The sequence below is a fragment of the Staurois parvus genome, unplaced genomic scaffold, assembly GCF_062004578.1.
Source record: "Staurois parvus isolate SC_StPar_1 unplaced genomic scaffold, SC_StPar_1.0 ptg000739l, whole genome shotgun sequence".
Lineage (NCBI taxonomy): Eukaryota > Metazoa > Chordata > Amphibia > Anura > Ranidae > Staurois > Staurois parvus.
In genome coordinates this window covers 534879-606967 of record NW_028318535.1, presented here as the reverse complement: position 1 = coordinate 606967, position 72089 = coordinate 534879, and the positions used below count along the sequence as shown (strand labels likewise).

The window sequence follows — 72089 nt, the reverse complement described above, 5'->3', positions numbered from 1 at the left end:
TGCATCCAGTGTCCTCATCAATGCCCCCCTTACATTAACTGTTCCCATTAGAGTGTCCCCTTACATATTATCAGTTACCCCATCAAAGTGCCCCTTACATCAGGATCCCCATCAGAGTACCCCCTTTAATCAGGATCCTGATCACAGTGCTCTCTAACATCAGGTGTCCCCATCAGAGTCCCCCTTATGTCAACTGTCTCCATTGAAATGCCCCTTAAAACCAATGTCCTATCAGAGTGCCCCCTTGCATCCAGTGTCCTCATCAATGCCCCCCTTACATTAACTGTTCCCATTAGAGTGTTCCCTTACATATTATCAGTTACCCCATCAGAGTGACCCTTACATCAGGATCCCCATCAGAGTACCCCCTTTAATCAGGATCCTGATTAGAGTGACCCTTACATCAGGTATCCAAATCAGAGTGCCCCTTTACATCAGGTATTCCTAATCACAGTGATCCCCTACATGGATTTTCCCAATCAGAGTGCCCCCTTTACATCAGGTAAGTCCCATCACAGTACAAAACAATATAGGTATGAGTCCTCCTGCGCTGCTATAAAAAGTCTGTATCGGAGCTGCTAGCATCTAAACCTCCCCTTAAGAGGGATATATACAACTATAATGATGCAGCGCTATATAGAAAGCTGTTAGGTGGATATGACCACCCTATACATATGAATAAAACAACATATATACCAGTGAATAAGAACAGCATATATAACAGTACAATGTAATAAATCCTATTAAGGTGATAGATCTGGCCGGATCTATATAGTGATATACAAGTGGTTAACGGTGCAAATAAGAGGTTCGATTGAACCTAATCAGGTGGTATTATTTCTCCCCCATCTGGGGATTAATTCAACCAAAATATACTGATACTTCAAACACAGTGAATCCCTATGTAGGGATAAATACTGCTACATATGGGTGATAGGTGTAATGACCCGTATTAGTTATCAGACCACAATAGGATAACAATGTCCATAACAAGCTGACAAAGTGCTACATGGTCAAATTAATTGGCCATGCTTTTCATGCGTGCTCCTGTGTTGATGCAAGTGGTGAAATGAGAATCCTACACGGCAGGCATGCACGCTCACCTTCCCGCTGCGACCCACAGGGGTCAAAACGCCTTTCGGATCACCCTGGATCCTGCATGCAATCTCTGGGTAGGATAGGTTCCACAGCCCCTCCTGGTCTCTCCTTCACTCTCACTTACTCCTCCATCCACAGGTATCAATGTATATGCCCATCATGTGGAACCATACAAAACAGAAAGACTCCATAGTGTATCACTGTAAATTTATTACTAAATAAGGTATAAAATGCCAATTGCCAACTCACATTTAAGTAGATATACACAAGCTTTTCACACCACTATGCATGGGTGTACTGGATGCACCCTGGTGTACTAAGATGGCGCGAATCGGAAGTACGTCACCACGCTGCTTCTTCATCAGATCCTGATGAAGCCACAGGGGCGTCACCACGCCGCCTCTACGTGTTACGCCACGCCCCTGTGGCTTCATCAGGATCTGATGAAGAAGCAGCGTGGTGACGTACTTCCGATTCGCGCCATCTTAGTACACCAGGGTGCATCCAGTACACCCATGCATAGTGGTGTGAAAAGCTTGTGTATATCTACTTAAATGTGAGTTGGCAATTGGCATTTTATACCTTATTTAGTAATAAATTTACAGTGATACACTATGGAGTCTTTCTGTTTTGTATGGTTCCACATGATGGGCATATACATTGATACCTGTGGATGGCGGAGTAAGTGAGAGTGAAGGAGAGACCAGGAGGGGCTGTGGAACCTATCCTACCCAGAGATTGCATGCAGGATCCAGGGTGATCCGAAAGGCGTTTTGACCCCTGTGGGTCGCAGCGGGAAGGTGAGCGTGCATGCCTGCCGTGTAGGATTCTCATTTCACCACTTGCATCAACACAGGAGCACGCATGAAAAGCATGGCCAATTAATTTGACCATGTAGCAGTTTGTCAGCTTGTTATGGACATTGTTATCCTATTGTGGTCTGATAACTAATACGGGTCATTACACCTATCACCCATATGTAGCAGTATTTATCCCTACATAGGGATTCACTGTGTTTGAATTATCAGTATATTTTGGTTGAATTAATCCCCCGATGGGGGAGAAATAATACCACCTGATTAGGTTCAATCGAACCTCTTATTTGCACCGTTAACCACTTGTATATCACTATATAGATCCGGCCAGATCTATCACCTTAATAGGATTTATTACATTGTACTGTTATATATGCTGTTCTTATTCACTGGTATATATGTTGTTTTATTCATATGTATAGGGTGGTCATATCCACCTAACAGCTTTCTATATAGCGCTGCATCATTATATTGTTAAGTCCCATCACAGTGGCCCCTTACATGGAGTGTTCCAATCAGAATGCCCCCTTACATCAGGTAAGTCCCATCACAGTGCCCCTTTACATGGAGTGTTCCAATCAGAGTGCCCCCTTACATCAGGTAAGTCCCATCACAGTGCCCCTTTACATGGAGTGTTCCAATCAGAGTGCCCCCTTACATCAGGTAAGTCCCATCACAGTGCCCCTTTACACGGAGTGTTCCAATCAGAGTGCCCCCTTACATCAGGTAAGTCCCATCACAGTGCCCCCTTACACGGAGTGTTCCAATCAGAGTGCCCCTTACATCAGGTAAGTCCCATCACAGTGCCCCCTTACACAGAGTGTTCCAATCAGAGTGCCCCCTTACATCAGGTAAGTCCCATCACAGGGCCCCTTACATGGAGTGTTCCAACCAGAGTGCCCCCTTACATCAGGTAAGTCCCATCACTGTGCCCCTTTACACGGAGTGTTCCAACCAGAGTGCCCCCTTACATCAGGTAAGTCCCATCACAGTGCCCCTTTACACGGAGTGTTCCAATCAGAGTGCCCCCTTACATCAGGTAAGTCCCATCACAGTGCCCCCTTACACGGAGTGTTCCAATCAGAGTGCCTCCTTACATCAGGTAAGTCCCATCACAGTGCCCCTTTACACGGAGTGTTCCAATCAGAGTGCCCCCTTACATCAGGTAAGTCCCATCACAGGGCCCCTTACATGGAGTGTTCCAACCAGAGTGCCCCCTTACATCAGGTAAGTCCCATCACAGTGCCCCTTTACACGGAGTGTTCCAATCAGAGTGCCCCCTTACATCAGGTAAGTCCCATCACAGTGCCCCCTTACACGGAGTGTTCCAATCAGAGTGCCCCCTTACATCAGGTAAGTCCCATCACAGTGCCCCCTTACATGGAGTGTTCCAATCAGAGTGCCCCCTTACATCAGGTAAGTCCCATCACAGTGCCCCCTTACACGGAGTGTTCCAATCAGAGTGCCCCCTTACATCAGGTAAGTCCCATCACAGTGCCCCCTTACATGGAGTGTTCCAATCAGAGTGCCCCCTTACATCAGGTAAGTCCCATCACAGTGCCCCCTTACACGGAGTGTTCCAATCAGAGTGCCCCCTTACATCAGGTAAGTCCCATCACAGTGCCCCCTTACACGGAGTGTTCCAATCAGAGTGCCCCCTTACATCAGGTAAGTCCCATCACAGTGCCCCCTTACATGGAGTGTTCCAATCAGAGTGCCCCCTTACATCAGGTAAGTCCCATCACAGTGCCCCCTTACACAGAGTGTTCCAATCAGAGTGCCCCCTTACATCAGGTAAGTCCCATCACAGGGCCCCTTACATGGAGTGTTCCAACCAGAGTGCCCCCTTACATCAGGTAAGTCCCATCACTGTGCCCCTTTACACGGAGTGTTCCAACCAGAGTGCCCCCTTACATCAGGTAAGTCCCATCACAGTGCCCCTTTACACGGAGTGTTCCAATCAGAGTGCCCCCTTACATCAGGTAAGTCCCATCACAGTGCCCCCTTACACGGAGTGTTCCAATCAGAGTGCCTCCTTACATCAGGTAAGTCCCATCACAGTGCCCCTTTACACGGAGTGTTCCAATCAGAGTGCCCCCTTACATCAGGTAAGTCCCATCACAGGGCCCCTTACATGGAGTGTTCCAACCAGAGTGCCCCCTTACATCAGGTAAGTCCCATCACAGTGCCCCTTTACACGGAGTGTTCCAATCAGAGTGCCCCCTTACATCAGGTAAGTCCCATCACAGTGCCCCCTTACACGGAGTGTTCCAATCAGAGTGCCCCCTTACATCAGGTAAGTCCCATCACAGTGCCCCCTTACATGGAGTGTTCCAATCAGAGTGCCCCCTTACATCAGGTAAGTCCCATCACAGTGCCCCCTTACACGGAGTGTTCCAATCAGAGTGCCCCCTTACATCAGGTAAGTCCCATCACAGTGCCCCCTTACACGGAGTGTTCCAATCAGAGTGCCCCCTTACATCAGGTAAGTCCCATCACAGTGCCCCCTTACATGGAGTGTTCCAATCAGAGCGTCACATATATTAACTGTGTGCATCAGTGTGCTCCCCTATATCAATTGCCCTATAAGGATGGCTTATGGATTAGCCAGGCTCTCTCAGAGACCTGGGGGGGGGGGGGGCTCAACTAAAATCTGGGGGCCTACCCCAGCACTCCCCTATATTTGGCCCTGCCCTTTAGCAATTATATACCCCTCCCTCAAAAACAGATACCCCCAGCAACAATAAATCTCCTAGCAGCCACCATCGACAGACCCTCCAGCACCCCCCAGCACCCCTTGTCACTACATAAATTCAATGCTGGATCCGAACATCCGAACATGCATTCAATGCATTCCCCTGCATTCCCCCTCAAAAAAATGCTCTGAGCTCAGTGATTTGAAAACAAACCAAAAGTTAAAATCCATTGCATTGACCTGCTACGGTGGATTAACACGCACAGTATGTGCATTTTGCAGTATACCTAACAGCCATCAGATGTCACCATTCCTCTGCTGATGAAAAGCGATATTAAAAAAAAAAAAAAACAAAAAACAGATACATATCAAAGCTGAAATAAATAAAATACAACATAAAAGAAATATGATAAATAAATAAAATAGGAAAATAAAGAAAAGAAAAGAATGAATAAATATGTAAGTAAATGAAACAAATAAAATAATAAATAAAATAATAATAAATAAAATAGAAGAACTCTGGGTTAAAAAATGCACCTCTTTCACCTCCCAACATTTAATTTGGGGAGCACTTTAAATGTGGCGTAGTTCTCTACAAATCCCCTGTCATGGATGTCCACAATATTAAACATCCATTACAAATGCTGATTTTTGTATAACTGTATAACGGCGTTTTGTTTTTTTTTGCATTGTTTATGTCTATTAAAGTATTGAGCTGCTCATATTTTTTTTTTTCTTTAACAAAACCCAGTTTAGATTGGAATTATTGCTGGCAGATAATCTGTGGAAAATTCACTGTCACCTTCTCAAATGGTGCTGATTAGAGATGAGCGTAATTTTAGCAAAAACAATTATTGCAGACTTTGCCATCTATAAAAATTTCACTAAAAACTAAATTTTACTAAGTGAACTGCTTTGGCAAAATTTGCCTTAAAATATTTTTTTTTGGGGGGGGGTGTTTAATTTTTAATTTTTTTTTTTAAGTTGTAATTTTTTCACGCTTTTTTAAAAAACTTTTTGGTGTGTGTATTGTAGCTTTTTTTCCTGCTTTTTTTTCCTTTCTGAAAAAAAAGTGAATTAATGAGGCTAATGAGGGGGCAGCCTTTTTAACACAAGAAGAGGTCCAGGATACTTAAAAGAAGCTTCTGCAAGCCATAAGGGCCATCTAAAGCCCCTATAAATTTAAAGTACCAGAAACCAGAACATTAAAGTGGTTGCAAACTCTTCCATATACCCAGTGAAGTGACTGGCCTCAGATGATACACAGAGATGAAATAATTCCCCTTACATTAGTTGCACCTGTTTATCTGCAGCCTTCTTTCTCCTATATCCATTAAAAGTACAGAATTCTCACAGGAGCTCTCACCTCTGAAAAGCAGGAGGGCGGGGAGCCAGGGGCGGACTGACCATTTGGAAACTCGGGCAGTGCCCGAGGGCCCGGGGTCAATAGGGGGCCCCATGAGATGCCCCTGGTACCTTTTTCATAGGCTTTTTTGAGTTTGGGCAAGGACACAGGAGCCCCATGATCCCCTATTGCCCGGGGGCCCCATGAGTTGTCAGTCCGCCCCTGCGGGGAGCTAATGTTACATCAGTGAGGAAAGCCCTGAGAGCTGATTGGAGGGAAGAGGTACACACCCCCCCCCCCCCCCTCCACACAGCACACAGGTACAGAACTGAGGCTGTCAATCTGCTATATGTTCCTCCCCTGTCACCATTTTTCTCTTGGTGTCAGGAAAACTTGTCAGAAGTGACTTATATGGATAGCAGAGGAAGGAAGCAACAGACAGAAATGACATTTAGTGCTCTGGATTGAGACAAGCACACACTATAGAGGGATATGTTTTGTTCATATTTCATGTCACTTTAAATAAAAAAAATGGATTTGTTTAACTGTATTAACTGTACTACATCTTGATCATATCCTTAATTTATAATTTTATATTATATTTTGCATCATATAACTTTTTAAATAAATTATTAGTATTATTATTTATTAATAAGAATACTAATTATTTATATATAAATATATATATAAATATACAGTATATACATAAATATATATAATATGTGTATATATTTTTTATATATATATATATATATATATATTATTATTATATGTTATTACTAAATAAGATAAGGAAAATGAATACAAAAGATGTTTAACTTCCAATATGATTGTAGATCTATATAAACTTCTAAAAATGTTAATCAACTGAGCTTTGGCCATGTTATTTTTTTCTACAATTTTTTAAAAAAAATAATTTATTTTTTTTTTAGATACAACAGGAATTGAAAGGTAATCTCTCCAAAGTGAGGGAAATCTCCTCTTAGACATTTGTCTCTGAAATCAGTTCCCCATTTGGAAGATTTCCCCTCCTCTCCTATTCTGGAGACAACTCAGAATCAGGGGCGGACTGAGCATTTGGAAACTCAGGCACTGCCCGAGGGCTCGGGGTCAGTAGGGGGCCCCATGAGATGCCCCTGGTACCTTTTTCATAGGCTTTTTTGAGTTTGGACAAGGACACAGGGGCCCCATGATCCCCTATTGCCCGGGGGTCCCATGAGTTGTCAGTCCAACCCTGGTCAGAATATTTTCTTTTCTTTCACTTTCAGTCCTAGTGACAATGGTCATCAGTACATATGAAGGGGTAAATCTCACCAGTGGGGAAACAAACAGCAGTAAAATCTGGAACACGTACTGTATATTGGAGGAGCTGGACTTGACTTATCAGTAGTTTATGGTTGGAGAAAGTCAAACAGATTCATATGGGGTACAATGGCTCTGGTGAGGCCATGCCCAATGAAAACGGATCCATGAGAAAGAAGTCCCAGAACAAAGAGTCTAAAATCTCAGTAAAATGTTCATAAAAAAGAAAATATAACATTTCCAATGCATTTCGGGGCTCAAAAATCTCATTCTTCTTTAGGGCTCAGATATAGCATGTACAGCGGGGCAAAAAAGTATTTAGTCAGCCACCAATTGTGCAAGTTCTCCCACTTACAAAGATGAGAGAGGCCTGTAATTGGCATCATAGGGAGACCTCAACTATGAGAGACAAAATGAGAAAACAAATCCAGACAATCACATTGGCTGATCTGGAAAGAATTTATTTGCAAATTATGGTGGAAAATAAGTATTTGGTCACCTACAAACAAGCAAGATTTCTGGCTCTCACAGACCTGTACCTTCTTCTTTAAGAGGCTCCTCTGTCCTGCACTCATTACCTGGATCAATGGCACCTGTTTGAACTTGTTATCAGTATAAAAGACACCTGTCCACAACCTCAAACAGTCACACTCCAAACTCCACTATGGTGAAGACCAAAGAGCTGTCTAGGGACACCAGAAACAAAATTGTAGACCTGCACCAGGCTGGGAAGACTGAATCTGCAATAGGCAAGCAGCTTGGTGTGAACAAATCAACTGTGGGAGCAATAATTAGAAAATGGAAGACATACAAGACCACCTTCATCAGGTGTATATTGTTTACATGGTATTGGAAGAATGAGAGAGCCACACTGATATATTCAATCTAATATGGGCCTTTTGTTATTAGATGCAATGTAAGCAGGGGCAGACAGACCATTTGGAAACTCGAGCACTGCCCGAGGGCCCGGGGTCAGTAGGGGGCCCCATGAGATGCCCCTGGTACCTTTTTCATAGACTTTTTTGAGTTTGGACAAGGACACAGGGGCCCCATGATCCCCTATTGCCCGGGAGCCCCATGAGTTGTCAGTCCGCCCCTGAATGTAAGGGAAGAAATCAACGCCTTTCTAGGTCTTACAAAGTATATGTAAGAATCCAAAGTCTAAACTAGGCATCTAACTTAATGATCCCTACAGATCTGAGCCAGAAATAGTGCATTTATTAATAAAAGCAATGACAATAAAAATGATAAAATCATGTATCATATCATATATATGATTTGCTTGAGTTGTGATTGGAATAAATAGCTGGCTATAAACATAATAAAAAATCTAATATATCTAAGATGTTTACAAGTTGTATATGAACTATTCTACAGACTATATAGAAAGAAGATATAGATTAAATATATATACTAAATAAACACCTTTAACCACTAGCATACAGGGCACTTTTACCCCCTTCCTGCCCATGCCAATTTTTCAGCTTTCAGTGCTGTCGCACTTTGAATGACAATTGCGCGGTCATGCAACACTGTACCCATATGAAATTTTTAGCATTTTTTTGAGACAGATAGAACTTTCTTTTGGCGGTATTTAATCACCTCTGGGGTTTTTATTTTTTGCTAAACAAACCAAAAACATTTGAAAATTTTGAAAAAAAAAGAGTTTTCTCTTAGTTTTTGTGTTAAAATTTTGTAAATAAGTGATTTTTCTCCTTCACTGATGTGCGCTAATGGGGGGCACTAATGGGCACTGATAGATGGCACTGATGGGCACTGATGAGGAGGCACTGCTAGGTGGCGCTGATGGGCATTGACAGGCATCACTGATGGGCACTGAAATGCAGCACTCATATATGGCACTGATAGGCGACACTGATAGGCGGCACTGACTGGCACTGATAGGCGGCACTGACTGGCACTGATAGGTAGCACTGATAGACAGCACTGATGGGCACTAATAGGCGGTACTGATGCACACTGATAGTCGGCACTGACTGGCACTGATAGGCAGCACTGACTGGCACTGATAGGTGGCACTGATTAGCAGCACTGATAGGTGGCACTGACTGGCATTGATAGGTGGCACTGACTGGCACTGATAGGTGACACTGAAAGGCAGCTCAGATGGGCACTGATATGTGGCATTGATGTGTACTGGTAGGCACTGATATGTGGCATTGATGTGGCACTGATGGGCACTGGCAGGTGGCACTGATGAACACTGACAGCTGGCATTGATGTACACTGACAGGTGGCACTGCTGGGGCTACACAGATCATCAGGGCACACTGATCATCAGTTCCCTGATGATCAGTGTACATGTCCCCTCCGAGGAATGCCTATTACCGGCTCTCCTCACCTCTCCTCTGTCAACGTGACAGCTAATGAGGAGAGAAATGCTGATAAGCGACATTTCCCTATTTACATGAGATCAGCTGTGATTGAACACAGCTGATCACATGACCGAGCCGACATCTTCAGCTCTTTCCGTTGATCGAATGTGTGGTTAGAATGGGAGGACGTCATATGACGTCCTCCCAGAACGAGAGAACCGCCTTGCGCCCGTCATTGCCTTATATGGGGGGGGCGGGAGGTGGTTTAAAAAATAAATCTAATTATATATATATATATATATATATAAAATTAGATTTATTTTTTGTTAAAGGTGTTTATTTAGTTTGTTTTCGTAAAACAGTTACAATAACAAAGAAAGAAAAACAAACAACAACAGGAGCCCCAAACTAAGGACATAAAAGTAAGGATTACATAAAAAGGGGAAAAAAACAGTAAACGAGGTATTGCCAGGGCTACCTTGAGCCCATCTAAAAAAAATGGTGACAGTTACATATAGAAACATTCCATAATAAAAGAAAAACCAAAAAAAAAACAAATGAGTACAGTCACACACAAACACACACAATCTCACATATCCACACATGCTCCACCTATTCCTCATAAAACACAGGAGAGATAAAAAGCCCATAGACGCCACTACAGTATTATTATTATTATACAGTATTTATATAGCGCCAACAGTTTGCTCAGGATTTTACAATATAACGGGAGACAATACACGAGACAGCACAGTAACAATACAATGCGATACACGAGGGGTTCGAGGGCCCTGCTCCTTGGAGCTTACAATCTAGGAGGGAGGGGATAGTGGTACAGGAGGAAATAGCTGTGGGGGATGGAGGGCAGGGTAGGCTTCCCTGAAGAGATAGGTTTTCAGAGTGCGCCTAAAGGAGAGGAGAGTAGGTGACAGTCTGATGGATTGGGGTAGGGAGTTCCAGAGGATGGGAGAAGCCCTGGAGAAGTCCTGGAGACGGGCATGGGTGGAGGAAACCAGGGAACTAGAGAGTAGGAGGTCTTGTGAGGAGCTGAGAGTATGTTTTGGGTGGTATTTGGATACCAGATCGGTGATGTAGTTTGGGGCAGTATTGTGAACAGCTTTATACGTCAATGTTAGCATTTTGAATTTTATCCGTTGGGCAACTGGAAGCCAGTGGAGGGATTGGCAGAGGGGGGTGGTGGATACGGAGCGGTTAGTAAGGTGGATGAGTCTGGCCGCAGCATTCAAGATAGAGTGAAGCGGGGATAGCCTGCGGTGAGGTAAGCCGATGAGGAGGGAGCGCCAATACTAACAGGTTGTAGAACCCTGCGACAGTGACTGTGATATTGGGATATCCCCCAGAAATAGTCTGATATATTCAGCCAGGGTTGCCATATTTTTTTAAACTTTTTTTAGGGCAGGCCTGACCTCTGTAGATCAGCTTGTATTTAGCCAAGTCAAGATTCACCATTTGGTGGAATCTCTGTATAGAGGGCGGATTGACATGTTTCTAGTTTAACAAGACAAGTTTTCTAGCATAAAACAGGAGCATATGTATTAATATTCTAGGTTGAGTTTGATGTACAAAATCATTAAAAATACCCAAAAGCCCAACTTCCGGTGTATGGAACCGGCAAATGTAGAGTTTTTTTTCCAAAAAAGTAAAGAGGTCCTGCCAGTACGAAGCAAGAGCCGGAGTCCAGGGGCGGACTGACCATTCGAGCACTCGGGCAGTGCCCGAGAGCCCGGGGCTGTAGGGGGCCCCATAAAATGCCCCGGTACCTTTTTTATAGGTTTTTTTGAGTGTGGACAAGGACACAGGGGCCCCATGATCCCCTATTGCCCGGGGGCCCCATGAGTTGTCAGTCCGCCCCTGAGCCAGACAGACCCAAAACATGTGAAACAGATTCGCATCCCCCAAGGCCACAATGAGGACAAGAGGTCACAGATCCAAAGCCCATACTGGCCAAACTAGCCGGGGTGTAATGAAGATGGTGGAGGAACTTGGATCAAGTTAGCATATCAGCAGTGCTGATGATTTCTTGGAAACAAGCCTCATCCCAACCCTCCTCAAGCAGCCAAGGAAGCACCGCCTTCCACTTGCGATGAGCAATATGAAAAGGGTTAGTCCCGGCTGCCTGGAGACTGGAATAGAAGCCAACTTAACAATATCCGGGTCTGACAGTAACATTTCAAGGGACAATTCGGAAAGCTCGAGGGTCAGAGTCCCGAATTGTACCCATATAACATGATCTAGCAGCAAAAATGTATACAAAAACTTGTAAGTCACTTCATCAAAAGACATAAAGCAACCATCAATAAAAACATGTGAGAGATGAGTAACACCAAGACGACTCCACCAATTTGAGTCAGGGTGACCTAGAAGCTCAGGGATATTAGGGTTGTGCCACAGGGAAAATTATGGGGACACCCCCTGCCACTAGGCCAGCCAGCTAATGAAATTCTTATTATTATTATAAAAAATATATAGAGTATATATGAGTTGTGATTTGAAAAAATAGATATAAGTAGCTATCATGTAACACGTGATATACAGTATCTAAGATGTATTAAAATGGTATATGAACTATTCTATAGGGTATTGTCAAGAAGTGGTGAGTGAGTGACAAGATACATAAATCGCACCACATCCCTGGAATTTGAAAATGTTGAACTAGATAGTGTGGGATTTTCAGGGTGCAAATTTACAATGATAAACAGATTTAAAAACCACAATAAATGTTATTTAATCTTACAAAAAAAAGGGGAAAGAAAAAGAGTAAATAATTACAATACTTTAAAAACAAACATTGAAGCTTGGCTGTATTGTTGCAGTAATTGCCTATATGTTTCGCCCAACAAGGGCTTCTTCAGGGAAGAGAGAGAAAAGCAATATATCAAAAAGAATATACATAAATAATGAACAGTGTTTGTGTATATTCTTTTTGATATATTGTAGACTGTATTACGGTTGAAGCTTTTCTCTCTCTCCCCTGAAGAAGCCCTTGTTGGGCGAAACATGTAGGGAATTACTGCAACAATACAGTCAAGCTTCAATTTTTGTTTTTAAAGTATTGTAATTATTTGCTCTATTTCTTTTCCCTTTTTTTTGTAAGATTAAATAACATTTATTGTGGTTTTTAAATCTGTTTATCATTGTAAATTTGCACCCTGAAAATCCTACACTATTCTATAGGGTATATAGAATGTATAAATTAAACATACATACACACACACATATATATATACATATTGGATCTGGACCAGAAATACATACGTGTATCTATTAAAAAAAAAGCAATTATAATAAAAGTGTTATGTTGAGTATGATAGAAAATGTATGGTGTATAGATGAGCTGTGATTGGAAAAAAGAGTTAGCAATAAATGTGATAACAAACATATCTAAGATGTATTAACATTATATATGAACTATTCTATAGGGTATATACTGTAGAATATAGATAAATAAATAAATGTAAAAAAAAAGATCAATTAAAACCTGACTCCTACCGATCTATTTCCCTTCTGAATACAGATGCTAAATTGTTGGCCCTGGTTCAAGCTACTAGATTGGCATGGATTATTGGTAATATCGTACATAAAGATCAGTCGGGGTTTATTCCTTCTAGAGCGACGGCTAATAACATTCCTAGACTTTTTTTTTAATTTGCAAATTCCGGTGGACAATCCTGGGGGGGGGCAATTTTGTCTTTGGATGCAGCCAAGGCATGGCCTTATCTATGGGAAGTATTGTCTAGATTTGGCTTTGGTCCCAAGTTCATTAGCTGGGTGCGCCTTCTCTATGCTGCCCCTAGTGCCTGAATCTGGGGTAACGGGGATTTGTCAGATTCATTCAGGCTGCAGAGGGGAACAAGGCAGGGTTGTCCTCTCTCGCCCCTGTTGTTCGCTTTGGTGTTAGAACCTTTAACGATTTTGGTACCACAATCTTTATGCGGATGACACACTGTTATATTTGTGCGATACTTCCACATCCTTAGATGCTGTTATGTCCCTTATTGAACGCTTTGGTGGATTTTCCAACTTTAAAATTAATTGATATAAATCGGTGTTGATGCCCGTGGATCCTGTAGAACTCCCCCTCCCGGCCTGTCCACAACACATCCAAGTAGTGTCTACATTTAAGTATTTGGGGGTGGTAGTCTCTCCTGATCCTAAGCAGTATATTTCTCTTAACCTTTTACCGCAACTCCATCAGCAGAAATTGAAGTGCAAACTCCCTCTGTCAGTGGTGGGTAGGGTCCAGGGGCGGACTGACCATTCAAGCACTCGGGCACTGTCCGAGGGCCCAGGGGTCAGTAGGGAGGCCCCAAGAAATGCCCCTGGTACCTTTTTTATAGGCTTTTTTGAGTGTGGGCAAGGACACAGGGGCCCCATGATCCCCTATTGCCCGGGGGCCCCATGAGTTGTCAGTCTGCCCCTGGTAGGGTCAATTTAATTAAAATGATTTGGGCCCGCAACTTCTTTATATTTTTCATAATTCTCCCATATGGATTCCTAAGAAATGGTTCCATCGCAGACCCAGTTTAGAAGTCGCATTTGGAAAAATCAGGTGGCTAGGTTAAAATTGTCTACGTTGCAATATGGCAAGGAGTCGGGAGGGTTGGCGTTTCCTGAGCCCAGACTTTATTTTCTGGCGGCCCAATTGCAGCAACTGGTTGGCTGGGATTCTCCTGATAATACTGATCCCATTATATGTTTGATTTCCCTTCCTGATCCCACCATTTTGGCTTTCTCATCTTGAGATGGCTCTACCGGTCCTTCCATCCACAGCTCCAACTGTGGACCTCTTGAGGCGCGTTTGGAGTACGGTAAAAGCGTCCTTTCATATTACCAGCTTTCTTTCCTGTACTTCCTTGTGGAATAATCCGCAATATGTAGAACTGGTTAAACTGGTGGTTTTTAAGTGGGGCAGGCGGGACTCACCTGATTGTCCGAGATGTAGGGTCTAACAAGGTGATTTCATTCATATGCTTGTTACATAGATATTGGAGTGAGGTTCTCCAACTTATTTCTCTAGTATCTCAAAATACTGTTCCCCAGGATCCCTTGCATTGTCTGTTGGGGGCACTGGACCAAGAACTGTTCCAACCAGGAGGGGTATATTATGGTATCTAGACTTTTATATCTGGCTAGGAAGAAGATAGCAAGGTACTGGTTATCTCCGGCTCCTCTGACTAGTAAGCAATGAATAGATTATGTTAATTCTTTACTCCCACGGGAGAAACTTGCAATGCCTATCCTAAGTTCCAGCAGGTATGGCAGGGTTGGCTGGATACACATGGGTTTGCCCCTCCTCAGTTGATAGTGGACCAACTTCTGCAGGTGTGATATTTTATTTCAGGTGTGTGGCTCCACTCCTCCCCCTGAGGGAGTTCACCTGCATCCCCCATTCTTTTTGATGAGACATCTTGTGTGAAGGAGAGGCTGTTGTTGATGTGGTTATTTTTGTATTGTTTGAAGACCTGTTTTGGGCTTTGTTCCTTTCCCCCATTTCTGTTTACATATGGTCGGGAAGGAATAAGACGTAAAAAGGGAAAAGCAAGATATTGTCAAGAAAGTTTTGGATCCTTGTGATCTCTGTTTTGTTTGATTACCATTTCTGTTATTCTGTGTATTACGGGATCTGCGTATCCACAGTATGTTGCAGTAATGTCATTGTGGATTCTGTAAGTACTGTTCCATTTTCTCTATTATCTTGACAATAAATTGTTTGGATTAAAAAAATGTAAAAGAAATTCCTTTCCCCCCCTTTTTTTCTCTGTTTGCTTTGGTGTGGCAATGGATAGCTGCCTCTAGTCTGAGTTATTATCAGTGTTATATTTATGTTTTGTTATTTAAGTGACATTGATGGCCCCTGCGTGGATGTATCTTTTGCCCTGTTGGTGTTAGAACACTGATTTCTCTAATTTCTAGTTCCTCTATGTGCAATTGATAGCCCCTGCGTGGGCGTAATTTGTTGCTCCTGTGTTAATTGTTATAAATTAATAAAAACCATTGAAATACAAAAAAATACAAAAAAATAAATAAAATTATAATATATATATATATATATTTTTTTTTTTAAATTATAATTTTATTATATATATATTGTTTTTAAATATTTAAAATATATATATATATATATATATATATATATATATATATTTAAATATTTAAAAACAATATATATATAATAAAATTATAATTAAAAAAAATATATATATATTTATATATATATATATATATATATATTTTTTTTTATATATATATATATATATATATATATATATTTATATATATATATATATATATATATTTATATATATATATATATATATATATTTTATAATTTTATTATATTTTTTAAATTTTTTTGTATTTCAATGGTTTTTATTAATTTATAACAATTAACACAGGAGCAACAAATCATATATATATATAGCGCAGTAATATAGGTGGAGTGCACAATGGTGCATCAATCACAGTGCATATCAATCATGCCCTCTCAAAGGCCATCTATAGAAAAAAGAAAATTGGGTTGCTCCACATAAAAAAACATTTATTGTTGAAAAATCACCACCATACAAAAGAGTGATCCAAAAAAATGGACAAAGCCATACATCATAGTGTTCAACAAACAGTTTCGGACTAATATGTTAATGCCCCCCCTTGGGTTATCCCACTGATATAGTTAAAAAAAGAAAGGGATACTTTGTCCCGACAGAAAGACAGATGGCTTAATTCCTGCAGACTGCCTTTCATCTCTCAGTTTCATCCTTATTCAAATCGGGTTTTAAATATAATTAAAAAACATTGGTCAATTTTGAGTACTAATTATCCCTCTATACCAGAATTTAATCTCCGTCCGTTATTACCGGGGAAGGACATGATTTCATGACTTTTCCATTAAGATCAACAGCACAACCATTGGTCCTTCCCCTCATGGCAGGGTGCTAGGCGAAATCCTGGACTCTGACCTCTCCTTTGGGCCCCACATCCACTCACTGGCTAAATCCTGCCGCCTCAACCTCCGGAACATTTCCAAAATCCGCCCCTTCCTGACCACAAAACAACTCATCCACGCCTTGGTTATATCCCGCCTCGGTTACTGCAACTCCCTCCTCACTGGTCCTCCGTTACACAGGTTATCCCCCCTTCAGTCTATTATGAATGCTGCTGCTAGACTCATCCACCTTACCAACCGATCAGCGACTGCTGCCCCTCTCTGCCAATCCCTCCACTGGCTTCCACTAACCCAACATATAAAATTCAAAATACTAACCACAGCTTACAAAGCCATCCACAACACTGCCCCTAGCTACATCACCAACCTCATCCACAGATACTGCCCAAATCGCCCACTCCGCTCCTCCCATGATATCCTCCTCTCTAGCTCCCTCATCACCTCCTCCCATGCTCGCCTCCAGGACTTCTCCAGAGCCTCTCCCATCCTCTGGAACTCCCTACCACAGCATGTCCGGTCAGCCCCCACCCTGTCTGCCTTTAGGCGATCTTTGAAAACTCACTTCTTCAGGGAAGCCTACCCCACCCCCACCTAAGAACTGTACTTGAATCACCTCCGCCAGATCATCCCCCGTAGCCAGGGGCGGACTGACAACTCATGGGGCCCCCGGGCAATAAGGGTTCATGGGGCCCCTGTGTCAGGGGCGGGCTGACCATTTGGAAACTCGGGCACTGCCCGAGGGCCCGAGGTCAGTAGGGGGCCCCATGAGATGCCTCTGGTACCTTTTTCATAGGCTTTTTTGAGTTTGGGCAAGGACACAGGGGCCCCATGATCCCCTATTGCCCGAGAGACCCATAAGTTGTCAGTCCGCCCCTGGGTACGTATTTGATACAATTTTACATTTTCCCAATGCCAACATGGCAACATACATGTGGTAGTATGCAGGGGCGGACTGACAATTCATGGGGCCCCCGGGTAATAGGGGATCATGGGGCCCCTGTGTCCTTGTCCAAACTCAAAAAAGCCTATGAAAAAGGTACCAGGGGCATCTCATGGTGCCCCCTACTGACCCTGGGCCCTCGGGCAGTGCCCGAGTTTCCAAATGGTCAGTCCGCCCCTGCCCGTAGCTATCACCTTTTGTATCACCTCCCCCTTCCTTTAGATTGTAAACTCCACGAGCCGGGGCCCTCCTATTCCTTCTGTACTGAAATGTATTGTAATTGTACTGTCTCCCTTATATTGTAAAGTGCTGAGCAAACTGTTGGCGTTATATAAATCCTGTATAATAATAATAATAATAATAATAATAATAATAAATCCTGTATAATAATAATAATAATAATAATAATAAATCCTGTATAATAATAATAATAATAATAATAATAAATCCTGTATAATATTAATAATAATAATAAATCCTGTATAATAATAATAATGATAGGTTAGTAAGATCAGGTCACTATAATCCACCTTTATTCCCTTTAACCTTTTTGGGTCCTCGTAACTTTGGCTCTTATCCGTGCCTCAGTTGTATACAATGTAACAATATGGTAAAGGGAAAATCTTTCTCACATCCTCATTTAGGTTACAATATATCCATCAAGGAACAATATACCTGTCAGTCATCATGACTGATGAAAAAAATACTGATGGGCTTTAACCAGTCCCTGCTATATACAGAATATTTTCAAACAAAGAATATGTATTTTAAAATATTTTTATATTTAATATTTTTAACAATTTAGAACAAAAAAATAAATGAATAAATACACAAAAGCCGTTTGGCCAGCTCGGGTGATGTTCTTAGATACCCCATGAATGAGCCTGAAACTGGAAGACTGATTCATTCTAGTTGTGACATCACAACATACTTTTTTTAGTTCTTTTTATGTCACAAGGGCAATAAAATAGGGGGGAAGTACCAGTACCGGTATCTGATAGCTGTGAGGTCATTGTCCACAACAGTGAGGAAGAATGAGGAAACCAGTCTAATAAAATATATCTGGTTAACATTGCTTGCAGGAAGAAACACTTTGGAAATTCTCAACAGTTTAGAAAAAAAGGTCGCCACCCTGAGAGGTATCACTTGCTATAAAGCTGTTATTTGCAGTCACGCAGTCATCACAGAGAACAGAGCAGCTCTGCCAGGCAGGTAAGTCTCTGATTATTTACACTGATTATCTTAGAGTAGAACCTTGGTATTGCTAGGTACTTGCAGATAGATAATTAATTTTTTCACAATATTTCTTTTATTTTTCCTTTTTCTTTTTTTTTTTTCTTTTTCCTTTTTCTTTTTTTTTTCTTTTTCCTTTTCTTTTTTCTTTTCATGTTGTTTTTCCCTTTCCTTTTCTTTTCAAACAATACAAAGATAATAAAATACTAAATTATCACTGTATCATAGAGTACCTAAAGGTATTATATACATACTGAATAGCGAATAAATAAAAGATGTATAATAATAATAATAATAATAGACCTAAAATGCACTGGAGACAGGTTGCAGAAGTTTCTTAATATCGTATTCTAATTCCGAGACTTGGGAAGATGTGAGATCGTGTTATGGAAGTTTGCCTAAATGGTGGTAGATGGTAGATGGAATCAGGGGCGGACTAACAACTCATGGGGCCCCTGGGCAATTGGGGATTATGGTGCGCCTGTGTCCTTGCCCAAACTCAAAAAAGCCTATGAAAAAGGTACCAGGAGCATCTCATGGGGCCCCCTACTGACCCCGGGCCCTCGTGCAGTGCCTGAGTTTCCAAATGGTCAGTCCGCCCCTGATTCTGAGTTGTCTCCAGAATAGGAAAGGAGGGGAAATCTTCCAAATGGGGCACTGGTTTCAGAGACAAATGTCTAAGAGGAGATTTCCCTCACTTTGGAGAGATTTCCAAATGGTCAGTCCTTCCCTGGATGGAATCTAAGTTTTATTCCAATGGGTAGATAAAGATCAAGTACTGGTTTGTAGAATTTCAAATTAAAAATCTTAAGAAAATTTGTGCAAAAATTCTCAGTGCATTCAAATGTCGTTTGAAAGTAGTCCAATATTTTATTTGCTCTTAATATTTGATTTTGGAATAAATGGACATTCCCAAACAAAAACCACATACACTGTTAGAAATTTGACCATTCGAGAAAAATGTTCCATCCTATTCCTTCAAATTTTCTTGTCACTGCAGTGGAAAACGAATGTCAATTTTCTTAATGATAAGAAAAAGGGAATGAACGTTCTTACAATGAAAAATGACAAACAGAATGTCTACTAGTATATACTAGTGTAATACAACCATTAGTCCCTCCCCTAATGCCAGGGTACTAGGTGTAATCCTAGACTCCCATCAGTCCTTTCACCCCCAAATCCAATCACTGTTCAAATCTTGTAGACTTCACCTCTACAACATCTGCAAAGATACGCCCGTTCTTAACTTTTGAAACCACTAAACAACTTATTCACTCCCTTGTTATACCTCGCCTTGACTATTGTAACTCCCTCCTCATTGACCTACCTCATCGCAGGCTATCCCCTCTTCAGTCTATCTTGAAAGCTGCTGCCAAACTCATCCACCTTATTAATCGTTCCATATCTGCCATCCCTCTCTGCCAATCCTGCCAAAGCTGTAGTTTGGCTGAGATACCCATTTGGGTATCTTACACCACCCCCAACCAATTGGCCTAGTAACGACAGATAACTTATGGGTTCAGAACCCAAGCCCAAAGCCAAACTCATCCTAAGTCCCATGTAACTTTTTTCCAGTCTATGACCGTATCCTGGAGCATGTCCTCAGTCTCTAACTATCTCTTGCAGCATTTTGCAGTCTCTGACAGTTTTCTGTAGTATATAGTAGTATGTCCACTGAATATTTTGTGTGGTCCTTTGGCCATGTTCTGGGCCATGCTCGAGGACTCTTTTGTCAAGAAAGTTAACCAGCACTGATTTAGATAATTGAATACTAGCTTATGGATGGATTGGTTGGTTGGTTGATTGATTGGTTATTAACATTGAATTGATAATGTATATAAAGCAAATTTTTACAAAGTTTACATAGAGTTTGGAGGTAATAAAACCCCATCTAAACACTATCTAAAGGGGGATTTCCTCCTTGCTATGGAGAAATTTCATCTTTCTTCCTGTTGCGTATTTGACATGGAAGTGAAGGGAATTCTCCCTAATAGAACACAGACAGCAAAAGAAAAAAAACAGCCCAAATGGAGTCTTAACCATCTGCTAACCTATACAAAACTAAAAAATGACTTTACATATATTTTAAGAATGGAAAACTTGGGTTCTTTGTTGTACCAAGCTAAAGAATTTTCAGGTCCAGATACAGATTTATTCCAATGTCAGATTGTTTGCAAAGCCAACACACTTTGAGAAGTGCAGCTCCATTGCTTCATAAGGCTACTAGTACCAGCTACTGATTAATGTTGTGGTAACCCACATTGTATAAAACACCCAACAAAAAACGTTGAATTCCAGCCTTAGCACACTTAATATTAGCACACTTACCTGTCCATGCATCTAGCACTGTCCTCAACCCAAGCCAATGGCACCACCATTTTGACTAAGGGAAACCGGCAGTGAAGCCTTGCGGCTTCATCACCGGTTTCCTACTGCCCCTAGTTTTGACAGGTACTTGCTCCCACTTCTGGCTCAGTTCGCCACAGCCAACTGAGCTGGAAGTTCAGCACCCCCCGCAGCCCTCTGGGACACTTCCAAGGTCCCAGAGGATTGCAGCCCATTTGCAAAGTGCCGAACTTCCAGCTCAGTTGGCTGCGGCAAACTGCGCCAGAAGTGGGAGCAGGTACCTGTCAAAACTAGGTACCTGCTTCCCCCCAAACGGTGCCAAATGTGGCAGCGGAGGGGGGGAGGAGGCAGAATTAAATAATCTGACAGATTGGTTGGGCCATTTGATTGATGGATCGACTTGAGTACAGCCAGCCTGCTGGATTATTTACATGCGATTGCTGCATGGAGCTATAGCCGCTAGCAGTAATCACTGTAATCCAGCACATGGGAAGGCTCCCTGTGCCCCCTGTATGCAGAATACAATAGTGCTGCAGGAGGGATTCCCCCATCAACACCAAATGTGTTGATGGGGGAATCGAGCAATTTTGTTTCCTTCCATCGATGGTGGAAAGAAAGAAAATTCAATAATCTATAACTTGCCTTAGAGAGGGAGCAAACCATGGACTAGGTATCAGTGGGCACTTAATGGCAGGGGTGTAGCTATGTGTCATGGGGGCCCCCCAAAAAATATTAGGGGCCCTCTGCCTCTCTACTCTTCCCCCCAAAGGCAATTCATCTAGTGGTGACATATCATCAAGAACCAGATGTGAAATTTTGTGAAACTACCATGGTCTAATTACATAATTAACATCTATACTTTGACACATTCATTTGGAAAAAGAGAACCAAGGCAAGGCATACATGGGTCAAATTCTGAATTAATTTTCTTTCAAAAATCAGAAATGTTGCCTTCAATTTCAACTCGTTGCTACAGAAAATAATTTTTGTGGCTGGGAATCTTCTTTTCTTTCACAGATCATGTTCGTTTTTTTTTCGATCATATTCTCCCATCAGCGATTAGAAAATCGTTCATTTTTCAAAAAATTTCCAACATGCCCATCGCTCAAATTCGATGGACGCACAAAAACCGTCCAATGCTGCGTCATTTCTGAATTTGACTCATGTATGGACTGCAAAAGTTAATAGTGTGGCTCTAAATTCTGGGGGATGCTCTTGACACTCACTAGAGCAGAAGATGCCACTTGGGTGGGCAGTGAAAGGTCTATGATGTTATAGAAAAAGTCCAGGTGAATGCAACTAACTACTACTAACTGTACCATGAACTGAATATATTAGAATCTTCAAAGACCTAAATGGTAAAACCAATGATAATGTCATATACTGTAATCTGTTTTCAGGATCCTCAGTTTGATATAGAAGCAACTCTGATTGAATATTTATTTTGGGCTGGACATTCCAGTTCTCAGCAAGTCCGTTTTGTAAAGTCCCCATCATGGAGGGGTTTCCTGCTGTGTTCTACAGTGAGCCTGCAGTGCTGGGACTACTTTCCAATGCTGTCAGTGCTTTCCTCGTTTCTATGCAAAACTTTTCACTCTTCAGCACCTCAGTTGCCATTGGTGGAGTAGAAAACATCCTTGCAGGTAAGCATAAGGTCATGGCGGTTTGTCCATATATATCTCTGTAATAAAGAACTGGTACAATGACTGATGGTTCTCATTTTAATTTTTTAGGTGTTCATCTAATATTGATTGGCGGTATCACTCAGCTCATTGCCGGATTCCTGTCTTTCAGAAAGTATGACCATCTAGGTGGTACAGCCTTCATAGCCTTCTCTGCGTTGTGGAGCAGCTATGGTGCTACACGTATCATTGTTGGTACAGAATCAGAAGCGCAGAACAGCTCAGTAGTGCCATCCCTTCCTCCGATTCCAGTCCAAGAGAGTGCAGTGGCTGGGCTTGTGTCCTATATCATAATTGCATTTATTCTGTCTTTCTGCTCAGCAACCGTTAACTATATCATGCCTTTTGTGTTTGGAGCACTAACGTTAACGCTAGTTTTTGAGGCAGTGGGCCTGTTTGGTCGCTGGGCTTTGGTGGTCTCTGGTGTGCTGGAACTGGTCATAGTGTTGTGTGGACTTTATGGAGCAGCAGCCCTACTGCTTAAAGGCATCACCCAGAGATATGTTCTTCCAGGCTTCGGCAATGCCCTCTTTAACGTCCTACTTCTTGGATCTGCCAGTCGGAACGCTTCTAAGACTGCAGGAGAAGAGAAGAAGAAAAATACAAAGTATGCTGAGCCAATGGCCCTGGGCAATCTCTGCGACACCATCTCTCCATTCATCATGGCATTCTACTGCTTTGGTTATATGAAAACTTTTTATGTAGGTGCTATCTGGATCAGCATCAATGTCCTGTCTCAGCTGCTGTCCAGTTACTACAGTTATCTGAGGGATGACATTTATCATGCCACAAAGTTTGCTTTCCACTCTATCTTCTGGCTGGTCAAGTCATGGGAAGAGTTTACCGCAACAGTTGTCCTCACCTCAAGAAAAGTCTCAGATAGCAGAGAGCTAATGGTTGGTGACTGGTTCTTCCTGGCTTCAGCTTGCGTGTTCTGCTTTTTATCACTGAACAAGGACGCCCTTGAAGTAGCACATAATGTTGCATTTGTTCTAATGACTGTGTCCACCATCCAGCAAATCCCAAGCCAAGCTTACTATATATTCTTCGGAGTGACTTGCAGTTTATTCACCGTAGTCTCCCTTTACACAACCTTTGCCAGCCTTGTGAATTCCATAGCTGAAAAAGTTCTGATACCCATTGGAAACATAGTGATATCAAGTGCCAAGTTCCAGAAAGTGTTCCTGTGGGGCAGACGGTGTCTAAAGAGGCCGGGGCAGGAGCTAACGGTCAAGGAAAATATCAGTTCTCGCTCTTCGGACCCTCTCTTCTACATATGTAATGGTCTAGCTTCGCTTGCTGCTATCCAGACTTCTTTAGGCTACTCAATCCAAGCACATTTATCAATTCCCTGGGTGCTTATACCTGGAGCTATTATACAACTATACATCTGCAGAATCGATGTCCAAGGGGGTCGAAGATTTGGATCAGTTCTTCCATTTTGTTACTCTGCTGTCTGGGCAACCTGGGTGTGGCTACGTTTTGCAGGTATGAAATAGACCACATTTCTAAAGTGCAAACAAAGCAGTACTACATATACAGTATGCCTGTTTAAGTGTAACTGTTCTTTAGTACAGATATCCTTTGACTGATGTCCCTTCCCTTCTAATGACTCCAAAGGTCTTCTAGTCACCTGTATTGATAGAAAAGTGAGTGCCATTCATGTTTACAGAGCAAGGCCTTTAAGAGACTATGTCCACCTCCATTATGTTAAGTCTTGGTGCACTCTGAAGCAATCACAACATCTACTTTTTCAAAAGAACAAGCTTACCTCCTTCAGCCATGGGATGCAGCTTCTTATCGATTTTTAACCAGGGCTAAAACAATTTGGTTGGTATTCTCAGTTTGAAACAGAAATAAAGCAGAGAGTGCTCCCCTTTCCTTACTCATTTGGAAAAATCCGATACTTACCTGCAGGGCTGCTTATAGGGAGGTAGATCCAGCCCTCCTATACTAGGGCTGGGCCCAGGGGCAGACTGACCATTTGGAAACTCGGGCACTGCCCGAGGGCCCGAGGTCAGTAGGGGGCCCCATGAGATGCCCCTGATCCCCTATTGCCCGGGGGCCCCATGAGTTGTCAGTCCACCCCTGGCTGGGCCTCTTACGTTTAAATACCTTTGGGCACATGCACATTAATGCCATGGGCTGTGGCTCCCGGTGGTATAAATAAAAGAGTCCCAGGCCCAGGGGCGGACTGACCATTTGGAAACTCGGGCACTGCCCGAGGGCCCGGGGTCAGTAGGGGGCCCCATGAGATGCCCCTGGTATCTTTTTCATAGGCTTTTTTGAGTTTGGGCAAGGACACAGGGGCCCCATGATCCCCCATTGCCCGGGGGACCCATGAGTTGTCAGTCCGCCCCTGCCCAGGCCCCATCATTTGAGCAGCAGGAACCAGAGAAAAAGAGGGGACTCTTTCTTGAACCAGAAATTCTTTGTGCCATGGCTCCTGACCAATAAATTCTGGCCTCTTTCTCTATATCTGTCAGGCAGGCTGTATCGGGTAGCGAAGAACCCAGTCAAGCAGGTTCTATGGGACCCCATCATTTCTAATGGCAACCCTGCTTACCTGTCCTCACTCCTTCCAGACCTTTGCTGCTCGGCCACTTTTCCAAAGTCTCCCAGTCGGGCAACTTTATCTTCTGCACAAGCATGGAAAAATCTCTATCCATCCCTATAAAAAGGCTATCTCTACAAAAGTTTTAATAGGGGATGGCCATAGGAACAAATTGGATTTTATCCATTCCTGCACAGCACAAGAAGATGCTTGGCCTTGACTTTGCAAGTCCCAGTGGCCCATATAGCTAACATCTGGCAGTAGCATGGACAAGACATTTATGCGGGTGCTGGGGAAGGTAGAGGACAACTGTACAGAAATACATTAATTCTCTAAATATCACAGAAATATTAACCACACCAAATAATAAATATGAACCATTGGCCATTTTTTCTGCAAACAATAAAGTCGGGGCGGCACAGTGGCTTAGTGGTTAGCACTTCCGCCTGGCAGTACTAGGTCGTTGGTTTGAATCCCAATGACGGCACCACCTGCCTGGAGTTTGCATAGGGGATGGCTATAGGAACAAATTGACAAATTGGATTTTATCCATTCCTGCACAGCAAAAGAAGATGCTTGGCCTTGACTTTGCAAGTCCCAGTGGCCCATATAGCTAACATCTGGCAGTAGCATGGACAAGACATTTATGCAGGTGCTGGGGAAGGTAGAAGAGGTCAGTTAAAGTTCTCCCTGTGCCTGCGTGGGTTTCCTCCGGGTGCTCCGGTTTCCTCCCACACACCAAAGACATGCAGGTAGGTTAATTGGATCCTGTCTAAATTGTCCATAGTATGTATATGTATGAATGTGAGTTAGGGACATTGAGGGTTAGGGACTGATGTGAATGTACAATATATATATATGTGAAGTGCTGCGTAAATTGACGGCGCTATATAAGTACCTGAAATAAATAAATAAAAGATCATATATTTTTTTCCTAGGTTCTCTGCTAGGAATTGCTGCAAACAATGATGCTGGGTTCACAGTTGGAGCAATCTCTTTTTTGGTAATCAACATCTTCATGATTGCCTTTGGTAAGTATGACAATAATATATTATTTGACAAAGCAAAGCCATTTCTTAGAGGAAGGTAGAGAATGCACTCAAAGGATTTTCAATGGTGAGCCTAAGAGAGCGTTGGTGAGATAAAGCAAATTTATTGTCTTCGTCATTCTCCACTGAGAAATCCAAGAGTAGGAACTCAAAGAACTTTCAATGGAGAATCCAAGAGATAATGCTAGAGATAGAGATTTTCACAGGTTATCAATATGTGGGCAAAGTCATTACTTGAGACCTGGCGGTCTGTATTCAGCAGCTCACCACAAAGACAGGGATCCACTGGAAGAGCAGAGAAATCCAAGTGTAATAGGTCAAAGAGAGCGCCAAATGGAAAATCATTGGGAGTCCAAAGTCTTTATTGTCCACCTGGTTGCAATAAGTAAGCCAAAAGACAGCCAAGGCTGATTTTTCCTTTGGCGCTGTTTTTGACCTATTACATTTGGATTTCTCAACTTGGGTGAATGTCCTCTTCAGGGGCATGTCTCTCTTTGTGGTGAGCTGTCGAATACAAGCCAAATGGGCTCAAGTAAGGACTTAACATTTTAAAAATGTGATAAAATCTCTATCTCTTCCATTATCTCTTGGCTTCTAAGTTGAAAGAACTTTGAGTGCCTACTCTCTTGGATACTCCTGGATTTTTCAATGGAGAATGAGGAAAGCCATAAATTTGCTTTATTATTCAATGCTTCAGTGAGTCACAGTCTGCCTCAGGGCGGACTGACAAGTCATGGGGCCCTCGGGCAATAGGGGATCATGGGGCCCCTGTGTCCTTACCCAAACTCAAAAAAGCCTATGAAAAAGGTACCAGGGGCATCTCATGGGGCCCCCTACTGACCCTGGGCCCTCAGGCAGTGCCCGAGTTTCCAAATGGTCAGTCCACCCCTGGTCTGCCTTTATCAAGACCTTCATAAATGTGACTCTCCAAAACATTGGCAAAATTAAGCAACTTTTTTTATTCTCATCATCCTCCATTGGAGGTCCTTTGAGCGCCTACACTACCTTTGGCTGTAATGTTTGATGTTGGTTGTTGTTGTTGATGTTGTATTATATTATGATATACAGTATATAAGTCTACATTTTGCACTCTGAATACAAAACATGTGCAATGGATTTTTTTTTCAAACTGGGTTTTTGTTTGCACATGCTTAAATGATTGAACTAAAATCAGTTTTAAAAACCCTAAAATGTTTTTTCAAATGTATTTTTTTTTACAATGAGAATTGTAGTCTACAATTTTACAAATAAGTAAAGACCTCCAGCCCTCCCTCTCCAGCTCTTTAAGCTGTAGCCCTCCTTTATTTTTTGGGCAGCAAAACCTAGTGTGGCATTGCCCTACCTGCTCAGGAATATCCCATAGGCTTGAATAGGACGTTGCTCCAACAGTATGGGTACAACCTATTCTAGTCTATGGGATGTTATTATCTTAGGAGGCTGGGAGCTTTTTACCAAAAAAGTGAATAATTATTCTGTCTGCACTATATTGCCAAACATATTGGGCCAACCCTCCAAATCATGTGATTCACGTGTTCCAATCCCCTCCATGGACACAGGTATATACAATCAAGCCCCTAGGCATGCAGACTGCTTTTACAAACATTGGTGAAAGAATGGGTTGCTCTCAGGAGCTCAGTGACTCCAAGCGTGGTCCCGTGATAGGTGGCCACCTGTGCAATAAGTCCATCCGTGACATTTCCTGGCTACTAAGTATTCCACGTTCAACTGTTAGTGGGATTATAACAAAGTGGAGGCAACTGGGAACAACAGCAACTCAGCCACCAAGTGGTAGGCCACGTCACATGACAGAGCGGGGTCAGTGCATGCTGAAGCGCACAGTGCGCAGAAGTCACCAACTGTCTGCAGAGTCAATAGCTAAAGACTTCCAAACTTGGTGTGGTCTTCAGATGAGCCCAACAACAGTGCGTAGAGAGCTTCATGGAATGGGTTTCCATGGCCGAGCAGCTGCATCCAAGCCTTATATCACCAAGTGCAATGCAAAGCGTCGAATGCAGTGGTGTAAAGCACGCTGCCACTGGACTCTAGAGCAGTGGAGACATGTTCTCTGGAGTGACCAATCACACTTCTCTGTCTGGCAATCCGATGGATGTGTCTGGGTTTGGCAGTTGCCAGGAGAACGGTACTTGCCTGACTGCATTGTGCCAAGTGTAAAGTTTGGTGGAGGGGGGATTATGGTGTGGGGTTGTTTTTCAGAGGTTGGGCTTGGCCCCCTAGTTCCAGGGAAGTGAACTCTTAAGGTGTCAGCATACCAAGACTTTTTGGACAATTTCATGCTCCCAGCTTTGTGGGAAGAGTTTGGGGATGACCCCTTCCTGTTCCAACATGACGGCGCACCAGTGCACAAAGCAAGGTCCATAAAGACATGGATGAGCAAGTTTGGGGTGGAGGAACTTGACTGTCCTGCACAGAGTCCTGACCTCAACCAAATAGAACACCATTGGGATGAATTAGAGTGGAGACTGTGAGCCAGGCCTCCTCCCCCGACATCAGTGCCTGACCTGACAAATGTGCTTCTGGAAGAATGGTCAAACATTCCCATAGACACCCTCCTAAACCTTGTGGATAGCCTTCCCAGAAGCTATGATAGTTGCAAAGTGCGGGGCAACTCATATTGAACCCTATGGACTAAGACTGAAAGGCCATTAAAGTTAATTTGCGTGGAAAGGCCGGTGTCCCAATACTTTTGGCAATATAGTGTATCTGTGCACCTTTAGTGCACCTAAAAAAGAGGGAGTGCTGTCACTGACGTGGATTTGTTTATTAACAAAACCATGTGATCACTATGTCAGTGCTGACATTGAGGTCCCATCACATCTTAGAAAACAAAGTTGGAATTTTTCAAATGACAAAAATGTGAGGCTAGTTTGAGGAAAGCAAATTGGTAATTTGTAGAGAAAAAAAATTTCAGTGAAATACCTCATCCCTAAACCTGTGTTAAAGTAAAGCCAAAACATTAACTTTCCAATTTTACAAAATGTTCATTTCCGACTTGATTGATTGTTGATTGTTTCTATCTGTTTCCATGACATCAATATGAACGGCATTTTTGGGTTTGTTTTTACCTAGCTGCTCATGCCAACACTGTCCTACTACTTGTCAGTGTGATGATGGAGGCCGTGGTAGTCAGTTTTCTGCTCTTCACGTTGGAAAAGCTTCCTCTTCAGTATGAAAGTAGGTACTAAGTACTTGTATGGACTGTCGGGTCATCATATAGGAGGGATATGGTATACAAGTACGGTCTGAAAAATTCACAGCCCGACTCAGAAGGAGTGACCACACAGACATAACACTTTATCACTGAACCAAGCCAATCTTCTAGACCAGGGGTGTCACACTGGTGGCCCTCCAGCTGTTGCAAAACTAGTCCCATCATGCCTCTACCTATGGGAGTCATGCTTGTAACTGTCAATCTTGCATTGCCTCATGAACTTGTAGTTTGGGAACAGCTGGAGGGCTGGCAGTTTGACACCTGTGCTCTAGAGGTTCGATGCTGAAAATGGTGCATGCACGCTATATGGTTTTCATGTGCTCTTTGGAAACAGTTGGCACCCCCTGCTGTCAACATGGAATAAGAAGGCTCCAAGCGTTACATCTGCAGGCAAAGTGATGGCAAATGGTCCTCTGCACTGCTGTTGCATACCCTCAGAATCCCAGAAGACTGTTGCCATCACTATGCCAACCGATGGAACACTTTGAGTCTTCTTATTCCACTTTCTCCATTTTCAAGTTGACTACGGGGTGTGCCAACTGTTACAAAGAACCATATACCATTCATACACCATTTTCAGTACTGAACCTCTGGAAGTGTGACCATTTCAGACAACCCTCATAATATGGATTATAGGGTCATTTGTTGGAAAGATGGCTCTCAACTGCATTTAACAATAATCAAACAGCTTACTTTACCTGGGTTTATGTTCTTTTGAATATCAAACAACTTGTTACATTATTATTATCACGTACCTGGTGCTGGAGGCCAATGGAGAGAGGGATTCCCTCGTGGCTAAATTCCAGGTTCCCCTGAAGATGGGACAGGAGGAATCAGGCCCAAAGTAGCACGGGTCAGGAGAGCTTGTATGATCCAACTGAGGATGCTTGTCAGAAGTACACCCACGTGAACAGCTGATGTACTGGAGTGGTGTCTCCAGACAGGTGGCACCCATGAGAAATAGAAGGTCTTCAGTGTAGCAGAAGACAGAAGAGTATGCTTGGGTGAAAAGTGGAGATCAGAGCAGACATAATCAGATGGATAGCCGAGGTCATACACAGGAGAGCAAGCAAGAAGATTTGTTATCCAAGTTGGGGTCATACACAGGAGAGCAATCAAGAAGATTTGTTATCCAAGTCGGGGTCAGGGGTGGACTGACAACTCATGGGGCCCCCAGGCAATAGGGCATCATGGGGCCCCTGTGTCCTCACCCACACCCAAAAAAGCCTATGAAAAAGCCAATGAAAAGGTACCAAGGGCATCTCATGGGGCCCCCTACTGACCCCGGGCCCTCGGGCAGTGCCCGAGTGCTCGAATGGTCAGTCCACCCCTGGTCGGGGACATACACAGGAGAGCAAGCAAGAAGATTTGTTATCCAAGTCGGGGTCATACACAGGAGAGCAAGCAAGAAGATCCGTTAACCAAGTTGGGGTTAGATCAGGAGATGGGCAGAGAAGACAGGTCCAGGAACAAGTCGAGTCGGTAACAGGAGATCACAAAAACAAAGGAACACAGGACAAAGGTACTGGGGAGCCAGAGATCAACCAGGTGTTGGAGAGAATGATTGGCTTCCTTGATTGGCTTCCTTGTAAAGGCTGTCTGGCACCAAACTGGGCTGGTGGCTTGCGTAACTGTGTTTAAACATGCGTGTTCCGGCAAGGGGCAGACTGACCATTTGGAAACTCTGGCACTGCCCGAGGGCCCGGGGTCAGTAGGGGACCCCATGAGATGCCCCTGGTACCTTTTTCATAGGCTTTTTTGAGTTTGGGCAAGGACACAGGGGCCCCATGACCCCCTATTACCCGGGGGCCCCATGAGTTGTCAGTCCGCCCCTGGTTCCAGCACGCATTGGTGCACGGCCCTGAGAATCCATTCTGCGCCAGTGACTTGCCTGAATTCCGCTGTACAGGGGGATTGCAAAAGTTGCATTAATAATACATTTCAATTACAATACTATAAAAAATAACCATTACAGTATAAAAAAAAACAGCACAGGTATACCTCTGCATAGCAAGTATTAAAATCAGATTTCTGTCCATATTTAATGCATTTTTTATTCGTATAAGGTAAATTATTCAAAACAATTATGCTTGTTGTCAGTAATACTGTATTTGTATAAAACAAAACTGCTATGTTTTTGGCTATTCTTGTACATTATAATATATTGCCTTTATATACCTTTATCTAGGCCTGCCACCTAAGGCTCTCTTTTAGTATGCTCTTCTATATTTATATTTATCTGTATTCATGATCCAGTTCATGTTCCCCTCTCTCTAGTAACCGTGCTCGCCATATTTAGCATCATCTGTATTTATGGCTTCACGGCTTCTCTGGCAAACTGCTTGTTCAACAAAGAGCTCATTCCGCTGGGACCCGCGGTATTCAAGGTAATATAAAATTTAAAAAAAAAAAAATTATATATATATCTTCACTCAGAAACACATACTGTACATACAAGAAATAGGGATGAGCAGAATAATTGGAGCAAAAATTGATTCTGATTACTAATTTCTCTGTGGATAGAATTCCCTGGCTCTCGATTTTGCTTATTGGGCTGCTTAGGTGATACATGGTTGAAAAAATAAATCGACTTTTTCCTTTCTTTCTATTTTTCCTTCTTTTTGTGGATTTGATTATTATTAATGTACTATTGTTTCAATTGTTTATTTCATTTTTTTAAAAATGTCTATCTTTTCCTTTTTGTGAAAAAAAAAATTAACCCCTCCATGATGAAGGCAAAACAAATCTTAGTGTCTGAACACAATTTTGCAGCTTGTAAAAATGTACAAATCATCGTGGACTGGACTTTTTTGGGGGGTTTTTCCAGTGTGATTACAAATGTAGTACTTCCCACGAGAGGACTGCTGGATTTGATTGGGTCCCCCTAAGCCCTGTACAGCCAGACAACACGCATTTTCCACACTCATACCTTTAGAGTCAGTAAAACAGTCCTTGAGCTGGTATTAGTTGTTTTTATTAAGAGGTTCACAACTTGGATTGGGTCTAAGGATGTATGGTATGCCCAAGGAACTGTAGAACATGAGGACAGACTTCTTAGCAACTACAGGTGTACCTCAGTTTACAAATTTAATGCGTTCTCCGGGACGCTTCGCATTGTGAAAACTTCATAAACCAAAACGCGGTTTCCTATAGGAATGCATTGAAAACCAATTAATCTGTTCCGGAGATCAGAAAAAAGTTTTTAAAAAAGTCGCTGTCACTATAGGTCAGTGCTGGTTTTTAAATGTAATTACCGGCCCTTTTTTTTCTTCACTATAGCTCAGAGAATCAGCTGTCACTTTCCCCCCCAGCTAAAAGAAACAATGTTTCCTTTTAGTTTGTTTCCTGAGATAAAAGAAACAAAGTATCCTTTAGCTCCAGGGAAAGTGACAGCTATAGTGAAGAAAAAAAAAAATACACTTCGCATTGCGAAAAAAATTTGTAACCCGAATTATTTTCAATGGATTTTCATTCGTAAACTGAAAATTACGTTAACCAAGGCAGGTACACCTGTATCCACAAAAAGGGTGGACTGGCAAAAAAAAGTATAGCACTGTCCCTTTCTGGTGTACCTCCTCTTCACCCAGCTGTGCTGAAAGTATCCCTGAGCAAGAGGGTCCCAAGAGCTTGCAGTTAAGCAGTACCAGGTGAAGATTAGTTGGGTATTGCATCTGACTGCCCTCTCCCCTTATCTGGCCCAGGGGGTGTAGTACTCTCACTGTCCTGTTCTGTCAGTGTGTTGGGTTACTAGCTGCTTTCAGGCCTTTTTCTGGGTAGGCTCCTTCCCTGATGCTCAGGATGTCCTCCCCAAGAGACTTTAGGCAGTGGAGATCCTCCCGTCCAGAAACGGCCTGTAGGTAGGTTCCCTTCCCTAGGTGCCCCCTCCCAGGCTCCACACTCCAGCCTTCTCTCAATCCACCTTCCACACGATTCCTCTCTCTCCCCAGGCTCTGTTATATTTGATGGTTGCCCTGGTCACAATACCCAGCCTCCTGCCAGGGCATTGGCCAAAGTCCCTCAAACATGCAGATCTGGGCCTCCTCCTCCCCTCCCCCACCCTGTTCCAGAAAGTTCTCAAGTTTCTGGAAAGGTGGGAGGGCTCCATAAGCCCTGACCTGTAGGACCTCCCAGCCTGTAATGAGGTGAACTCACTCTATCTCACTCCCAGGCTGACTCATCCCAGCCTGCTACTCAGCCGCTATCGAAAAAAAAGAAAACAAAACACCCATTTAGCTAACTTAGAGGGCAGTACACAAGCACAGGTCTTGTTGCAAACATGTTGGCTTCTCTTTGCATTGTCCCCCTGACCAGGGGCGGACTGACAACTCATGGGGCCCCCGGGCAATAGGGGATCATGGGGCCCCTGTGTCCTTGCCCAAACTCAAAAAAGCCTATGAAAAAGGTACCAGGGGCATCTAATGGGGCCCCCTACTGACCCCGGGCCCTCGGGCATTGCCCGAGTTTCCAAATGGTCAGTCCGCCCCTGCCCCTTGTTGGAATAAAGTTGTACCTGGACCTCTTAGTAGTGGTGTGGAGCCTTCATTTTCATTTTTGTTACAATACCCATAAACCGATCTTGCATCGAAACACTGAAATAGTGCCTCTGTCAGGAATCTGCAGTAGGGATGACTAAATTGGTGTAGCTACACTCAGGAGACTGCGACCCGACTATATATAGTAAAGTTAATGTATTAATAGTAAAAGAAAAGACATCCAAATACCAGCAAAGAAAAGCCTGACTAACAAACTAATCCTACATAATATATACAAATTAGGGAGCACAGAAAAGCACTGTAAAACTGGAGGTGCAGAGAACAGATGGGAAGGGGGAACCAAAACTGGGATCAGGAACAAGGGAGAGTAGGACAAGGCAGCAGGGTTGAGGGTATAGATAAAAGGTGAAGAGCACGTATCTGGCAACAATGCAAAACACTGAAGTGAAAGGGAAATGTAGAGGAGGAACTAAATACCCTACCAGCAGCCATCAAATGTAAACTGATTACAGGGATCTGCTGACTGCTGGGAGACACCTGTTGGTGGACACCAGAACTACTACTTTCCGCACTGGGAAGCACAGTGCCACTGGCAGGTGATCCAGGGCCTGACGACCTACTTGGATGTGACCTATTCATCTCAGAGGCAGTGGGTTGCAGGACCACATCATCTTCACCTAGGAAAGGATTTAGGAAGTGGATCAATACAAAAATAAAATAAAACAAAGTGTATTTAATGTTTTCAAAAATTTCCAATGGTATAAGTAGGAGTGAATGCTATTCAAGGGTGAAGGCCTGCTTTAATTTCACCTTCCTTTAATAGGTTTTGCTGCACAGGTATATGGAGGTACCCCAGGGCACCTGCATCAGTTCACTCCCCCACCCCCCTTACCCACCAGTGGCATAGTCTCTTTAAAGAACTATAAAAATGGAAATGTATGTAAATATATTCTCTTTTTTTGTCTTTCAGAAAGAACCCGAGAAGAAGGAAGAAGTTCCCAGTTCATGCCTCCTGCCAAGTTCTCACCGTACAAGTGGTTTGAGAACAATAGCAAATATACTAGAGGATGGAGGAGTGTGTGGGATTCCAACAGACACGGTCTACGCTCTTGCGGCTTCTTGCAAACACCCAGAAGCCATCGGAAGGATTTACACAATCAAAGTAAGAAAAGTATTTTCATTGCCATCATTAATTAGTTTCCTGGGCTATATACTGCAAGTAATCAAATAATCAAGCAGAGCTTCCAGTGATCTGTCTGGGTCTCACATGATATTATATAAACAATTAAGTTATAAGGGCAGCACCTTTTTTTTTAGTTTTGGATAGAGTGGTGGGGATTAGAACCTCTTTCACGTTTTTATTGCTGTCTGTGTCCTTGTTAGGGAGATTCACCCTCTCTATTGGTCCTGGTGACTATTATTATATTTTTTTATAGGGACATTAGTTCTGGTGAGAACCAAGGATTTCCCACACTTTGGACTGATCCCTTTCACTTCCTGTTGTAGCTATGGGACAGGAAGTGGAGGGAAATCTCTCCAATAGGACAGAGATGGCAAAAAAACAACAGACTGAGGTTATATCCCTCCCTTACGCTATCCAAGTAATAAACCAATAAATCAGATTTTTGATTCACACATGTCTGACAAACTACACATGACAATGGATGGATTTACTGGTTTAATGTATTGTGCAAAACATATTCCGAACCACATATTGCTAATATAACTAATATATTGGGGTTAACTTCTTGTTGTTTTTAAATTTTAATAAGGAAATAGTAGCAATTTTCATGCAGGTATATCAAAGCTTTGTGGAGAGCTGACCATTATATCTAAATGAGCTTGTTGGACATTCCATCTCAGATCTATGGAGTTGCTCACTTTCCCATCTCAGCTGCCATTCTTCCTTTTGCTATCCAAGCCTTAACTCTTCTGAGAAGGCTTTCCACAAAATTTCAGAATGTGTCTGGGGGGGAATTTTACACATTTGGTTGATCAGGTACTGATCTTGGAAGGGAGAGCCTGGCTCAAGATCCTAGTTGATCCCAAAGCTGTTTGGTAAGGTTATGGTTAGGTACTAATGTTGGATGGGAAGACCTGGCTCACAGCTGATTTTCCAATTCATTCCAAACGTGTTCAGTTGAGTTGAGGTCAGGTACTGATGTTGGATGAAAAGACCTGATCCCAAACATGTTCAATAGAGTTGAGGTCAGGTATCGATGTTGAATGAAAAGACCTGATCCAAAAGGTGCTCAGTAGGGTTGACGTCAGGTACTGATGTTGGATGAGAAGACCTGATCCCAAAGGTGTTCAGTAGGGTTAAGGTCAGGTACTGATGTTGGATGAGAAGACTTGATCCCAAAGGTGTTCAATGGGGTTGAGGTCAGGTACTGATGTTGGATGAGAAGACCTGATCCCAAAGGTGTTCAGTAGGGTTAAGGTCAGGTACTGATATTGTATGAGAAGACCTGATCCTAAAGATGTCCAGTTGGGTTGAGGACAGGTATTGATATTGGATGAGAAGACCTGATCCCAAAGGTGTTCAGTAGGGTTGAGGTCAGGTACTGATATTGGATGAGAAGACCTGATCTCAAAGGTGTTCAGTAGGATTGAGGTCAGGTACCGATGTTGGATGAGAAGACCTGATCCCAAAGGTGTTCAGTAGGGTTGAGGACAGGTACTGATATTGGATGAGAAGACCTGATCCCAAAGGTGTTCAGTAGGGTTGAGATCAGATACCGATGTTGGATGAAAAGACCTGATCTCAAAGGTGTTCAGTAGTGTTGAGGTCAGGTACTGATGTTGGATGAGAAGACCTGATCCCAAAGGTGTTCAGTAGGGTCGAGGTCAGGTATTAAAGATTATTAGAAGACCTGACCCAAAGGTGTTCAGTAGGGTTGAGGTCAGGGCTCTGTGCAGGATACCTGATACTCCACACCAAACTGTCCAAACTATTGGGTTGATTTACTAAAGGCAAACAGACTGTGCACTTTGCGAAGTGCAGTTGCAGTCTATAAGAGCAGTTGCTCCAGAGCTTAGTAAGTGAGCAGAAGCTCTGCTGACTTCCATCATCCAATCATACACAATGCTGTTTTTTTATTTTCCTTGAATGTGATTGGGTATTCTTTGCAAAGTGAAGCTTTACCTCATTTAGTAAGCTTTGAAGGTACTGCACTTGCACAGTTTATTTGCCTTCAGTAAATCAACCCCTATGTCTTTATGTCTCTGGCTTTGTAAACAGAGGCAGTCATGCTGGAACAGAAAAGGGCCTTGATCAAAATGTTACCACAAAGTTGGAAGCAAGCCATTTTCTGAAATGTCTTTGTATGCTGAAGCATTAATAGTACTCCTCACTAGGATTACCTGAACTCCATCATCTGGAGGTTGTCCACGTATGTTTGGCCATATAGTGTAGATATGCCATATAAAAGGGAGTCCATGCAGATTAAAACTGTGTATATTCAGGGCATCCTTTACAGTTCATTTACTGATACAAAGCCTTATGTTACAGGAAAGACCTTCAGAAAAACCTATTTGCATCTGCATTTCCAACCTGGATCAGCTGAGGGTCATCAATCCCCCGTTCAGCCCTCTGCTATGGAGATTCATGGACATGGTTTACCCTGGAGGGATAAGTTGCATTGTAAAGAAAGGCGAATGGCTCAAAAGATTAGGTAAGTGATTTTAAGTACTGTAAAACAAGCCTGTCACTATGTCAGTATTGTGTCTGGGACAGGGGCGGACTGACAACTCATTGGGCCCCCGGGCAATAGGGGATCATGGGGCCCCTGTGTCCTTGCCCAAACTCAAAAAAGCCTATGAAAAAGGTACCAGGGGCATCTCATGGGGCCCCCTACTGACCCTGGGCCCTCGGGCGGTGCCCGAGTTTCCAAATGGTCAGTCCACCCCTGGTCTGGGAGTATTTTCCTACTAAGTGTGGCCACACCGAGTGGAAGCTGTTGCAACTTTGGTGTTGTTTAAATAAAGGAGCATATGCTGTTCACTTAGTGAAAATTAATAATAGTAATTAAGAAAAACCTGTGTTCATGTTCAATACAGAGGAAAATTTAAAAAAAAAAATATAGTTCTCGGCTCTCCTGTTCCTTCAGGGAGTTCGGAACTGTGGGAAATAGTGAAAGCGTTAGGAACTTAGGGAACATCCATTCCCTGATCCCTCCTACAATTAATGACCCTGGAAGCTATGCATATAACTTCACTTCTGGGTCACAACTGTCATTTCTCAGCTAGTGTAGCCAGGGATGCAGCTATTCAAAAAGGATCTGCGCTTGGATAGCTGCATTGGCGGGTATCTAATAGATCCCCAATGTCTCCAAAAAGAGTATATGTAATTTGCCCATGCTATCACAAGGGAGCTTGTTACCCCCTTGTGATAGCAATAAAGTTAAATAAAAAAAAATATATATAAAAAATATCATATATAGTAAATAAAAATATATATTTTTTACATTTTAAACTGCCCCTGCACACAGCCCATATAAAAAAAAAGCAAGTTTATGTAAACATCAATTGTTCCGCACTTATGAGTTATCATCCCAAACATCGGAGTGAAAGCAAAGATTCTAAAAACATAGCACATGGTTAACTCTAAAACTGATAAGCTGTAAAAGCTTTTAAAGAATGATTTTTTTGCAAATTTCATGCGCATGCTCAATTTTAAGACTTTACATGTTTGGTATCTCTTTCCTTGACACAACCCAGTCTTTTATATTTCACCAATTATTAGGTAAAGTATTGTGTTTTTTGCATTAAAATTACAATAAGAGGATAAATAGCCTCACAAAATATCATGCAACATTAAAAATGTAAACTTGGACCATTTTATTTACCAGGGTCTCTGCTTTCAGAAAATATATAATTTTGTTTTTTTTGTGGGGGGAGGTTAGTCATTTCTGGAAGAAAAATGCAGATTTTAACATGTGTGAAAAAATTGCCTGGTAGACAAGTAGTTAAAAATGCATGCCTTTTTTGTTTGGCCCTTGTCACAGTCCAAGGTCGCTGCCACCAACAGGCGACAATCGCACCGCCGTGACTAACAGTAATACGTCACGCCCACGGCGTCAGACCCCAGACCTTCTCACCAAACTCGTGACCGAAGGGCCGGCCAATCCGGTGTGACGCGCCTAACAAGGCCCCACCCAGCTGCACCCTACACAGCGATTGCCCAGCTAATGGTCTACAATCTGTGCCTGCAGCCTGAATGCGCTTGTTACTGGGTCGGGTTAATTACGCAACTAACCCTTCTACTGCCACCACCACTTTTGTCGGAGACTGGGAAATTCCCGTTATCAAATATACACTATAATGATTGAAATATTGATCTATATAGCACGGCCCGCGGACCTGCTATACAGAGATATAACAAACAGTAGCGTCTCTTCAAAGGCAGGGATTCGTGAATTGCAAGTAAGCGCTTAGAAACAGTTTAACACTTTCAGAAAGAAAGATTTATTTCTAACAGGGTCAAAACAGGTGCGATAAAATATTTACAAAGAGATGTCACAAAAATATATATATATGTATATAAAGACACAGCAAAGAGATAATTAGGAAGAAGATTACAGGGTTAAGTTACTTGCCCATATGCCTGAGTTTGCAGATCCAAGTGCAGAGCAGAAAGGTTCTTTGATCTCCTCTGTTACGATGTTACCTCGGAGATCTCTGTGTGTGTGATAAGCTCTAACTCTCTTGAAAGTCCCTCTCAAGGGGAGGGGGGGGACTCTGACTACACGTTTTGGGAGTGGTCATTGGGGAACTCTAAACTAAACTACCAGCTTCATATCCCGTGATATGAACCATACAGTTGACCTGAGGAATGTGCATTTACTCTGGTCAGTTTGATAATGTGTGGGCAGTTTGATAATGTGTGACCTGTTTTGGGTGACAAAAGTTACACTTTAGTAGACGGCCTGTCTCCACTCTCATGTCTTCCTGGTTGTTCCACGCCATCTGCCAGGAAATAACGTTTGCCTCTCAGGAAGGGAGGAGGGTAGGAATGAGGCTGAGGAATGCCTCAAATAAACAGACAGAACACGAAAAAGAGAGTTGAAGGGGGACTCCGCTCCAACAAGGATGAGCAAGTTTGCCATAGCCCTGTCCTTAATATCTTTAAAAAAAAAAAAGCAGCTTTGCAAATGCCATCATCTTGATGACAAGGGGATTTTCCAACCACTGAAACCTGCTCTAGATTCCCTGTGCCCTAATGGTGTGGCTAATGAAAGCTATTAGCACTTTGCTCACAGCAGACAAATTTGCAGAGTTCATTTGTAAGACAATAATGAGTCACGGTATACAAGGTGAACGCAAATTAGCTAAAGATTATTCTAAGATATGTTAGTAAACCTATCAACAGTAGCTGTTCTGTTTCTGTGTAATAAAACTTGAGATCGTTTGTATTAATAATTAAATCCCATTTCACGCTCCGTTGAGTATGATGGTGAAATGTTCACTGGCTTCCACAAGGGTTGACATCATTCCCATCCACACCGCCTGGAATGTCAGGAATCCCGGTGTACTCATCACCTTTGATAACCTGCTAGTATATTATTAGTCGATCTGATATACTCTAACTAGACCGTGCCTTGCAGGTGTGGGACCCGCATATGAATATGTTGGGACACTGGACTCCATCATGATTAGAGTTCCCGACCATTCCGTCACAGCCCATCTTACCGATATGACGGGACCATTGGCGATCACCTCTGCCAACCCGAGTGGAGAAAGCGACAGCACTCACCATGACCATGTCATATCGTAAGTAGCAGCCAAGGTGTTGGAAAAAAAAAATACTCTTCGGGATTTCCGTGTCTGATTTATATTGTAAACTGTTGGCACTATATAAATCCTGTATAATAATAATACCCAGGTCTGTTTCATATTAAAGTGTCAGGCACTTGATCCCCTTGCCCAGGGATTCCTCCAGACAGCTGCAAAGAAGAGATCTATCTGGGGTTTTGGGTGGTACACCGGGAGAGGCTGGAGAGCTCTCCAAGAAGAGGAGCCCTTCTATGGACTTGTGAATAGTTGGCAAGGAGTCTGTCCTCAGTTTACTGTTCCTTGAGCATCCCTTACACCCCTTACTCCATCCAAGTTGAATACCCCTAATAAGAAAAAAAAAAAAAAAAAAACTTCAAGGACTGTTTACTATCTCCGGAATGCGAGTCTGAGAAAATGTGTGTTACCTGGCTGTGCAGGACTATAGGGGGTAGTGCTACACCAACTTCCAGTAACTGCTGATTCTGGGGTGGTGGTCATTGTGGGGATGTTTTGCATACCTGGTGGACGTGTCCCCAACTGATAGGCTTTTGGCCCCAAGTATTTGGCTTTTTGTATACCTTGTTCCATCTGACTATTTGCAAGGATGCCAAGTTCGCTTTATTGCATTGCCCTATCCCAGGCTTATTTGCCCACCAGCAAAAAATGGCATCCTATTTATTTTTATCAGCTAAGAGAACGATTGCCCAACCCTTGGTTCCTTTCCAGGGAGTAAGAGACTGCATGATGGCCTTGATGCTTAATGAACAAATGTCTAGTATGCTTAAAGACTTCAACGTTTTCAATGATTTGGGAATCGGGTTTGTGTATGTCTTCTCCACCCTCCCTCTGGCCAATGTTGGCCTCCTCTGATGCCCCAGATGCTCCCAAGCCCCTGTCTCTTCTCCCCGTCTGACTCTGCTTTCTTCTTTTGCCTGTTCCGTTCTTCTCTTGCTTTTCCCCTATTGATGGAAGTTCAGCTCCCCCCCAGGGGCGGACTGACAACTCATGGGGCCCCCGGGCAATAAGGGATCATGGTGCCACTGTGTTCTTGCCCAAACTCAAAAAAGCCTATGAAAAAGGTACCAGGGGCATCTCATGGGGCCCCCTACTGACCCCAGGCCCTCAGGCAGTGCCCAAGTTTCCAAATGGTCAGTCCGCCCCTGGCTCCCCCCACTTAGGGTTGTTTCCCTTCTTCATCTTTTCTCCCTATATATGTGGATATGTGGCACGCTGTCTTGCTATATGGGCACTAATATGTCAAGCTTTATGACCAATGGTTTTGGGGCTTTCCTCCTGGACTCCCTTTTCTCTGTGTTTCATTTATCATGTTTGATTTTTGGTGCTGCATTACCTTCATATCATCTTTTTATTTGTCAGCACCATATTTGCCTTGAATTGTTTCTGTTGTCAGACCGATCTGTGTCTGATCGGGTGCATTGGAGGCCAGAGGAAAGAATGTGGGGTCTAATAGATCCCAGATCTCTCCATAAAGAAGACCTGGCACAGTCCATGTTGTCATAAAGGATGTTGTTCATTCCTTCTGATAGCAAAAAAAGTTAATGCAAAAAAAATTAAAGAAACAGTGTAAAAAATGTTTACGATAAAATAAATAATAGAAATTAATTAAAATAAACTACCTGATATTTCCTTTGCTCCTATTAGATCGGTCTCTCGCTTTAGATACTTGGGTGTAATGCTGCAACGTGACTTGAGGCAGTATCTAGCGGACAATCTTCATCCCCTTGTGCAACAGTTGCAGACTAAATGTTCTGCTTGGTCTTCCCTCCCGATTAGCACCATTGGCCGAGTTAATCTCTTTAAAATGATTATTTTTCCTAAGTTTCTCTATTTTTTTGGGCATACGCCGGTGCAGATACCGCACTCGTTTTTCCGTCGTGTGGATGGCATCGTCTCTGGGTTTATTTGGGCTGAAAGGGTCCCCAGGCTTTTCTGCTCCACGCTGCACTTACCTATTGATCATGGTGGCCTGGCACTTCCTAGATTGCTTCTATACTACTGGGTGGCAGTTCTGGTCACGGTGCGATGGTGGCTCTTCCGGCCCAGGGATAATGCTGCGGTGAACCTGGAGGCGGCAATACTGGGTTCGTATGCTGAACTTCATCTCCTAATTCATGGAGGTCCAAAGTTCAACTCGGCCATCACTATTCCTATGCTGACGACGCTGAGGGTGTGGAGTCAAGCTAAAGTTCAATTTCGGACAAATAACTCGTACTTCCCTCACACGCCACTCTGGGGCAACCCGGTCCTTCCCCATCTGCATATGATACCGGACCCAGTGGTGTGGGCTCAATATGGCATTACAACGTTGCACCATATTATACTTAGTGGCGTTCTGCTTCTATTTGACGAACTCAAGAGTAGTCATGGCCTGCCTAACCGAATGTTCTTCCGGTTTTTACAACTGCGTCATGCGGTGACTGCTCAATTTCCTTCTCCACCGACCATTCAGACGGATCCATTAGAAAACTTGTTGTTAATGGAGGATTTGCCTAATCCGCTCTCCATTCCCTGTTGCTACCCCTCTCTAACCCTAGAATGTAGGTGCTTTTTGATAAGTGGCATACGGACCTCCCTTTGCTTTTGGAGGATGATTGGGAGGATTATCTTCTGCAGTGCCTTCCTACCATGATCTCGGCCAGGGACCGCTTCATACAGTTTACATTTATCCATAGAGTGTAATACACCCCACATGCACTCGCTGTGATATGGAGGTGGGCACATTTCTTCATATGTTTTGGGACTGTTCCAAGCTTCTCCCCTTCTGGGTTGGGGTGCTAGATACTATTAACGCTGTTAGTAAACTGTCTATTCCCATGGATCCGATGATTAATGTGACGGGAGTGACTTTTGGCGGTGGGGGGACCTCTGTGTCAGCTCATGTTCCCCTCATTATGTTTAACCCACCCTGTGCCTGTTAAGGGTTACAGGGTGTACAAGTGAAGATATTGTGTATTGGTGTGTTGTCCTTTTCTTTGTTCTCAGCCATGTAGTTGTCCATTGTTTGTTCTATGCCATGTGCTTCATCCAATTGTTCTGTGTCTTGCTGGCCAGCAAACTATTAAGGGATGCATGTGTTCCTGTATTGTACTGCCATGTGGCTGTCCTTTGTCCTTGCCATGTGCTGCCCCATTGTTCTGTGTCTTGGTTGGATGGGCAGGGGTGATGATGTGTTTCCTGCAGCCTTTCCCACTGATGGGGCGGGCTGATTATGTGTTTCCTGCAGCCCTCCCACTGATGGGGCGGGCTGATGATGTGTTTCCTGTTCCTGGTTGTGTTTCCCCTCCCTGCGTATATAACTTGTTGTGTGTGTACAATAAAAGAGTTAACTTCCTGTTTTAAGAAGACTCGGGTGCTGTCTTACTTTCCTGCATGATCAGCGGGTGGTGTGATCCATGGATGGTGTTCAGACAGGGGAGGCTGGAGCATAACGGAAAAACTCAGTGCGATCTGGGTTCCGGTTCCGTTACAATTATGTTGCTAGGTCTTTTGGACCTTGTGGAGACATCTAAGCATAGTAGACTGTTTAGTATCTAATTACTCAGCGTAACATCTTCTTTTACATTGTACCATAAAATTAGGTATTATATTGTGTTTGTGTGTAATAAAATTCATGAAAGTGTATATTTTCCAAAGAAATTGCATTTGAAAAATGACTGCACAAATACGGTGTGACATAAAAAAAATTGCAAAACCCACCATTTTATTCTATAGGGCCTTTGCTAAAGAAATGTATATAATGTTTGGGGGTTCTAAGTAATTTTCTAGCAAAAAATGTAGATTTTTACATGTAGAAGAAAAGTGTCAGAATTGGCTTGGGCAGCAAGTGACATTAGAAATTATTATTATTATACAGGATTTATATAGCACCCAGGGGCGGACTGACCTTTTGAGCACTCGGGTGCTGCCTGAGGGCCCGGGGTCAGTAGGGGGCCCCATGAAATTCCCCTGGTACCTTTTTTATAGGCTTTTTTGAGTGTGGGAAGGACACAGGGGCCCCATGATCCCCTATTGCCCGTGGGCCCCATGAGTTGTCAGTCCGCCCCTGATAGCACCAACAGTCTGCTCAGTGCTTTACAAAATGAAGGCAGACCAGGGGCGGACTGACAACTCATGGGGCCCCTGGGTAATAGGGGATCATGGAGCCCCTGTGTCCTTGCCTAAACTCAAAAAAGCCTATGAAAAAGGTACCAGGGGCATCTCATGGGGCCCCATACTGACCCCGGGCCCTCAGGCAGTGCCCGAGTTTCCAAATGGTCAGTCCGCCCCTGAGGCAGACATTACAGTTACAATACAATTTGGTACAAGAGGAAACAGAGGGCCCTGCTCCTTACAGCTTACAATCTAGGAGTAATTGACGTTTTTCAGACTATTTTCTTTTTTGTATTTTCGTCATTTATTCTGCTGATATCCGGCTACCTCTTTGCAATCCTTTCCTCTTAACAAACACTCTAGCATGACATGTTATGTTATAATGTATATTATAAATCATGCTATATTCCCCCCAGCCTTTCCCAATTACTATAATAATTTTATTAATATATACATTTTCTATTTTTTGCAGACGTTTAAGTGAAAAGCTGGATGCAGTTTTGTGTGATGGAAATTCTAATGAGCTCGTGGGATCCACTGTAGTGATCTGTACCAGAATAGATGAAGGTAAATATTACAAATCTATGAATATTATAATTAGTTAGCCCTGCTATAAAATTAAAATAAATAATGAAAATGATAATAAAAAATAGGTAGAAAAAAATTAATAAACGATACAAAGCAAATAATATATGTGGACTTTGGCAAACAGCTGTTTGAAATTAAAATTTCCCCACAGCTGCTGTGTAAGATATTGAATGGGAAGAGGGGTGGACGCCGCTCTATCGATCCCCAGGAATTAAACAGAAAACGATGTGAGCTCTAGCTGGCCACAGCCGTCACTCCGGCCATGCCTTTTGACGCGTTTCGCCCCTCTGTGACCAAGCCCCCAATGGGCGGGGCGAATCACGTTTGACTCCTGGGGTTCGGTAGAGCAGCATCCGCCCCTTTTCACATTCAGTATGTTTCTGGTATGACTCGGGACGCTGCTCCCCTCTCTTTCTCTGCCGGGGGGGGTGATTGTACCTTTTGTCCAGCTTTGAACGGAGCCACAAGGTTGCTCCTAGGTCTGCTGTGTAATATAACCTGAGATTGTTAATTTCAAGCCCCTACCAGCGGATACTGTTTATTCTAAGCCCTGATGAAGGGGACAATTTATGATCCCCGAAACGTGTTAATGTAGCACCTGCCGTATATTTGGAATAACCTCATTTTGGACTCTAAAATCTGGGTGTGCGTTTTGATTTTAACACTCAAAATGTGTTTCTAAGTAAGACTGGGAGTCATAGGGGGGTACCAGGGGCGGACTGACCATTTGGAAACTCGGGCACTGCCCGAGGGCCCGGGGTCAGTAGGGGGCCCATGAGATGCCCCTGGTACCTTTTTCATAGGCTTTTTTGAGTTTGGGCACAGGGGCCCCATGATCCCCTATTGCCCGGGGGCCCCATGAGTTGTCAGTCTGCCCCTGGGGGTTACCCACCCTTCGTACATTGACATAGGGTAGGGTTGAGGTTTTACCAGCAGGAAGAGGGGCCTAGGATATATTCAATGGAAGCCAGACTTTTTTGAAGGTATCAGTTAGAGTTATTCAACCGAGCAGTGAGATATTCCATGTTAGGACAGTTTCTGATCTATCCTGTCTAATCTGGGGGTGCAAAGTATATCAGCACACTTTCATTTTTTCCTTGCGGTTATGTGTACCACTGTAGTTGAGCTGGGCTTTAGTGCCTCATTAGGTCAGGGTCTACCCTGCTGATGCCATTGGTCTTGAGAGGACAAGACCAAAATCTGGGGGGGCCCAAGTCCCCCCAGCATCCCCCTATATCTGGCCCTGTGTTACAAACAGTGACGGTATGAGGTCATCCAACACCCAGGGCAAAGATGATGACCCACCCTGACTCCCATCACAAAGTGTAAGCATCATGTCTCAGCAAAAACTACCCCCCCCCACCCAAAAAAAAATCCAGCACTTAACTGCACGCTTGCCCCAAGCCCCAAATTTAAATTTCCTCTGCAAGCCAACATTCTCCCCAGATAGAAATGCAAAAATTTCCCCTCCTCCAATCACAAATCTCCTGTCTCCCCAATTCCCTCTTCTAGTACAAATCCTTCCCCCCAAAAAACACCTCTCCTAGCACAAATCCTATCCCCTCCAAATTTCCCCTTCTAGCACAAATCCCCCCTCCCAGCGCAAATCCTTCCCTCTCCTAGCACAAATCCAGTCCCCACCTCCAGTACAATTCCCTCCCCCTTACTGACATAAAATGCTACAGGAGTGGGAACTCACCATGTGCCTCCCCCCCCTCACGAGTTCACTGCACCTGGGGCACCCGCCCCTCCTGCCCACCCCTTATCCCAGCCATGGTTACAAACCAAATGCATGCATTTATAAAGACCCCTCTTCGTGGTGCTGTAAGTGGTCTCTACTTCAAAGCTATTAGACACTTAGCTGCGGTCAGGAGGACGTGTGTCAGGGCTCCCGGTAAGACCAGAGATGCGTGAACTGACACAGGGAAATGCAGGCTCAAGTATGGTGTAACAATATAATTTATTAAAGGTTATACACAAATATACACGCACAATATAACAAAACCAAACCTCCAACTGATAACGGAATGTACACAGACAAGACCAGTCAGGGCTGGTGAGGTGGAGTGGTCAGGCAGGCCGGGTCAGGAACAATCAGGCAGACAAGGTACCAAAGGAGCAGGCTGGAGAGTGGTCAGGAATAGCCGAGGTCAGGACAGGCGGAGTTCATTCAGAATCCGGATCAAGCAGAATCAGGAATCAGGCAGGAAGCAGACAAGATGCAGGTACAGGGGCTCATGGGAAACATACACCAAGGCACTGACTGCAGGTCTGGCCATTCCTTAAATACACCTCCTGCAATCAGCCTCAGGTGATGGCTGATTGCAGGAGTGAGCTTCTGGTTGCTGAGAGCACCCGCTGGCCAGCCCTGGTACTGCAGCCCACAAGGCAGGTGAGTCCCATCACCATTGGCGAGTCCATTCCTGACAACGTGGTTTGTTAGTTTAGTTGGAAGTTTGGTCAAATTCAGTTTATGTAAGTCTAAGAGATGAACTGAGTTTAGGGGGAATGATTGGTTGAGTAACGTCTTCAGGAGAGATATTGTAGTTTTTCAAAAAGGTAGTATTTTAGGACAATCCCAATATCTGTGATCCAAGCAGTCTACTGAATGATTGCATTTGTAGCAAGTAGAAGGGGTTGCCCGACTGATTGTGTGAAGGAGTGAGCGTCGGCATTTTTTATGGACTTGACTTGAGAAAGCGCATGCGCGTGAAACGCGTTGTTGTGGTTACCAGCGAAGCTTGCGGTCCAAGCCCAGCCGCTGACTTACGCTTCCTCCCGGGAGCTTGTCACGTCAGTTCCGGAGCGCTGTGGTTGGGACAGCTGCCTATTGTGATCACCGTTACCGGCCCCTGGGGTGTAGGTGAGCAGATATTCCATCTAGCCAAGCTATGGGTTCAATGCTGTTTCTGGATGAGTTCTCTGCTTTTATTGAATTACTTATGGAATAAATGTATACCCCTTGTGAAGCATATTGCAGGGTCATTATTGGACATAAGCCACAGCTTCCTCAGTGCTGGTCTTTTTGAAATTGTTTATCACTTTACTTAGTGTGGTTCTAGCAGCCGTGGGCAAGTGGCTCCCATACATCTGGGTTCGTAGCGCTTGGACTTCTTGCTTTCAAAAATCTTTACTGTAGCAAACTAAAGATAAAAGATCTGCCAACAATATATCTTCCATGTATCCTAGTGCTGTGATGTCTTTTATCTTCAGTTTACTAAAATATTTTTTAAGCTTCTTATCAAGTATCTTCAGTTGCGAGCTGAGCGGGCACCTTGATGTGAGGACTTGTGGAAGGGGTATCATGTGGACCAACCTGGAGCGGTGCTTTATTTTTGATGGACTTAATAGGAGACCTAAGTTAGAGCAGAATCAAATCTTAATGGCACTATGAACTGTTCATATTGGAGGCATTTCCCCCCAAACTTCGTTGGTTACATTTGTTCTTAACCAATAAACACTTCAAAAAGACCTCTGACTGACATGGACTTTTGTAGTACACTCAACTCAACACCTACCCTGGAGTTTATCATCTGATGAGTTTTGTCATAATCGGAGAGATAACAGCCTTGGACCAGAACATGGTCCCCCAACCAGGGGCGGACTGACCATTGGGAAACTCGGGCACTGCCCGAGGGCCTGGGGTCAGTAGGGGGCCCAATGAGATGTCCCTGGTACCTTTCTTAGGCTTTTTTGGGTGTGGTTTGAGTGTGGGCGAGGACACAGGGGCCCCATGATCCCCTATTGCCCGGGGGCCTCATGAGTTGTCAGTCCGCCTCTGCCCCCAACACTATACCTTCATAACGGTTTCTTTGAAGGAAGACATACTCTATTGCAGGGTTTCTCGAACTTTTAAAGACCAGGGCCTGGTAAATTCTGCCTAAACCTTCCATGCCCCAAAAGTAAAAAAAAAATGTGTGCTTACACAATAAAAGTATGGAAATACAAATTATATATTGAAATAATAGAAGTCTCTGGATGAAGCTGGGTGTCTCTTTAGGGAAATGGGGGTTCTAAAGGGGGTTTGAGGACTCTGCAGAAGACTTGGTGGCTCTGTAGGGGATTCTGGAGGGAGCTGGGGATACTCTGGGGGATGGAGTCTCTGGAGGGGGGCTGTGAGCTTTCCAGGGGCACTGTAGTGGTCTAGAGTGCACTCCAGGTAATAGGAGGCACTGTGGGACACTGTTGGAAAATGGGGAGCACTGTTTGGGGGCTCTGCAGAAAGGTAGGGGGAACTGAAGAGGGCTTGGGGGGCACTGTGAGAAGTTGAGGACAAGGTGGACCACTTTTGGAGGTTGGGTGGAACTAAGGAAGCTCGGATGCACCATGGAAGGCTGCAGGTGGTTGGAGACCCAGGAGGAGGAAAGTTGTGGCCATGGCCCGGTGGTTGGGAACCACTGCTCATTTGTATATCCATCAGAGCTAAGCCACACTTCTATTGATCCAGCACTATCTCACACACATCAGCCTCACAAGGGCTAGGTGGTTGGAAACCCAGGAGGAGGAAAGTTGTGGCCATGGCCCGGTGGTTGGGAACCACTGCTCATTTGTATATCCATCAGAGCTAAGCCACACTTCTATTGATCCAGCACTATCTCACACACATCAGCCTCACAAGGGCTAGGTGGTTGGAAACCCAGGAGGAGGAAAGTTGTGGCCATGGCCCGGAGGTTGGGAACCACTGCTCATTTGTATATCTATCAGAGCTAAGCCACACTTCTATTGATCCAGCACTATCTCACACACATCAGCCTCACAAGGGCTAGGTGGTTGGAGACCCAGGAGGAGGAAAGCTGTGGCCATGGCCCGGTGGTTGGGAACCACTGCTCATTTGTATATCCATCAGAGCTAAGCCACACTTCTATTGATCCAGCACTATCTCACACACATCAGCCTCACAAGGGCTAAGTGGTTGGAGACCCAGGAGGAGGAATGTTGTGGCCATGGCCTGGTGGTTGGCAACCACTGCTCATTTGTATGTCTATCAGAGCTAAGCCACACTTCTATTGATCCAGCACTATCTCACACACATCAGCCTCACAAGGGCTAGAAAGCTAGAGAATACCAAGGGAACAAAGGCTTCCAAAACATTTTGTAATAAATTGATCTGAATTCAGGATATATTCTCTAGCTTGTGTCATTGTCTCTTTCCAGGATCGATCACTATATTACGGGAAGGATGTGTGCCAGCTGCTAAAATAATGCAGATTTTTGAAACCGCTAAGAACATGGAACACAGCGTGTTGTAGGAATTACAAAAAGTCAAAAAAAGGACCCAGGCTGATATGAAGCAAAGTGCTACAAGAAGAATGCGGGCATTCTTATTATTATGTTTATTTTTATTGTATTTATTGAATTAGGTTGATACCACATGTGCGATTCTGGATCGGTAAAAAGGTTGCCTATGTCCCCCTTTGGAATTGCTCCCTCTGTAGCCAGATGCAGCAAGATGTTGCTGGGCTGAATGCTAGCGATGGGAGTAATATCTTGCTGCCGCAGCTGCCCACGGAGTAAATCCTGTGGGACCAACTGGCCACCTTTTGGAGATCCTGCCACTGCCGATCTGTACAAAATGTCAGTGGCAGGATCGCTAGAGGTAGAGTCGCCTGTGTGTCATCAGTCTTACTGTTAAGATGAAAAATATCGGTGTAAATTGTCTTACTTCAGCTGCTTCCTACGGAAGGACCGTAGCTTCTTAAATTATAATATATTTTTTCCTCTTTACACAAAATTTTATTGTTTTCAATAAAGAGGTCTTATAAAATAATGTCTCTTCGTCTTGCTAAATTATATTTAAAAATAATAGTAAGAATATAAATACAAATAATAATAAAAATGTCATTATTATGATTAAATGAAAATTATAATAATCATCATCCTAATAATAATCATAATAATCATTTTTATTATAAATATTATCATAATTTTTTATATTATTATTATTACTATTTTTATTAATATTATTATCATAATTTTTTATGTTATTATTACGATTTTTATTAATATTATAATTATTATTTAAAAAGATAGCATTGTTTTGCTTCTAGTTCATATCACAGGAAGTGGCAAGCACACTGCATTTCTGTCAGGATCAATGGGTATTTTCTGTACAGAAAGCCAATGCAGCCACCACATCTAAGAACTAATGAACTGCATTAGATTACATTTTTGTTCTTGGGTTAATGTCATGTACCTGGTTGAGGGTTGAATTGACGAAAGGGCTTCCCTTTCGGCTGAATGCAAACTACCCCTGGAGGTGAGGACAGGGAGTGCTAGGCTCAAAGAAGCATGGGTGCCATTTAGGTAGATCTGTTGGGAGTTGCTTGCAGCGGAGTCCACTGGGTAGCTGTCAGCTGGTCTGATGGCAGGAACTCTGTTGCCCCGGAGATGTAGCTGGACCAAGGTAATGACCACAATCAAGGTGTCACCCAAGAAAGAAGTGAGGTCTGGATGGCAGGAGCACACAGATGAGGCATAATCAGGATCAGGGGCAGACTGACCATTTGGAAACTCGGGCACTGCCTGAGGGCCCGGGGTCAGTAGGGGGCCCCATGAGATGCCCCTGGTACCTTTTTCTTAGGCTTTTTTGAGTTTGGGCAAGCACACAGGGGCCCCATGATCCCCTATTGCCCGGGGCCCCATGAGTTGTCAGTCCGCCCCTGGTCAGGTTGGTAGCTGAAGTCATACACGGGAAGGCATGCCAGAGAGTAGGCAGGAGCATGGTCAGGAACAGAGATGAGGTCATGCACAAGGATCCAGTGGAGTGAGCAGAAGAATAGTAAGAGGAGCAAGCCATAGTCCCACACAGTTAGACAAGAGAGGCAGGGTCCTTAGAGCAAGCCGGGGTCAAACCAGGAGTCAGGCAGCAGGAAGGTCCAGAGGCAAGCCAGGTCAGTAACAGGTGGTGCACGGAATACAGAATACACAGCAGCAAACTGTACTGGTAGCTGAAGATCATCCAGCAAACTCTGAGCACATCCACTGTCCTTATATCAGCCATTTGGCACCAGTTCCAGAAGCAGCTATGCGTGATCACGTGCCAATGCACGGAAGCGGGCCAGCACAATGAAAATGCACCTGTGCGTGTTCCTACCACTGTCCATATATCGGCCGTTTGGCACTAGTTCCAGAATCTTCCATGTGAGAAGGCCACCATGATCAGCGGAGTCCACTAAGTAGCTGTCAGCTGGTCTGATGGCAGGGACTCTGTTGCCCCCGGAGATGTAGCTGGACCAAGGTAATGACCACAATCAAGGTGGCACCCAAGAAAGAAGTGAGGTCAGGATGGCAGGAGCACACAGAGGAGGCATAGTCAGGATGGTAGCTGAAGTCATACACGGGAAGGTATGCCAGGGAGTAGGCAGGAGCATGGTCAGGAACAGAGATGAGGTCATGCACAAGGATCCAGTGGAGCGAGCAGAAGAATAGTAAGAGGAGCAAGCCATAGTCCCACACAGTTGGACAAGAGAGGCAGGGTCCTTAGAGCAAGCCGGGGTCGAACCAGGAGTCAGGCAGCAGGAAGGTCCAGTGGCAAGCTGGGTGAGTAACAGGTGGTGCACATAATGCAGAATACACAGCAGCAAAGTGTACTGGTAGCTGAAGATCATCCAGCAAACTCTGAGCACAGCCACTATCCTCATATCACCCATTTGGCACCAGTTCCAGAAGCGGGCATGCGTGATCATGTGCCAACGCACGGGCGCGTGCCGCCACAATGAAAATGCACCTGTGCGTATTTCTGCCACTGTCCTTATATCAGCTATTTGGCACCAGTTCCAGAAGCAGGTATGCGTGATGATGTGCCAACGCACGGGCGCGTGCCGCCACAATGAAAATGCACCTGTGCGGGTTCCTACCACTGTCCTTATATCAGCCATTTGGCACCAGTTCCAGAAGCAAGTATGCGTGATCACATGCCAACGCACGGAAGTGGGCCAGCTCAATGCAATTGCACCTGTGCGTGTTCCTACCACTGTCCTTATGCCGGCCGTTTGGCACCAGTTCCAGAATCTTCCATGTGAGAAGGCCACCATCTACCAGTCACCTAGTTGGGATCTACTGGTAGATCCTAATCTATGGGTTGCTGACCCTCGAATTAGAGATTTCAGGTGAGGAGGCAACACTGTGCTGGTGAACTTTGACTTCTATGTTGATCAGGTATATCTCCACCTCTTTAACCACTTCCCGTCCGGCCCATGTGTAAGCCGTGTACCGGGGTGGGCTCCCCAGGATACAGTGAAGTCACGAACGAGGAAAGCAACCCCAACACCAGCTTTTGCCACAACAGAATTTTACTTAGATGTGGCAAATAAACACAACCACAAATGCTGGAAACATACAATAAATTTACATGTGAGCAAAATAAGTAAAATAAACATTTTATTTTCCCCAACTATTGGGGAACAAAGTGTTTCACTTTAGTCAATCAGGCCTGGGATTATTTTAATCAACCTCGCCAATTAAATAATATTATTATTATTATACAGGATTTATATACATTATTATTATTATACAGGATTTATATAGCGCCAATGGTTTGCTCAAGGCTTTACATTATAGTGGGAGACAATAAAGTTCAATACAAGAGGGATTTGAAGGCCCTGATCCTCAGAGCTTACAATCTAGGAGGGAGGGGTTAATGGTACAATAGGTAGTAACTGTGGGGGATGGACTGGTAGGAGGAGTAGAAGATTCCAGTATTAGCTGAGGGCAGGATAGGCTTCCCTGAAGAGAGAGGATTTCAGAGATCGCCTAAAAGTAAGTAGAGTAAGCGATAGTCTGATAGATTGGGGTAGGGAGTTCCAGAGGATGGGGGACGCCAGGGAGAAGTCCTGGAGACGAACATGTGAGGAGGAGATAAGGGAGCTAGAGAGCAGGAGGTCTTGCGAGGAGCGGAGAGTACGGTTTGGGTGATATTTAGAGACAAAATCAGTGATGTAATTTGGGGCAGAGTTGTGGACGGCTTTATATGTCATTGTTAGTGTTTTGAATTTTATCCGTTGGGTAGTGGGAGGCCAGTGGAGGGATTGGCAGAGAGGAATGGAGGACACTGAGTGGGAGCCAGTGGAGGGATTGGCAGAGAGGGGTGGAGGACACTGAGTGGAAGCCAGTGGAGGGATTGGCAGAGAGGGGTGGAGGACACTGAATGGAGGCCAGTGGAAGGATTGGCAGAGAGGGGTGGAGGACACAGAGTGGAGGTCAGTGGAGGGATTGGCAGAGAGGGATGGAGGACACTGAGTGGGAGCCAGTGGAGGGATTGGCAGAGAGGGGTGGAGGACACTGAATGGAAGCCAGTGGAGGGATTGGCAGAGAGGGATGGAGGACACTGAGTGGAGGCCAGTGGAGGGATTGGCAGAGAGGGGTGGAGGACACTGAGTGGAGGCCAGTGGAGGGATTGGCAGAGAGGGGTGGAGGACACTGAGTGGAGGCCAGTGGAGGGATTGGCAGAGAGGGGTGGAGGAGACTGAATGGAGACCAGTGGAAGGATTGGCAGAGAGGGGTGGAGGACACCGAGTGGGAGCCAGTGGAGGGATTGGCAGAGAGGGGTGGAGGACACCGAGTGGGAGCCAGTGGAGGGATTGGCAGAGAGGGGTGGAGGACACTGAGTGGAGGCCAGTGGAGGGATATGCAAAGAGGGGTGGAGGACACTGAATGGAGGCCAGTGGAGGGATTGGCATAGGGGGTGGAGGACACTGAGTGGAAGCCACTGGAGGGATTGGCAGAGAGGGGTGGGGGACACGGAGTGGAGACCAGTGGAGGGATTGGCAGAGAGGGGTGGGGGACACGGAGTGGAGACCAGTGGAGGGATTGGCAGAGAGGGGTGGAGGACACTGAGTGGAAGCCAGTGGAGAGATTGGTAGAGAGGGGTGGAGGACACTGAATGGAGGCCAGTGGAGGGATTGGCAGAGAGGGGTGGAGGACACTGAATGGAGGCCAGTGGAGGGATTGGCAGAGAGGGGTGGAGGACACTGAATGGAGGCAGTGGAGGGATTGGCAGAGAGGGGTGAAGGACACGGAGTGGAGACCAGTGGAGGGATTGGCAGAGAGGGGTGGAGGACACTGAATGGAGGCCAGTGGAGGGATTGGCAGAGAGGGGTGGCAGATACAGAACAGTTAGTAACGTGGATGAGTCTGGCAGCAGCATTCATGATAGACTGGAGTGGGGATAGCCTGCGATGAGGTCGGCCAATGAGGAGGGAGTTACAATAGTCGAGGCATGATAATATGTAAACCCAACATTTCATATTCCCGCGCCTGCTGCACCATGTACTTGTATAAAAAAAGAACCTGTTCTCTTTGTATTGCTTCCTTTGTGTGTAATCCCTGTTGTTCCTGCCAGTCCCTCTTCTTTCCTATTAAAAACTGACCACATAGGGAAATCCCTTCCAGCGTGGTCAGTTTCTGGCTGTGTGCTCTCCTCCAATGACCATACTTGTCCTGACACATTCTCCTGCCCCTGGCACAGCCATTCACTGGGAAGACCAGTGTACTGCTGTTTCTTCCACCCCCAGCTCTCTGAGCTCTTTATGCAACTGAGAACAGAAGGTATGTGATCACTTATAAAAAAAGGGGGGGGGGGAAGGTGTTTATAATGTTTTCTTATATGTATACACAAATGGTTTGCCTTTTATTTCTATTGTAAATGGAATGGGTCGTTTTTGGTGAGGGTTCACAGATACTTCAACTAGCTATTTCAAGTCATACCCATAAAGAGTGAATGCAATGAATTTCCTGTCCCGGGGAGACTGTTGGGACAGACCGGGATATATATAGAAATACAAACACACACCGATCCCTTCCTATTATTATACAGCACGTAAGTTAATTATTTCTTCATGACGTCATTTCTTCACATTTGGTATTTAATGTGATGATAAACTCTGGTTTATAAAATATATATTCAAGTATATATTCTTAACCCAACCCCTTTTATTGATCTCAGCCTCCTCCAAATCTCCAAACTTGGTTCTGTGATCTAACTTCCTGTGGCGGACTGACAACTCATGGGGCCCCTGGGCAATAGGGGATCATGGGGCCCCTGTGTCCTTGCCCAAACTCAAAAAAGCCTATGAAAAAGGTACCAGGGGCATCTCATGGGGCCCCCTACTGACCCCGGGCCCTCGGACAGTGCCCGAGTTTCCAAATCGTCAGTCCGCAAGCACAGTACCTTGGATCGACCCCCTACCCACCTGCCAGTACAGATCCTTATAGTGAATACGGAGCCAATTAGCCATTCCAAATGGTCAGTCCGCCCCTGTTAGAGGGTGACTACATTCGTTCTCCATGGTCTTACTGTTTGTAGGAATGTAGCCACCCTCTCTTGCTCTCTTCCTAAATGGACTATGGTATTTGTAGTGCTACCGGCCAGCTCCCGATGATGCCATAGAAAACGGATGGCGGTGTAGGACCCGGGGTGTGAAAGTCGAGCAGGACAATGCTGGATTTGCTGGGAGCAGGGGCAGACTTGGAGGGGGATGGATTTGTGTTAGGAAGGGGGATCTGGGGTGGAGAATTTGTGGTATGGGGGAAAATTTGGGGGGAGGGAGGGTTAGTGCTTGGAGAGGGGATTTGGAGAGAGGAGAGGATTTATGCTCAGAGGGGAAACTTGAGGGGTAGAGGATTTGTGCTAGCAGGGGAAATTTGGAGAGGGTGCGGATTTGAGCTGGGAGGGGGGATTTGTACAGGAAGAGGATACATTTTCTGTTTAGGGAGAATCTTGACTTGCAAAGGGAATTTATACTTAGGGGTAAGTGTGAAAACTAGTGCTTGAATGTTTTGTTTTGGGGGGGGGGGGGATTTACAGACTCACAATGCTCGTACATTAGGGGGGGGTGGCACCAGGGGCGGACTGACCATTTGGAAACTCGGGCACTGCCCGAGGGCCCGGGGTCAGTAGGGGGCCCCATGAGATTCCCCTGGTATCTTTTTCATAGGCTTTTTTGAGTTTGGACAAGGACACAGGGGCCCCATGATCCCCTATTGCCCGGGGGCCCCATGAGTTGTCAGTCCGCCCCTGGCTGGGAGGGTGAGCAAAAGGATGAAAGGTGAGTAGAAGGGTAAAAATAAATTAACATGGGGGGTTGACGGGGATGAAGATCCTCTTTAACCCAGTAAATTTGCCATAAAAAGGGTAAAAAGTTTAAGGAAAAAAAGCTACAAATGACATAACCAGGGCAGGTGTTAAAATTAAAAAAAATCTCTTGCTGCAATACTAACCTCTTTTGGGGAACTGTCTCCTACATACACTTCTCTGTCCTCCTGCAAAAGTCCTCTTCCACTGGGTCTCATTCAAACCCATTTTCTGTGACCCTGCTTGGCTTTCACACACTGGGTCCTTCACCGCCATCCCTCCTCTATGACATCATCGGGAGCTGGCTGGTAGCACTACAAATACCATAGATATGATGGAAACATTGAAATGTGACAGCAAAGGAAGATCAAGTGGTCCATCAAGTTTATCCCTATGTTTGTTCTTTTTTGGTTAGTTTTTTAGTTTTTTCTTTACTTCTTTTGTCTAGAGTAGTGGTCTTCAAAACTGTGGCTCGTGGGCCGGATGTGGCCCTTTGCTTGCCTTTATCCAGCCCTTAGAACACTATTCCTTCCACTGATACAAAATATGGGGCACTATTCCTCCCACTGACACCAATAATGGGGATTATTCCTTCCACTGATACCAATGATGGGACACTATTCCTCCCACTGATACCAATGATGGGGCACTATTCCTCCCACTGACACCAATGATGGGGCACTATTCCTCCCACTGACACCAATGATGGGGCACTATTCCTTCCACTGACACCAATGATGGGGCACTACTCCTCTCACTGATACCAATGATGGGGCACTATTCCTCCCACTGACACCAATGATGGGGCACTATTCCTCCCACTGACACCAATGATGGGGCACTATTCCTCCCACTGACACCTATGATGGGGCACTATTCCTCCCACTGACACCAATGATGGGGCACTATTCCTCCCACTGATACCAATGATGGGGCACCATTACTTCCATTAATACCAATGATGGGGCAATATTCCTCCCACTGACACCAATGATGGGACACTATTCCTCCCACTGATACCAATGATGGGGCACTATTCCTCCCACTGACACCAATGATGGGGCACTATTCCTCCCACTGATACCAATGATGGGGCACTATTCCTCCCACTGATACCAATGATGGGGCACCATTACTTCCATTAATACCAATAATGGGGATTATTCCTTCCACTGACACCAATAATGGGGATTATTCCTTCCACTGATACCAATGATGGGACACTATTCCTCCCACTGATACCAATGATGGGGCACTATTCCTCCCACTGACACCAATGATGGGGCGCTATTCCTCCCACTGACACCAATGATGGGGCACTACTCCTCTCACTGATACCAATGATGGGCCACTATTCCTCCCACTGATACCAATGATGGGGCACTATTCCTCCCACTGACACCAATGATGGGGCACTATTCCTCCCACTGACACCTATGATGGGGCACTATTCCTCCCACTGACACCAATGATGGGGCACTATTCCTCCCACTGATACCAATGATGGGGCACCATTACTTCCATTAATACCAATGATGGGGCAATATTCCTCCCACTGACACCAATGATGGGACACTATTCCTCCCACTGATACCAATGATGGGGCACTATTCCTCCCACTGATACCAATGATGGGGCACTATTCCTCCCACTGATAGCAATGATGGGGCACTATTCCTCCCACTGATAGCAATGATGGGGCACTATTCCTCCCACTGACACCAATGATGGGGCACTATTCCTCCCACTGATACCAATGATGGGGCACTATTCCTCCCACTGACACCAAGGATGGGGCACTATTCCTCCCACTAATACCAGTGATGAGGCTGATGACCTCTTTCTACTGCCCACAGACATTATGTAATTTTTTTACTCCCGCTGAACACCAAGTCCAGGCCCTCCTAAAGTCTGAAGGACTGTAAACTGTCCTTTTGCTTAGAAAGTTTGGAGAATCCTGGTCAATAGCATAAACCTATGTCTGTGAAGGTTCTTTTCCAGGTCATGGTTGATATAGTAGTAGTTGGTCATATTTAAATTGACTTGTTCTGTAATGTTGAAGATGTCTCGTAGCACACCAAGGCACTTTCTCAGTTAGGTCCAAAGTATAGGAAGTAGAGACATAGATGTAGGACCTACTGTACATAACTGGGTTAAAAGGGGTTAAGCATAGGAGGGGTTTTGAAGTTAAAAAAAAAAAGGTGTGAAGGGTGGGCCATACAGCAACAGGACAGACTTCAGTGGATGGTTTAGGGGAGGGTTCCAATTTTCCAAGTCTTCAGTTGGAAGAGAGCTGGTGTTGGGAAAATATCCCATTCCTCCCTTCCCTCTTTAGGTTTATTTTGATGGGTATAGTCATTCTTCTGTGGACTATTACATTTTTGCCCTGGATAGTCATAGCAGATATCAAAGTCCTTGAAGGTGGTCATTATGGTTTAATATAAATTGGAGGTGACCCATCTCAGGTTTAGCTCCTGTTTTTTGGTATGGCTCAGTGACAGTGAACTGGGGGTCATTCATGGTTGTATCCATGGGTATTGGTGCAGTGTTGTGTGGCTGGAGGCCAAACCTATGGATTACACAGGTGCTCAGTTAAGTACCTACAAGGACCTTGGGGCTCATTTTCTATTGAATGTTATTCTGTTTTTTTTTGCTCTTTGATAATAAAACGTTACCATGGTCGTTAATTTGTGACTTGTGTGGGTAACTTAGGCACTGATGAGTGATAGAGTGGTGGTTACACAAGTCACAAGTCAATTACACAAGTCAAGTTCTGATTAGGGATGAGCTTGGGTACAGTCCAAACCCAAGCTCATCCATAGTTCTGAAGAGTATCAGAGATATACCCTTGCATATATGGGCAGCACAGTGGCTAAATGGCTAGCACTTCTGCTTGGCAGTACTCGGGTCGTTGGCTTGAATCCCAACCACGGCACCTCCTGCCTGGAGTTTGCATGTTCTCCCTGTGCCTGCATAGGTTTCCTCTGGGTACTCCGGTTTCCTCCCACACTCCAAAGACATGCTGGTAGGGTAATTGGATCTTGTCTAAATTGTCCTTAGTATGTGTATGTATGAATGTGAGTTAGGGACCTTAGATTGTACACCCCTTGAGGGTTAGGGACCTTAGATTGTACGCCCCTTGAGGGTTAGGGACCTTAGATTGTACGCCCCTTGAGGGTTAGGGACTGATGTGAATGTACAATATATATGTAAAGTGCGGCGTAAATTGACATCTCTATATAAGTACCTGAAATAAATAAAATAAATATCCATACCCAGTGCCAGGGAAAGGTCATCTAGCACCCAGGGTCAAGATGCCAAATGGTGCCACATCCCCCCCCCCTAAATGTACAAGCATTGTGAGTCTGTAAATCCCCCCCCCAAAAAAACAAAACATTCAAGCACTAGTTTTCACACTTACCCCTAAGTATAAATTCCCTTTGCAAGTCAAGATTCTCCCTAAACAGAAAATGTATCCTCTTCCAGTACAAATCCCCCCTCCCAGCTGAAATCCGCACCCTCTCCAAATTTCCCCTGCTAGCATAAATTCTCTACCCCTCAAGTTTCCCCTCTGAGCATAAATCCTCTCCTCCCTCCAAATCCCCTCTCCAAGCACTAACCCTCCCTCCCCCCAAATTTCCCCCCATAGCACAAATTCTTCCAATCATCCCTACTACCACAAATTCTCCACCCCAGATCCCCCTTCCTAACACAAATCCATCCCCCTCCAAATCACCCCTTCCAGCACATCCCTCCAAATCCCCAACAGCACCCAGGGTAGCCTTCCCTCCTGGCCACCCCTTGTCCCTGCCATGTCCACACCTAAAAGCAAGCATTCATATCTGTGCAACCTGTGTGGATATAAATTTTAGGGTATCTTTCCGACACTCATTGGAACTAAATAAATGGTTTGGGCAAAGCTACAAAATGTCTTGAACTTTAGAGAACAAGTCCAGTTGAACTTAACTAACCACTACTAGCTAGTATAGACCTACAGTATGTTCCTGTAATTTATAGTCATGTCATAGACATTCTTCACCACCAGTGATGACCACCTAATGCTGGATGGAAGAAGACGTGTGAAGAGGATCCTACATGTCATGTGACCAGAAGACACCTGTGAACATGGTGTGTGGGGTGGTTGCCCAACTCAGAGTTTGGGACTTTATGTAGTTTAATCAATGAATGTTTAATTGTCTTATATAGGCCTGATTTTTTTTATACTGTATATTAAGAAAATTGTATTGGAGTCTCTGTCACATAAATAATCGTTTTTAGATGACCTTTGGTTGCTTCTTCAAAAGAATAACCAAAGGTTGGATAACTGGCTTGGCCTTTAGCGTGCCCCCTTATATCAGTGGCCCTAATAGAGCCCACCCCTACATCAATTGTCCTCATGAGAGTGTCCCTTCAGTCTTCCGCATATGAATGCACCCTTACATAAGATGTCCCCAACTAAATGCCACCTTACATCAGGTGTCCATATCAGAGTGTCCCCTTATATCAGGTGACCCCATCAGAGTGCCCCCTTATATCAGGTGACCCCATCAGAATGCCCCCTTATATCAGGTGTCCCCATCAGAGTGCCCCCTTATATCAGGTGACCCCATCAGAATGCCCCCTTATATCAGGTGTCCCCATCAGAGTGCCCCTTTATATCAGGTGACCCCATCAGAGTGCCCCCTTATATCAGGTGACCCCATCAGAGTGCCCCCTTATATCAGGTGACCCAATAAGAGTGCCCCCTTACATCAGGTGTTCCAATCAAAGTGTCCCCTAATGGACTGTCCCTATCAGAGTGCCCCCTTATATCAGATATCCTCATCAGAGTGCCCCCTTAAATGGATTGTCCCTATCAGAGTGCCCCTTACATCAACTGTCTCAATCAGATTGGTGCATGGATCAGTGAATGCACACTCAGAGATCTGGGGGAGGGGGGGCACAGGCCACCCCAGCAACCCCTTAGATCCGGCCCTTCCTGTGCTTCTCATCTCGGTTTGTCCTGGTGACCATTATCACCAAGAGTGAAAGAAAACTTCCCCAGAACAGGAATAGAGGGGAAATTTTTCCAATGGAGACAAATCTGCTGACCACCAGGGACTTCCTCACTTTGGAGGGATTTCCTCTCACTTCCTGTTTTGGCTACGGGACGGGAAGTGAAGGAAATCTCCCCTAATGAGACACGGTTCTAAAAAAACAAAATTGAAAGTAACTCTTCTTTACGCTATGAAAATAAATAAATAATTAAATAAATTATTATTATTATTATTATTATTATTATTATTAATAATAATAATAATAATAATAATAATAATAACAATAATAATATTAATAATAACAACAATAATACCAATAATAATAATATTAACAACAACAATAATAATAACATAATAATAATACTAATAATAACAATAATAATAATAACAATAACAACAATAATAATAATAATAATACCAATAATAATAATAATAACAATAATAATAATACCAATAATAATAATAATAACAATAATAATAATAATACTAATAATACCAATAATAATACCAATAATAATAATAATAATAATAACAATAATAATATTAATAATAACAACAATAATAATAATATTAATACCAATAATAATAATAACAATAATAATAATAATACTAATAATAAAAATAATAATAATAACAACAATAATAATAATAATAATAATACCAATAATAATAATAATAATAATAATAACAATAGTAATATTAATAATAATAACAAAAATAATAATAACAATAATAATAATAATAATAACAATAATAATAATAACAACAAAAATAATAATAACAATAATAACAATAAATAAATAAATAAATAAAAATTTAGGTCTACTCTAGGAAGCCCTAATTGTGTCCAGGAGCCTAATTTTAAGAAGGGCGATATAAAAAAAAGCAGGATAGCTCTGTCAAGCTGACACGGCGACAAGCCGGAACCGATTCTCTGCCAGCTCTGCTTCTCTTATCTTACAGAGACGTATCCATTATACCAGGAAATATCTAAAGGAGGAAATTTTTATTTTATTCCTTCTTAAGAAAAGGTGAGTCTGATCTGAACAAGGTTCAAGAGATAAACCTTTAGAAGGAAATATGGTTTCTATGTTATCAGCTTTATAAACAATCACAAGATTTATTGCCAAGGAGATACTGGACCGTCAGTGATCTATTGGACAAAACACAATGGGGGGGGGGGGGGGTGATTAACTAGCGGCAAACAGGGTGTGCACTCGGGGAACTTTCCCTTAGCCTTCTGAATGCTGTAAAAGTTCACTTTGCCAAGAAAACCCAGTCATGTGCCAAAAAAAAAACAACACATTTTTGCTTGCATGTGTTTGGATGATGGAACAGCTTAGCCTGGTTCACAGCTATGCGATTTTCAGTGCGTTTTCATTTTTGTAGAAGCGCACTGCAGTCCATTGAACGCGGTTTCCTATGGGTCACGTTCACATCTGAGTGTTTTTTTTTGGAAAGCGTCAGCCTAGGTTCACATATATGCAGCGACTTCTGTGCATTTCCCATTCCATGCGATTTGCTGCGGGTGTGTAAGGGCATATCTGTGAGATGGCTGGCTGATAGAAATGTGCGCGCACGCAGCAATCTCTGCAGAATGGTGACCAGACGTGTGCATGCTCGCAGAAATGCTGATCGCGCACAGGCACACGCACAGTGAATATTGGAGCCAGACGGACTATTTAAAGGATGCTTCCGCCTGTGCTTAGTGCTGACTGGTCTTCAGCTGTTCCCCTGTGTCCTGCTGTATTCTTGTATGATCCCCTTGTTCCTGACCCGACTTCGGATTCAGATACTGACTCGTTGCTCGTTCCTGATCCCGGCTCTGTTCCTGACTTCGATTTCCGCTCCTGACTCATTGCTCGTTCCTGACCCTAGCTCTGTTCCTGACTTCGGATTCCGCTCCTGACTCGTTGCTCGTTCCTGACCCTAGCTCTGTTCCTGACTTCGGATTCCGCTCCTGATTTGTTGCTCGTTCCTGATCCTGGCTCTGTTCCTGACTTCGGATTCCGCACTCCTGATCATGGCTCTGTTCCTGACTTCGGATTCCGCTCCTGACTTGTTGCTCGTTCCTGACCCCGGCTCTGTTCCTGACTACGGATTACGCTCCTGACTTGTTGCTCATTCCTGACCCCGGCTCTGTTCCTGACTTCGGATTCCGCTCCTGACTTCTTGCTTGTTTCTGATCCCGGCTCTGTTCCTGACTTCCGATTTCTCTCCTGACTTGTTGCTCATTCCTGACCCCAGCTCTGTTTCTGACTTCGGATTCCGCTTCTGCCTTGTTGCTCGTTCCTGATTCCAGCTCTGTTCCTGACTTTGGATTCCACTCCTGCCTTGTTGCTTGTTCCTGACCTGACTCAGATTCCGCTCCTGCCTTGTTGCTCGTTCCTAACCCCGGCTCTGTTCCTGACTTTGGATTCCACTCCTGCCTTGTTGCTTGTTCCTGACCTGACTTCGGATTCCGCTCCTGCCTTGTTGCTCATTCCTGACCCTAGCTCTGTTCCTGACTTCGGATTCCGCTCCTGACTCGTTGCTCGTTCCTGACCCTAGCTCTGTTCCTGACTTCGGATTCCGCTCCTGATTTGTTGCTCGTTCCTGATCCTGGCTCTGTTCCTGACTTCGGATTCCGCACTCCTGATCATGGCTCTGTTCCTGACTTCGGATTCCGCTCCTGACTTGTTGCTCGTTCCTGACCCCGGCTCTGTTCCTGACTACGGATTACGCTCCTGACTTGTTGCTCATTCCTGACCCCGGCTCTGTTCCTGACTTTGGATTCCGCTCCTGACTTCTTGCTTGTTTCTGATCCCGGCTCTGTTCCTGACTTCCGATTTCTCTCCTGACTTGTTGCTCATTCCTGACCCCAGCTCTGTTTCTGACTTCGGATTCCGCTTCTGCCTTGTTGCTCGTTCCTGATTCCAGCTCTGTTCCTGACTTTGGATTCCACTCCTGCCTTGTTGCTTGTTCCTGACCTGACTCAGATTCCGCTCCTGCCTTGTTGCTCGTTCCTAACCCCGGCTCTGTTCCTGACTTTGGATTCCACTCCTGCCTTGTTGCTTGTTCCTGACCTGACTTCGGATTCCGCTCCTGCCTTGTTGCTCATTCCTGATCCCGGCTCTGTTCCTGACTTCGGATCCGCTCCTGACTCGTTGCTCGTTCCTGACCCCAGCTCTGTTCCTGACTTCGGATTCCGCTCCTGATTCGTTGCTCGTTCCTGATCCTGGCTCTGTTCCTGACTTCGGATTCCGCACTCCTGATCACGGCTCTGTTCCTGACTTCGGATTCCGCCCCTGACTTGTTGCTCGTTCCTGACCCCGGCTCTGTTCCTGACTTTGGATTCCACTCCTGCCTTGTTGCTTGTTCCTGACCTGACTTCGGATTCCGCTCCTGCCTTGTTGCTCGTTCCTGACCCCGGCTCTGTTCCTGACTTTGGATTCCGCTCCTGACTTGTTTCCCATTTCTGATCCCGGCTGTGTTCCTGACTTCGGATTCCGCTCCTGCCTTGTTGCTCGTTCCTGACCCCGGCTCTGTTCCTGACTTCGGATTCCGCTCCTGCCTTGTTGCTCGTTCCTGATCCCGGCTCTGTTCCTTACTTCGGATTCCGCTCCTGCCTTGTTGATCATTCCTGATCCCGGCTCTGTTCCTGACTTCGGCTTGTTCATGATTTGGCACCGCGCTGCCCGCCTGTTGATGACCCTGGCTACTCCAATGACCTCGCTCCTGTCTCTGATCCCAGATTCCTGTCCAGCTCGAGTGTCCGCCTGACTATCTACTATACCAGCCCTGCACACCATTGAGTGTTCCTGCTTCAAGTCGGCAGGGAGATCTGACACGCCACTTATCCTGAACCTGTTGTGCGAGCGGAGTGCCCCTTTAACCCGAGTGGGATTCCGAAACATTGCTACTGTTCCTGAACCGGTGGTTTGCCAGTCTCTTCAGGACTCCAACTGTAAGCTCTTCAGCCAACACCTGCAAGCACTCTTGTTCCCCTGGTCCCTCGGTGCCGTCTGTTCCACTTCCAGCTGGGTCAGGGCTAGTGACACAAGTGAGGCCGGCCTCGTCATTTCATTCTCCTATCAGGTGACAGGGTGTCCTTGTTAAGTTAGTGACACCATAAACACATGTTAAGATAATGACACCCCAAATCGCACTGCATCTAAATCACGCTGAGTTCATGCGATCCGCTGCAGGTGTCAATGTTAAGGTAAAGTGTTACTAAACCCACATCTGTAAAATCAGTCTGTAGATGCAGTAAAGCATGCTTGTTATACCCACTGTGGAAACTAAGGGGTTAATCCTCTGCATTGTGTAAAAAGGCTGCTTGATCCTGACTTCTATGATCCTCCCCTTCTTCTACTGTCCCGAATCCATCTACTGATAGTACAGAGCTCTAGCACATGCTCAGTTTGGTGTGTATTGCTAGAGAGCTTTTTTCTTTCAGAGAGTAGATGTGATCAGCACAGGGCCAATCAACACTTTCCAGATAGAGGGTCAGGGGTTATACAGCCTCATAGGACAGTCAGAGGAGAATGAAAATGCTTCCTACAAGCTTTAACCAGTGCTGTGCTGGACACTGATAGAAGTCACAAGACTGCTCTATACTGCTGATGAGAAAAGGGATTTAGCAGTTTATATTTGGGAGACCAGATATAGTGAATGCAGGGTCCAGGGAGAGCGGATATAGTGAATGCAGGGTCCAGGGAGACCAGATATAGTGAATGCAGGGTCCGGGGAGACCAGATATAGTGAATGCAGGGTCCAGGGAGACCAGATATAGTGAATGCAGGGTCCGGGGAGACCGGATATAGTGAATGCGGGGTCCGGGGAGACCGGATATAGTGAATGCGGAGTCCGGGGAGACCGGATATAGTGAATGCGGGGTCCGGGGAGAGCGGATATAGTGAATGCGGGGTCCGGGGAGACCGTATATAGTGAATGCAGGGTCTGGGTAGACCAGATATAGTGAATGCAGGGTCCGGGGAGAGTGGATATAGTGAATGCAGGGTCCGGGGAGACCAGATATAGGGAATGCAGGGTCCGGGGAGACCAGATATAGTGAATGCAGGGTTCGGGGAGACCAGATATAGTGAATGCAGGGTCCGGGGAGACCGGATATAGTGAATTCAGGGTCCAAGGAGACCAGGTATAGTGAATGCAGGGTCTGGGGAGACCAGATATAGTGAATGCAGGGTCTGGGGAGACCAGATATAGTGAATGCAGGGTCCAGGGAGACCAGATATAGTGAATGCAGGGTCCGGGGAGACCAGATATAGTGAATGCAGGGTCCAGGGAGACCAGATATAGTGAATGCAGGGTCCGGGGAGACCAGATATAGTGAATGCAGGGTCCGGGGAGAGTGGATATAGTGAATGCAGGGTCCGGGGAGACCAGATATAGGGAATGCAGGGTTCGGGGAGACCAGATATAGTGAATGCAGGGTCTGGGGAGACCAGATATAGTGAATGCAGGCTTCGGGGAGACCAGATATAGTGAATGCAGGGTCCGGGGAGACCGTATATAGTGAATTCAGGGTCCAAGGAGACCAGGTATAGTGAATGCAGGGTCCGGGGAGACCAGATATAGTGAATGCAGGGTCCAGGGAGACCAGATATAGTGAATGCAGGGTCCGGGGAGACCAGATATAGTGAATGCAGGGTCCAGGGAGACCAGATATAGTGAATGCAGGGTCCGGTGAGACCAGATATAGTGAATGCAGGGTCCAGGGAGACCAGATATAGTGAATGCAGGGTCCAGGGAGACCGGATATAGTGAATGCAGGGTCCAGGGTGACCAGATATAGTGAATGCAGGGTCAGGGGAGAGCGGATATAGTGAATGCAGGGTCCAGGGTGACCAGATATAGTGAATGCAGGGTCCAGGGAGAGTAGATATAGTGAATGCAGGGTCCAGGGTGACCAGATATAGTGAATGCAGGGCCCGGGGTTTAGGTTGTGAACACCTTTGCGATCTGATTCCAGTGCGGCAAAAAAAAGCTGTTAGCAACTTTTGAATGGGCTCATATTGCACCGCAAAGAATCGCATGTGATTTGAATAGGAATGCGGTGTTTCCTGCACCACACATGTGTGAACCCAGTCTGAAGGACTTTTTTCTCCCCCCCAGCAGATTGCAATTTTGGTTCCATAGACCTCAATGGAAACGCCTCAAAAACGCATTTTAAAAAAATGCGTTTGTGTTTTTGATATGTTTCTGCTGCACTTTTGCTGGTTTCTCCCAGACACTTTTTTTTTTCTAAATAACAAACAAAACAATATTGCATAATTATTTATTTCAGGTACTTATATAGCGCTGTCAATTTCCGCAGCGCTTTACATATATATGTATATATTGTACATTCACATCAGTCCCCTCCCCCGAGGAGCATACAATCTAAGGTCCCTAACTCACATTCATACATACACATACTAGGGACAATTTAGACAGGAGACAATTCACCTACCAGCATGTCTTTGGAGTGTGGGAGGAAACCTGAGTACCTGGAGGAAACCCACGCAGGCACAGTGAGAGTATGCAAACTCCAGGCAGGAGGTGCCGTGGCTAGGATTTGAACCAACGACCCTAGTGCTGCCAGACGGAAGTGCTAACCATTTAGCCACTGTGCTGCCCAAACTATTAATAATAATAATTGCACTAATTATTCAGCTCAACCACATTCCTCAGTCTTGGTGATACTAAAAATAGCTTTTTCCATGAAACTTCGCAGAATGGTACTAATCATTATGACCTAATTATCGATACCTTGTTTGTAAATAGTTTCCCAATAGGAATTGAATCAGAATTGTTTCCTTGCCCAGATTTCAAGTTTTCTAGCTCATCGTCTCAGCTATGAAACGTTGGGCATTTCCAGGAAGAACAGGGATTGTCCCTTTAAATCAAGCATGTAACCATGCTATAAAAAGCAGATATTAATGTGTTACTATTCTTAGTTACAGGGTGATTCAGAGCCTGTTTACACCTTAACCATTTAAAGACCACGCCCTTTCTGGCACTTTTTTTGTTTGCATGTAACAATGGATATTTTGTTCCTAGAAAATTTCTTAAAGCAGAGGTCCTAGAGAACAAATTGGTGGGTGTTGCAATGTTTTTTTGCGCTGTATTTGCACGTCGGTTTTTCAAACACAAATCACACTTTTTTTAATTTAAAGCAAAAAAACCCCAAAAACCCACAATACATCACCCATTTTTTTTTTTCGGTACAATATAAAAGATGATGTTACGTCGAGTAAATAGATACCAAACATGTCATGCTTTAAAATTTGCGCGTCGGTTTTTCAAACACAAAATACACTTTTTTTAATTTAAAGCAAAAAAACCCCAAAAACCCACAATACATCACCCATTTTTTTTTTCGGTACAATATAAAAGATGATGTTACGTCGAGTAAATAGATACCAAACATGTCATGCTTTAAAATTTGCGCGTCGGTTTTTCAAACACAAAATACACTTTTTTTAATTTAAAGCAAAAAAACCCCAAAAACCCACAATACATCACCCATTTTTTTTTCGGTACAAGATAAAAGATGATGTTACGCCGAGTAAATAGATACCAAACATGTCATGCTTTAAAATTGCGCACGCCCGTGCAATGGCGGTAAACAACGTAAATTTTACTATCCATAGGCCATGCTCTAAAAGCCTTTACAGGTTACCACTTTAGATTTGCAGAGGAGGTCTGGTGCTAGAATTACTGCCCGTGATCCAACATTCGTGGTGATACCTTACATTGCTGGTTGCGTGCGTTTGTGACCGACATGTGCGTTTGCCTTTTTGAGGCGTTTTCAATTTTGTTGTAAAATGTATTTCTTTTTATTTTTACACTGTCACTTTGAATTTTATTTAACACTCTTTTGCTGTCACAAGGAATGGAAACATCCAGTGGAAACTGCAACAGGCAGTGACAGGTCCTCTTTATGGAGGGATCAGGGTTCTATTAGACCCCATGTGTCTCCTCTGTCCTTAAAAGCATTTGATCACACCAAGAGCAAGCTACACACCATTCAGTTGGGGTTTTCACCTACACTATATTGCAAACAGTATTGGCCCCGCCCTCCAAATCATGTGATTCAGGTGTTCCAATCCCCTCCATGGCCACAGGTGTATACAATCAAGCCCCTAGGCATGCAGACTGCTTCTACAAACATTGGTGAAAGAATGGGTCGCTCTCAGGAGCTCAGTGACTCCAAGCGTGGTCACGTGATAGGTGGTCACCTGTGCAATAAGTCCATCCGTGACATTTCCTGGCTACTAAATATTCCGCGCTCAACTGTTAGTGGGATTATAACAAAGTGGAAGCAACTGGGAACAACAGCCACTCAGCCACCAAGTGGTAGGCCACGTCACATGACAGGGCGAGGTCAGCGCATGCTGAAGCGCACAGTGCGCAGAAGTCGCCAACTGTCTGCAGAGTCAATAGCTAAAGACCTCCAAACTTGGTGTGGCCTTCAGATGAGCCCAACAAATGTGCGTAGAGAGCTTCATGGAATGGGTTTCCATGGCCGAGCAGCTGCATCCAAGCCTTACATCACCAAGTGCAATGCAAAGTGTCGGATGCCTTGGTGTAAAGCACGGCGCCACTGGACTCTAGAGCAGTGGAGATGTGTTCTCTGGAGTGACCAATCACGCTTCTCTGTCTGGCAATCTGACGGCCGTCTCTATTTTTGGCGGTTGCCAGGAGAATGGTACTTGCCCAACTGCATTGTGCCAAGTGTTACATTTGGTGGAGGGGAGATTATGTTGTGGGGTTGTTTTTCAGGGGTTGGCCCCCTAGTTCCAGTGAAGGGAACTCTTAAGGCGACATTTTGGACAATTCCATGCTCCCAACTTTGTGGGAAGAGTTTGGGGATGGCCCCTTCCTGTTCTAACATGACTGCCCACCAGTGCACAAAGCAAGGTCCATAAAGACATGGAGGAGCCAGTTTGGGGTGGAGGAACTTGACTGTCCTGTACAGAGTCCTGACCTCAACCCCATAGAACACCTTTGGGATGAATTAGAGTGGAGACTGCGAGCCAGGCCTCCTCCCCCAACATCAGTGCCTGACCTGACAAATGTGCTTCTGGAAGAATGGTCCAACCTTCCCATAGACACCCTCCTAAACCTTGTGGACGGCCTTCCCAGAAGAGTTGAAGCTGTTATAGCTGCAAAGGGCGGGGCCAACTCAATATTGAACCCTACGGACTAAGACTGGGGGGCCATTAAAGGTCATGTGTGTGGAAAGGCCGGCCAACCAATACTTTTTGCAAATATAATGTACTGTAATTACAGCTATAGCACCTAGCCCAGCAATGGGCAAACTACGGCCCGGCGGACCTTTTAATCCGGCCCGCGGAGCTAGGCTCCCGCTAGGCTCCTCTCACAGTCCGCCCTGAAGACCGGTGTAGCATGAAAATCTGTCTCCTATGAGGATCTGTCCCCC

The 72089-nt window shown here is 44.4% G+C and overlaps 1 protein-coding gene across 1 annotated transcript; it reads left to right on the top strand.

Annotated features, from left to right (window-relative positions):
- The first annotated feature begins 22495 nt into the window (after positions 1-22495).
- Positions 22496-51320, top strand: LOC149445214 (uncharacterized). Its single transcript, XM_089654076.1, has 10 exons — positions 22496-22717; positions 22808-24244; positions 26249-26341; positions 29447-29551; positions 31866-31975; positions 35052-35243; positions 37593-37755; positions 40687-40852; positions 45438-45532; positions 50708-51320. The coding sequence occupies exons 1-10, from the start codon at positions 22570-22572 to the stop codon at positions 50800-50802; spliced, it is 2604 nt and encodes an 867-aa protein (XP_089510202.1). The 5' UTR covers positions 22496-22569; the 3' UTR covers positions 50803-51320.
- Positions 51321-72089: the final 20769 nt, after the last annotated feature.

Excerpts from the sequence above, each read along its gene's own strand:
- LOC149445214 (XM_089654076.1), top strand. The coding sequence starts at position 22,570 with ATGGAGGGGTTTCCTGCTGTGTTCTACAGTGAGCCTGCAGTGCTGGGA. Across the intron at positions 26,342-29,446 it reads CATCTTCATGATTGCCTTTG|CTGCTCATGCCAACACTGTC; the intron begins GTAAGTATGACA and ends GTTTTTACCTAG. Across the intron at positions 40,853-45,437 it reads CACCATGACCATGTCATATC|ACGTTTAAGTGAAAAGCTGG; the intron begins GTAAGTAGCAGC and ends TATTTTTTGCAG.